Consider the following 71,393-nt stretch of genomic DNA (forward strand, 5'->3'; position numbering starts at 1 on the left):
TAAATTCCACATATTGCAACAATTTATTTTGAAAATCTCGTTGCAATAGGTAGATTTAAAAAAAAATAAATAAATAAATCATTTTTTTTAAATAATAATTTTTTCATTAACCTGTTTTGCAATTCAAAATAGCGCCGATTTTTCCAAATTTTCCCACTACTCAATTACTCACCTCTATTACATCAACAAAAATTGTTGTGAAATAAAGATTTAACCTATTACAACAATATAGTTCAATGTGAAATAAAATATTACATATTGTAACAACATATCTGAATGTAAAATAAGAGTTACCTATTACAACAACACATTTAGATGTAACATTATAATTATTACTACAATCTCATATTGATGTAATAAATTTAAGTTACTATTACAACAAAAAACAACCTAGAGATACAATAGTATATATATTACATCCATTATTTTTTTTGTTGCAATAATACTCGTTGTATTATGTCTTTTTTCTTGTAATGATACAGCTTTTGAAGCACAATTCCAATTGTTAAAGAGCTATAACTGCTCATTTAAGAAGTTGTCCATAGTTGGAAATCAATTAAGTTCTCTCTGTATAAGAATTTATTTAATCTATCCTTTGGTTATCTCTTTGAAATCTGATATAATTTTCTTAACATTGGGTGAGTTCAAAAGGCAGTAAAAAGAAAAAGAAAAGCAAAAAAATCTTTCTTTTACTACCCTTTTATAGAGGTTTTTTATTCTAATAGCAAGAAAAGTATACACCTTTCTCTTTAAATTTCATTTTGTGGGTGAGTTTTTTATTAAATCTCTGAGTAACACGATACGTTATGGTTATTTGATTTTTAAAAGTATTTTTCTCTTTTCATTTGAATATATTTTCAAGTGAGTGAAAAAAAAAAATAGAGTTAAAAATATACGTTATGGAAATTGTGTTTGAATCGAGGGATTTGAGTTAAGGAAGTATAAAAGGTCACGATATAAAAGGTCATGCGATTTGAGTTTGAGTAGGTAAAGTTATAACCTTTCTCAGCCTTTCGGCTAAAGTTCAAAAGTAGGTAAAGTTTTTATCTAAAAAGTATTCAGTTGTTTATTTTTAAAGAGTAGACACTTTCAAATGGAAAACGACATGTCTTTTTTTTCTTTTCTTTTTTGGTCAAAAGAGGAAATAACATTAAACAAGATTAGAGAACAGTCAAGTTTGCAAGACAGAGCCTGCTTAAATACAAACCAGAAAGATCGAAATCAGTAAAACTAAACAAGTCCATAGGCGAACTTTCATAAATAAAAAAGTCAGTTCGTTGCTTTCCTCCCAAATTGGCAAGCCTTTCCGCACATCTATTAGCTTCACGATAGCAGTGCTTGAGCAGAATCTAGGGAATTTGGACGATCAATAACCTGCAGTCATCCACCAACGAGCACACATCAAGATTAGAGCTATTGAGGTTAGACACAATGTCAATAACTGCTCTAGCATCAAGTTCTACTACAACAGCTTCAAAATTTCGAGCAGTGCAAATCTTGAGGCTATCATGCAAGGCCCAAAGCCCCGCCAAAAAGCTAGAAGCAGTTCCTATTCTTCGAGAAAAGCCAGTTATCCATTGTCCTAATTCATCTCGGATTAGAGCTCCGCCTCCTACAATACCAGGGTTGCCTATTGAGGAGCCATCAGTATTTAATTTAACCCATCCCCTAGGAGGTCGTTCCCATCGAATATCCTTCATGACTTGACACTTAGGAGCTTTTGTAGGATAAGCACAGTAATAGAATTCCATAACTTGTTGGATAATAGTTTTCACCAGGTAGATATTGGGGCCTTTATTTCTGAAGACTACCTCATTTCTTTGCTTTCATATAATCCAAATGGCAAACAAAAAGAGGACTTTCCAAGGGGGGTGGGATGCTCTTGGAGCTTGGTTGTTAGTACCGTGGGAAATAATCCACCCTTGAAGGTTGCCTGAAAAGAAAGATGGATTTAAATCCAATGCACTTAGCTAAACCCAGATAGGCCGAACTATCCTGCAGTCCCAAAGAGCATGAAGAATGGATTCTTCTTCACTGTGATAGAGAGGGCAAGCCGTGTCCATTGTCACACCCCTAGCAGCAGGGCATGTATTAACTCCAATGCTCTTGTGGAGGCATTGCCACGCAAAGATTTGGATTCTAGGAAAGGATTAGGAATTCCAAATCCACTTTCCATCAAAGGTAGAGGCTGCAAGGGAAGAGAGGGAAGCTAGAGAATAAGTAGTCTTTAGATCGAAACTGCCATTCTTAGAGCCCTTCCAAATCAACCTATCATTGCTAGTGGAAGACATCGCAACAGGAGTAGCTTGAATCTCATTTTTAATGCTTGGTGGGAATTCAAAAGGAATTGCTGACCAATTCCACCCCTCTTACGAAACGACATCTTTGATTTTAAGATCCAAGCTCTCCTTGGGCAAAGGTCCCTACTAAGGATGCCATAACTAGCTTAATTGTCCTCCCAGAACTTAAGATTACTTTCTCTACCGACTGCCCATCTAACCCCCTGGTCAAAGATGGCAGCTACTTTCTTCGTAGTTGATCGGGAGTGCAGTATTTCCTTTTCAACACACGAGCCCACAAAGACTCCACTTTCGAGTGAAACCTCCAGTTCAGCTTCACCAGAAGAGCCAAGCTTCTTCCCTTCGCTGTTTGAATCCCCAAACCATCTTCGATCTTGGGTTTGGTGATTATATCCCAACCTACCCAGTGGATTTTCTTAGTCGTTTCAGTCGATCCCCATAAAAAAAATTTATTGATCCTATCTATGCCATCTAAAATTTTCCCGGGGAGATGGGCACATTGCATTACATAGGCTGGGATGGTAGAGAGCGAAGATTGAATCAGCACCATCCTTCCAGCCATTGAGAGCAGATTGGCCTTCCATCCAGCCAGTTTTTGGCTAACTTTGTTGAGTACAAAATTAAAATCTAGGCTGGTTGTACCTGGGTGTTTAATAGGAAAACCCAAGTACTTTCCTAAATTTGAGGTCGATTGAAATCCTAGCACATCACATAGTGCCTCTCTAGAGTCCGTATCCACAGAAGGGGAGAAATACATTCTGGATTTATACTCACTCACTCTTTGACCCGACCTGTTGCAAAATTCGTCCAACACTCCTTTTATTGTAGAATGGTTCTCATGATCCACTTTTGCAAAGAGGAGGAGGTCGTCTGCAAAAAATACATGAGAGAAGGAAGGACCTCCTTTGGAAGATTTGACTGGATTCCTAGTCTTTTCCATACATTTCTCCTCTATGAGCTGACCGAGAAAATCCATACATAGGATGAAGAGGTAAGGTGATAGCAGATCCCCCTACCTAATACCTCTGGAAGGATTAAAGTACTCTAGATTGCCCCCATTTAAAAGGATAGAAGTAGAAACCAAAGTAACACAGCTTATAATAAGCTTAATAAGACCTTGGGGGAGATTAATTCTGATCAACATCTCCCTAATGAAACTCCATTCGAGTTTATTGTATGCCTTTTCAAGGTCGATCTTGATGGCCATATAGCCAGTACCACCCTTGCTCCAAATGATAGAGTGAATGAGCTCTTAAACTATTATCACATTGTCTGTTTCTCTCCTTCTTGGGACAAAATCTGTCTGAAGAGGGGAGATCAGATCACCTAGGAAAGGCCTAAGTCTGGCAACAATAATTTTCAACACAATCTTGTACATTGAGTTACATAGACTAATAGGGCGATAATTACCTAGTGATTCGGCACCATTGATTTTCGAAATAAGGACAATCTGGATCTTGTTAAGCTCACTCTAAACAGACTTGGTTGCAAAAATATTTTTAACTTCCTTCACAACAGATTTCCCCACTATGAGCCAAAACCGTTGGAAGAATCTTGCATGAAGGCCATCTGGGCCAGGGGATTTCCAAGCTTTCAATGACCAGAGCCCCCTTTTATCTCCTCATCCGTCACCTCAACTTCCAGCCCAATCTGATCCTCATCGAAATACGAGCTTGCCAAGTCAAGATGCTTAGAGTGTGGAAAGTAGAACAGGTATGGGTAAAGAAAAGACATGCTTACTGAGTAAGACAATTGCGGCACTGACTTGCCTAACAAAACTAAGGTGGGCTTGCACTCCAAAGAGGATGACCCATGTGTGTGATCAGGCCCGTGAAGGTGAAACCCCAGTGTAAAAAAAAAAAAAAATAAATTAAAAAAAAAAAAAAAAGACATCTAGGATGGCAAAGCTGTAATATACAACATTGGGATGAAAGAAGCCCATATTTCACTTGGATGAAAGCCCTGTGTACCCATAAAACCAAGTCCATTATTAAAGAAAATAAATAAATAAGTAAATGAAATGAAAGAATACTTCAAGCCTCGTCTTCCTTGCATCAGAAAGACACAAAGCCGAATCTCGAAGTGGGGGCATTTGTAGACATCAAAATTTTATGATGTATTAACAACCGTCCGATTGTTCATGATAAAATATTTGAGATCAAATTAATCTCCAATTGATGACGTGGACGATCAGCGAATGAAATCAAGTCACGCGGCAACATCAAATGAAAAAAGCCATATGGTAGCGTCAGAAGAAAAGAACTATATGGAAAGTTCTTATTAAATGAAATACCAAATTAAATTCATAATTCAACTCTCAATAAATGCTGAGAGAAAATTCCAAATTAATTACTATTGAGTTGCCTATAAATAGAGGCTTCTCATATGAGGAAAAGGAGAACACTTAGAGAGAAAACACTATCGACACTCTGCCAAAATAGAGAGTCATCTCTAAAGTTCACAAGAATTCCATTGTTCATCAAGGCCTATTCCTACTTCTTCAAATCAAAGTGGGGATTCTCCTTTAACCTAGTTTGAGATCAAGCCAACGGCCCTCGCATCAAATCAAGCACGTTCAACTATTCATTCAACTTGGAGACATCAAATCACGATTCAAGATCAAGCTTCATAGCCCATTTGGATAGTAATGTTTCTTGGAAATCGAATCAAAGGAATTTATTGTACTCTTTCATTGTAAAGATTCATACAGAGAATTGTACTCACATATATATATATATATACAAATCAAATACAAGTTGATTATTTGTTACACTATTTTGTGATCGTGTGATTCGTCTTTTACGAAAATTTTGTGTACAACAATCCCCAAAAAGCATCCAATTAATCCTGGATTTGGTTGCCCATAATTCTTCCTTCTAGTTCAAAACAAAATCTAGTTCTCCAAGGAGATCTCTTTCTAGATTCACCAGAAAAAAAGGACCTCGGCCTAGAGCTCTTTGAATGCCATCTAATTGAGCGAGGACTTTCCTCTTCTTCCCAAAGATATTACCAAAGTGCTCCCTATTCCAACTAGTAGCCTCTCGGAAAAAATTAGCAATAGTCGAAAGAAGGTGATGAGAGTTGTTCCAAGCTTGCTGAACCACTCGGGGAAAGGGCGAATCCAAGAGCCAGAAACTATGGAATTTGAATGATCTAAGGAGGTGGCAGGTAGGCACTGGATTGGTCTCCAAGAGCACCAAGCAATGGTCTGAGTGACACCTTATGTGATGCTTAACCCTTGCCTCTGGATGGAGAGTGTACCAAAGCGGATTCACAAAAAATCTATCTATGCGCTCTTGGATGAGCACATGGGCATCTCTGCAGTTAGTCTAGGTGAATTTAGGTCTGGAAAAGCCTAAGTCAACTGTGTTACATCTGTCTAAACACTCTTTAAAGAGAAGGGACCAATTAATACTGATGGCTTTTCCTCTGAGCTTATCATTATTTCGAAGAGGCTTATTAAAATCACCTGCAATAAACTAGGGCATACTATGCAAATCTGTGACTTTTGTGAGATTATTTCAAAGAATTGTTCTCTCCTCGAACCTGGGACTAACATATATAGTAGAGAATAAAAAGGAAGAATTGGAAATTCATACCTTAATGGTGGTATGAATTTCTTGCTCTATCTTGGAGAGAAGAGAGACCTCCACTTTATTTGAATTCCAGAGGAGCCAAAGACCTCCCGTATAGCAAATAGTATCTGTGTGAATTGCGCCATCAAAGGAGAAACTGTCTATGATGTCTTTGGCTCTCTCACCTCCAAGATGGGTCTCCATGATTACAAACAAATCCGGATCATGATCTCGGGTTAGATCCCTGAAGTAGCTTTAAAAATTGGGTTTTAAGACACCCCTACTATTCCAAATGATTATATTCATGACACAGGATTGGAGGGGGGGGGGGTCACTCATCTAGATGGGGCTGAGCCTTCGCTTCCTCCCTTAAAATTCATCCCATCTTCCTCAACATTGCCGTGATCAACTTGACTGCATGACAATTTCCTATAAGGCATGTGTTTATCAGCTGTATCTCGAGCATCCTCCTTTCCGACAGGTCCTATAGGTGGTTTACTTCACAAAGAATTGGCATGGGTGATACCTAGGGAACTGACCTCTAAACTGTCCGCCTCTCCTCCTCCGGTAAAGGTGCATCCTCTAGGAATTCCCACCATGGGTTTGGTATTTTCCCCCATAGTGGGTCTATCACCAGGAGATATCTAATTGTCATACTCTTCTCTGTCAACGGGAAGGTGAACCTCCAACCCTTCATTAACTTTGTGTTGAACCAGCCTCACACATGAATGGGTTCGCTCAACTCTCTGCCATAACTGTCCACCTTGTTTGTTAATGAGGCTGCGAACAAGAACTTAGGCTAATGTTCTGAAGAGGATCCATTAGGTGGCTGAGTAATCGGTGAGTAAAAGGAGAACAGAACCTAGGGTCTACTACTTTCTTTAGTGGTCTAGGGAACCCTACCTCAGGCAATTCCTTTTTGCCCTTGACAGATGGGCTTGAAAGGTGAGATGGCATTGCTTCTATGCGAGGAGAGCCTGGCCTATGAGAAAATTTTTTGGGAACATAGGGATCCACATAGCCCGTATCCCTGTCAACAGGCTTCATTAGGCCCCAGTTTACAACTGATGAGACCCTCCCCCCTTCAGTTTTCCTTTTTCCTTCTCTTACATGGTCATTCGCGTCCCCACACGAGACGCACATCGAAAAGGACCCTCAGGCGCACTACCTAAGGAATTAACACCCATAACATTTGTCGTATGGACATGCTCTTAGGATCTCGTACTCTTTTGTAGCTTGGGCCCTTGTCTTTTCCTGGTAACCATCAACCATGGACCGTAAGCATCCTCCTGGTCTGGATTGGTAGGGCCTTCCTTCAAGGCTGGCTCAACAGTGGCATGCACAACATGTGTTATGAGAGTTTCCATACCTTCTAGACCACCTTCCAGGGTGTCCGAAGACCTGCTCTCCCAGATGGTGTACAAACAACTGTCCTTCTGATGCCCAATCTATCTTCAAGAAAAGCAAAGCTTATTAATACCTTTATAGCTCACTGGTTGTTCGATGCCGCCAAGAAGAACATTAATGATTAGGGGCTTTTCCACGTCCACTTGGATATAAAGTCTCACGAACCAACCTCTGGTTTCAGCTGCAATGTGAGTGACAATGTAGAGAACATGCCCAATGGATTCACCAATATACTTAAGAACCTCTGGTTCGTAATATTCAATTGGCAGCTCATTCAAATGGACCCATATAGCGATAGATGAGACATTAGCAGACGAGGGTTTAAAGTTTGGCTCCCATGGTCTAATTGACAAAAAGTGATCCCCCAAAAACCAAGGACCCTTCTCTAGCAGCAAGTCATGGTCCTCCTTACATCCAAACCGAACCAGAAAAAAGTCTCGACCTAAGTCAATGATATCCATCCTTCTTATGGGACGCCAAAAGGCATTAAGCCTGGACTGCATAAAAGTGAAACCCACTGTCTTGCCATAAACCTTGACAATGAACGAGCTAGCCCATGTCGCTTTGATACAATGCTTAACTTCTTTGGACAGCTTCATCGTCTTGAAACCTTCTGTCAAATCTTTCACCTCCTTATTCGATTCTGCATCCGCTTCCTTCTAGTCACTAAAAGCAACAGCATGAGAGTATGCACTTGGGATCTCTCCCAAAAGTTTTTCCTTAAAGGACATCGGATATGACGGCGACCCTGGTGTAGGGGAAGGTGACTGTGTCTTTGGGCCAGGGGAGAAGCCTGCATGATGAACATCTTTAACTTTCTTGTTACTATGGGCAAGTTTGGCTTCCTTTTCTCAGGAGAGAGAAAAAGGTTTTGTACAGTCACTCATGGCAAGAATTATACTATCCAGAATGTCGACAACAACATGTCATTATTACTTTTGAAATTATTGAATTCACGCCACATGTAATTGGTTCCCGTGAAATAGTTTCAGATGGACAAAGACATGTCATTAGTGATTAATGAGCGGGAAGGTGAGTTAGGTGCACCTCCTAGCCAGTGGGAAGTAACAAGGTTAGTCCCATCATGAAGAAGTAGCGGGTCCCTTCTCACGTATATGCCTTTATTTAAGCTTAGCAATATAAACTTGTTACCGAGTAGGACATTAAAGTAGTTGAACTGTATGTTTATCCGCTTTTGGTTTAGTGACTCTTGAGCATGCCCAAGCTCGAGTTAAAGGACACCCCTTCCTACCATCATGGTCAGATATTAGCCTTAATCTCTCATTCAAGTGATTAATGTGATGCACATTCTTAATTTTTAACTAACTCATAATAGTTTATTTACTAGTAATTAATTAACACAAACATGTGCAACTCTTGTAATCTTATCTAATTAGGCTCTAATTTGCCACCACAGGGTTTAATCACATACATGGGACTTTGAGGGTGTTGCCATTGATACTTGGGACCAAACTACCAAGGGAGGGTAGATTAACACAACATTATTGTGATGGAAATGATTATGTTTGAAAATTGAATTAATGTAGTAGATCTTTGAGCTTCGTATCGACATGGAGGAAAAATAGGATCATTTTGGCGATTGGATTGGATAAAACACGTGGGTACTCCCAATAATTAAACATAAAGTTGTTTCTTAATGGCCACCTTGCAGTGCCCAATCAAATTTTGTCACGGTTACTATCATTCCTAACAGTACATGAGGACTTCAAAAAAGAAGTTTGGTCATTGCTGATTGATTGTGGATGAACTATATGTATATAAGCATAGGTGAGGTGGGCATTTAATGATTGTCAATCCGTGCTTAGAACGCCTATGAATGGAAACGGTGGTTGAATATCACAATTCACAACCTATTTGGGGGAGATTGAAGAGTGGAAAGGATGAAACTATGAAACTCGTTAGTTGTAGGACCCAGTTCGAAAAATTGATTTAAAAAAAGGCGATCAGAGATCCTGAAATATTATTGTTAATAAAAATATTAATAATGTATAGGAGTAATGATTCCCTTGCTAATTATTTCGTACACTTGCTATTGTACACGTACATGGTATTAAAAACACAATTTCATAATTTTAACTTAAATAGTACACCATTCAAAGGGAGTATATCAAAGTTTATAATAGCATTATAGCAAATATGTGACAAGATTAGAGGTAATTATAGGTTTTGCATAGTACAATATTGTACACATTTGTTACCGATCTTACATGTTGTGAGAGTGCCTTTTTCGTGACACTCAGGCCCAAGGATCCCGGGCCTAAATGAAAAATGAGGATTTGGTGGACCGGGCCTTGACTCACCGCAGCTAACGAGCTATTTAAGAATCAAGTGGATGCAGAGAATACTCCTGACAATATAAAGAAAAAGACAAACAAGGATATCGAAGAGTGCCAAAAATTAACAACGTAAATTCAGAAGGAAAGAAACAGGATTAGCAAAGCGATAAAAATTAGTGCTGTGGGGATCCTAGGAATTATGAAGCAATGTTTCATTAATACATTATCTGTTTGATTACAGAAAGCTCACTAGGACGTGATACAAGGTTCAATCAAGTTTAAAAATTGCAGTCTTGAATGACTATTTCAGCCTTCAAAACTTGTAAAGTTTGATTCTCGTTGAATCCGAGTATGTGCAATAGTGGCTTTTACAGGATGCCGGGAAGCAATACTTGTTTTTTCCCTTAGTATTTTTCTTTCTGCACAGATTTTCTGATAGTTTTTCCTGGAGAATTTCTTTTTTCTTGTGTTTCTCTCTTTTTTTTTTTGCTGCTTTCTTCACAACCCATCCCCTCCTTTTATAATGGAGTTTTCTGGGCTTCCCGGGGAACCGTTGGTTCCCCTGTTTTGCTCTTTTGCAAACAGAGCATGTCCTGTCCCCATCGTCTCAGTAAGTCCCTTTTCCGTTTTTTCTCATTCTTTCCTTCTCTCAGTTCTGATTCTTTTGAAAGCTTCTGGTTGGCCATCTTCTTCGGGACGTGCTGAGGTATGCCCTTCTCGGCATCCCCATTTCTGGCATCTTCCACTTTTCCCTTTTCTTTCCTATTTGGGCGGAATCCTGTTTTGCCATTTTTGAAAGTCGTTTGTTATCATTCTTCTTCCCTGTCCTGGTTCCCCGAGGCCTTTTTTGTCTGTGCCATGAGAGGTCGCTCGCGTTTTGCTTTTATTTCTTGTTTTCTTCTTCTGTCTTCTTTCTATCGATCTGTCCCAGTCTTCCTTTTTCTTTGTGCCTGAAGGAATCTGTGCTTATTGATGGTTTCTGAGGATCCTTGCTTCTTATACTTTGCCGTGGTCTTCTTTTTTTCAGATGCTTCTTTTTTTCTGGGCTTCAGGATCCTCTGGGCTTTTCTTTTATTCCCTCATGGGTCTCTCGTATCTATTACTTTGGGCTTAGCCTGAATTTTTCCTTTTGGGCTTGACTTGTTCTTTTTTTGGGCTTATTTCATTATGACCCTTTTTTAGACCTCAACACATGTAAACTAAGAATTTTCAAATCAGCTCAAAATTGAGTAAGTAATATCAGCTGAGCGAATAAAATAATGCCTTTTAAGTTTACATCCAAGTGAACAGTAGATTGTAAATTAAGCAACTTTAGTTAGGTTGTATATATTTTTAGATATACAACCCGGAAGTAGCATTTTTTTAATTACAGTAAAAAGTCCAAAATGGACGGATCCTTGGATCCACTAACTCAATAAAAACCATCAAACTACCACTGAAAGCGAGTGCAGAATGAGTTTTGAAAAAATATAAAGATACGTGTTATCAAGGGGTGACAAAATCAAAAGGCCACCTAAAAGCCTACAGCAAAAACAATCATCCGTCCATTTCTTTACTGACTCACTCCGTCTAAAAGCACATAAATAGTATAAACATTTTCAGCACAGATAAATTCAAATGAAATTGAGAAAAAAACCACAATTATGAGAACCAATCTATTTGAATATGAATAACTTTAAATGGCAACTTGGAAACAACATGAGGCGCTAAGAAGTGTATATACAGTCTTTGCTGGAATATATAACTTCTCCACGCCAAGACCCAGGAAATGGTTCGGTACTAATCAAACAGAAGGAAATAGTGATTATAAAAACCTAATTCATAATGGCAAAGTCTAGTGATAGGTAGAGGCCACATTCCAATAAGAACATTTCTGAAATAAGTGACCCCTAAAAGTAAGGCAAAATTTGCCAAACAGTGAAAATTCTAAAAAATTTTAGCCGGACAGCACGCGTTCAAACTTATTTAGTTAGTTAGACTGTTTTTGAAAGTCGAGTTTGGCAAACTCGACTTTGGGCTGGAGTACAGACACAATAGTGGCGTTTTTTTTTAGTGGCGTTTGTCAAAAATGCCACTATAGGTTCCCTATAGTGGCGTTTTTTATAAACGCTGCTATAGCCACTAGAAATACGCCACTATAGTGTTTGTTTTCCAGCCCAAAATCGAGTTTGCCAAACTCGACTTTCAAAAACAGTCTAACTTACTATATAACTTTGAACACGTGCCACGCGCCTAAATTTTTCTCAGGAATAGTTTGTTTGGCAATTTTTTCCAAAAGTAAGCTACTATTATGTGGTTCTGTTTAAAGTCCCAGTCTTGAAGCATTCCCCATTCATGAAGGACAATTACTTGGGGCCGATGTCCTTAAGGCCACAGATCTGCTCTTCTCCCATAGCAGACATCACTGAAACAACCAAATCTTTTCCATCACCAAATCCATCCTTGATCTGCATAATAGAATCCAAATAATCCATTAGGAAACAGTAGTGGCAACAACTTTTTTGAAACATATTTCATAGAATCTATTATATATTGCTTAATAATTGCCAAGTAACAAAAAATTTCAAGTTGTCAGAAAAATCAAATAAAAGTTTGGGTTGCCACATCTTCCTGTTGCAAAAGAGCAAATTGGAAACATATTTGGAGAAACATGAAAGGATCATATCCGAGGCGACCTACCACTCAGTGCACCAACCAAAAACACATATAAATAACCAGAAGTTATATGTGAAGAAATAAAATTAGCAATGCACCACCAGATCATAGTAATCAGAAAGATCATTACACAGTTCCAGCAAGGTGTAGATTTTGTTTGCATTTGTAATAAATGCAGGAGGGGAACACTAAGGTTCAAACTTAACACAAACAAAAACACTTGCTCTAGCATATCAGATAGGGAAAAAACCAAGTCACTAACCTGTGTCAGCAGATTGTCATCGGTTGGAAGCCTCAGGTCATCCTTAGTATTACCATTCTCAGTCAGCAGACTCACCTGAAGCATTCAACACTAAATATTACATTTACAGGTTTACTTAAATCTTAGAAAGTAATCAAAGAAAAATATTTTTCATACAAATCCATCCTCAGCGATATCAATCAGCATATAGTCAGTACGGTTGACATGAGGAACCTGTAATACAACAATATACATGTCAAGATCTCAGAAATACCACAAATACAAATAACTAACAGCAATAAAATAGATCCGAATGAATGAAAAAATAAAAAATACACACACACAATAGAACAACACCTCATCAAAAAAGTTAATGGGGCCATACTAATTTCTTGTACATAATGGTGAAGTTTTCTAGTTATTTAGATCATTTAATGGGTTACACAACTCTCATATGCCAGATAACCAAGTGAAAATTATAAATTCAACACATTTTTTTACAAAATAAGTAAAGATGTAGATCACTTTGTTTCACTGATTCAAACAAAGTCTATTGTCATGCTTCATAGATTTGTTTAAACAGATTGGTTCTATAACTAGCATGATTATTATACATAAATAAGAGTTTAAATTCATCAACTCCAACAGGCACCACCCTATCATAGTCTCTCCCTATAAATATATAAAGGGCTTACATCACAGTTGTGGGATGAGGGAACAATATCCTCAAGCTTCTTCCCATTGAAGATGTCAATAGCAACAAAGTGACACTTTGCATGACCGTGCTTGCCGGTTTTGGAAGTCGAAAACTCCACAACCTGCAATAAAGACAAAGATATTAACTTTCTATATTTTCTAACTAACAAACAATTTATTTACAATACTCATACAAAAAAATAAAAACAATTTATCTACAACATAACGATTAAATCCACAATTCAAGCACAATAGCTACAGGTTGTTAAAAGTTACACTTAAAAAGAACTATTGAAAAGAGAAAAAAGTGGCCCCCATGTACACAAGAAGTTTCCTTAGGGAAGTTACAAACATCATCTAAAGGTATCTATAAATTCCTCCAATCTGGAAAATGAGTGACCACTCAAAGCAGACATCCAATCATACATACCAAGGGCAAGCATTCAAGTTACACTTGTTAATTTCACACCCTTTTTTTGATCATTCAACATAGTTACAATAACAGGGGAGGGGAAATTTGAACCGTAGACATCTAGGTCGAAAGCACCAGGAAGTGCCCATTAAGCCATAAGGCTCTTGCCCACTTGTTAATGTTACGCCGCTTAATAAGTTTCTATTAGATATGTATTTTAACAACATTTTCTCCTTACAACTCCCATACTTGCAAAATTACAAGATAAACATATATCAATAACTATCTCATTTATAAAATTACTCACATTTGAAGTCTTTTGTATTTTAAAATTATACACAAAACATGTTTATGCATCGAATAGTAAATAACATTCAACTAATATGTAATTTGATTGAGAATGTTACATATATATATGCACAATTTTTATTAGTTATTACACTACAGTATTGTTGCTTATTTCACCTTAATTATCTTTTATTAGTTTTACCAATAAGCCAGAATGCTGCTTGAGCAAACAATGTTTATACAAGTCCATTGGCATTACTATATTTTTTAACATGGGTAAAAATTTCATTTCAACCCATGTTTAAAATAAATCCCTGCTTGAATACCAAGAAAGTTAAAGGCTTTCATGTAAAATGAGCAAAGAAATGTCATGCAAAATGTCAAGAATAAAATGTAATACACAAATAATTCTTATGAGCAAAATATTAAGAAATGTGCTTTATGTTGCGAATGAGGTGCGGCAATTACTTGCAAAACTGAATTTGAGAAGATAAATGAAGAAAACCTTGTCATAGTGTCATCTCAGCTGAGGCAAGCAATAATGCCAGGGTGGTCTCCTTCTATGAAGGTTCTTGGGATGGATTGGAGCAAGAGACACGGGGAATCAGAGGTTTCATGTAACATAGATGATTTTGTAGACAATGCAAATGTAGATTCTAGTCGTTTTGTTGTCGTTCATGGAGCAGGTTAGTAACATGGATCTATTCACGAATTGGGAAATGATTCTTTATGATAAGCATTGAAGACACTGAATTGAAATATGGTTATGATGCTAATTAATAGTATTGCATAAACAATGGGAATAATGTTTTTGAGTATAAAGAGCACGGTCATTTGCTTTATACTGCAGGACAAGTTACCTGTATTCTTTCAGGATTTGATGCTTTGAAGTTGTTTATATAGTTTTTGTAAAGTATGTGGCAGTTCAATTTATAATCTATTATGGTGGTTTAGGTTCTTTTGGGCACTTTCATTCAGTAAATCTGGGGTTCATAAAGGAGGATTGGACCAATCTCTTGTCAAGGCTGGTTTTGTTGCTACATGAATTTTTGTAAGATGAACTGATTTTTTGTATTTGTTATTTCTTTAGCTTTTGATTTCAGCAATTGTGTAGAACTTTTCTTCACTTTAGCCGATTGGGTTTGTGAATATGGATTGAATATATTTTTAGAATGATAGAAGTAGAAAAGAATTGGGCAACTGAGTATAGTTGATATGGATGCTAATTTATATAAAACTTGAAATTTTGTACCTATGCACCTTTCCTTGTATCTACCAGAACTGTTTCACCTGATTAAGGTTTTTGTTAACCCTGTTTAGATGCCATATTGTTTGGAGTATTTTTATATATGGAATTCTTTGAGTCCTTGATTAATTGGACTACCATGATTGCAGTTCAACAATCAACATTAGGGAAGAGAGAAGAAAAAAAAAAGATCTCCTTTTGAAGTATGATGCTGTATTTCATGTCAACCTACTATAGTTTTTTTGGGCCCTTGTTTCTCTTGGCCTGATTTTGTTTTGGAATTAGTTCAAAAGCTATATCGGAGCCAAATCTCAGATTCTAAGAAGATATTGACCGACAAAAAAGATTCTCCACATTCATTAATCTAAATTTATTTGGTATTCAATTATATAAAATTAGGCAATTGTGATGTCAGAATTCTCTGGTTAGATCCTTTACTTCAACAATTAGTTGGTCTACTATATAGAATATTGGTGAACAAGGAGTCAAGGATCTTTTCCTTTACCTAATTTATCCTTTTCTTTGTATTGTTTCCATTTTTTTTTTCAGGTTACAACTCTCAATCTTGAAGTTGTTAGAGCATTAGCCAGAGGTACTAATTTAGTTGTTACAATTCAACTTTTATGCATGTTTTCTCTTAACTCTACTTATCCAAAAAAAAAAAATTGTTATCTCTTAATTCTATATTTTATATATCTGCATATCTTCCTCTCCATCAAGTCTAGGTCTTTAATGCAAGTCAACGTTTTTGTATCAAAAGTGAAAGAATGCCATACATATTTCTTTATAAGCATTCCTTGCTCCTGACAACTTTGTCATAACCAAGTTGGCAATTTGACAACCATGTCACCAGCTTCCATGAAGTTCATATTGCAAAGTTATTGAGGTTAAGAATTTGCCAACTTGTGATAGTTTCTTCTTGCCTCATTATTTGTAATTCTTTTTTTCTTGCAATCTTTTGTTCATGCTTGATTCTATTTTTTGAAGTAAGATAATATGGTAAAATTTGCATTGACAGAGAATAAAAAAATTACAATTCCAGCAGACATTTGAATTTTTGGCCTTGCATGTCTTTTAGAAATGGGAAGCAAAGCAATTGCCCTTAGCAAAGTTTTGTCTTTTCTTGCAGAGGGTATTCCTTCAATTGGAATGTCTCCATTTTCATGTGGATGGTCAACCTATGAGAAAAATGTTAGAGGCCTCCAGAAAGACTGTTGTTTCACTATATGCACCAATAATGGAGGCTTGTTTTTTATTTTTAGATTCTTTCATTTCTGGAGATTCTGTCTCCTCTTCCTAAGTCTGAACTCTCATATCTTTTACAGATAACCTCAGCGGACTTGGCTGCAGTGGCTAAGGCTATTGACTCTGGTTTCATACCTGTAAGTTTGAATTATTTGATTTATGATAATAATACTTCAAAGCTTGAAATTATAGTAAGTCCTCCTGTTCTCTTGAAAATCAACTTTTCTAGGAAAAGTGAACAATCATCTGTATTGAGTAGTTACTGGTTAAACTTGTCACCACACACTCAAGTGCTTTACCTTGTTCGTCAAGTAAATAATCATCTTAAACATCAGCTATATTTAAGCTTAAGCCATTAAAAGGGAATTTTGTGAATATTATTAAACTTTTTGAAAACCTTTTTGTTGAGTAAGTATTATCTCGTTATTAGTTCTTATTTAGGAAGATATTTAGATAAATAGATGAAGATTACTAAAAGTGCAGAATCATATAATTTTTGAGATAAAGGAGGTGGCCTATGTCATACAGAGAGGATGATTCTTTTGCAACTAATAGTAAATGTTTTAGCTGCTAAAGATGTTTATTCTTATCTGCCTTCTAGGTTCTACATGGAGATGCAGTGCTTGATGAATTACAGGTTTGGTCCCTGTGAGACATGTCTATCACCTTTGTTAGTTATTAATTGTTAATTACCTCATTCATTTACTTTATAAAATCAGGGCTGCACCATATTGAGTGGAGATGTTATCATACGTCATCTTGCGGCGCACTAGGCCTGAATATGTTGTTTTTCTTGTATCCACTAATTTTTGTAAGTTCTTTTCATGCTTAGAATACTATAAACATAAGATTCTTTTATTCATTCTAGAAAAATTAGAACCAGATCTTCAGTGTTTTTACCTGATAAATGTTATTGAAAGTGAATGGTTTTTACAATCCTTTCTACTATCTTGGTATATCTTGTCTCTTAATCAAAGCTCCAAAGCAGTGATGAAAACAGCCTTCACTTCTTGTCACGTATAAATTTCAGTGAAATGATTAAGGGTGATGACATGGTTTTTGAGGGGAGAAAATAATAATTGGCTAAAATACTTTAAACACCCTAAGTTTGGGGTTCCTTCTAAATCGGTCAATTGAGTATGAAAACCTGTAATTACAGTGTTATGTATTACATTAATGTCAACGTGCCCCTTCCTTCAACATCTCTTAGGATCTTGTTATTTACCCATCCATAAACGACATTGTTTAGGATAGAAAAAAATAAAATAAAAATTAAAAAATAAATTGATGTTGCTTTTAGGTAGATTAACGACGAATATGTGACACCATAACGGAAAAGGGCATATTGACATTGTTGTAATAGTTGAAATTGCAAATTTTGAAAGTCAAAGAACCAAGTTTGAAGTGACCCCAAAGTTAAGGGATGTAAAATGCATTTTAGCCTAAATAATTTTTTTCTATTACCAAGTCTGCATTTGCCTAGCACTGATGCTACGCTTAAGCTGCGTTTGCATTTTTGGGCTGGTCCCATGGCACTGTTCATGGACTAGTCAAAGCACAAAAACACGTGAACAGGATTCGTGAACAGTGTTATGCCTTATAAAAAAATATTTTGCTACAATGTTTTCAGCAATAAGTTTTCAGTTTTTAGCAAAATAAATGATATCTAAACAGACCCCAAAACTGATCTTTGGAATTATTTATCATGTTCTATTAAGAACACAGATATAACTTTTCTGACATTATGTATCAAGATATGTATGTGAAGTTGGTTTTCCCAATATTCACATTTGACGCATCTTATACTTAGCAAGAGTTAAATTTCCTCTCTGATTGATATGTATCAAATGACATTCTATGCTGTTTTCCAATTAATGTGGATTAAAGACAGATGTTTTGGGTGTATATGACCATCCACCAATAGAACCTAATGCAGTACTCTTGAGGGAGATTGGTGAGTACTTGTTATAAAACCTTGATCTTATAAATGCATGGTATCTTAACGAGTTCAGTTGGCTTGTTAAATGTTGACTGAATGGGCATGGAAAATTTTCCCATTATGGCAGCTGTTGGCAAAGATGGGAAGTGGTCTGTTGTGAAACCAGTGCTTCAGAACATGGATAAGCAAGGAGGTTAGTGAGAAAAGAATTGAGATGTTTTATCTCATCTTTACATGGCAATATAAAGATCCATTGTTTTATGGTGACAGTTTAATAGGAGGTACATCTGCTTTGCCACTTGTTTTTAGTATGAGCTTATAGGATATTCAAGGATTTTTCTTCTTCCATCTACAGTGAGAGCAGCATCAACATAAAGCTAGATTAATCAAATTGATTTTCATTGCATGTACAAACTTTCACTATGTTTTCAGTATCGGATTTTGCTTCAGCATGACTCATGTGATGGAATGTTAAAACTATAGCTTTAAATGCCGGTTGCTTCTACATGCCTTTATGTCTAGCTCAACATTAAAAATAAATAAAAAATATTTTCTGTGCTGTGCTGTGTTTGTTGATATAATGGTGGATTTAGATATACAAATATTGCGAAAAGTTGAGCATCTTGTAAAGTTACTCCTTTGTGTTCACTTAAACTGGGGAGATTCAAACAATGGGTGTCTGTAAATATTTACAATTAAAAAAAAAAAAAAAAAAACTGTGCCGTGTTTGTTGATATAATGGTGGATTTAGATATACAAATATTGAGAAAAGCTGAGCATCCTATAAAGTTACTCCTTTGTGTTAACTTACCTTTAGAAACATAGGATTTTAAACAGGCACAAGAATATGGATCTGCTGTTTTAGACCAGAGCTCCAAAATTTAATATATGTTTTCTCATATTCTGTCAACAGTTAAAACAACTGCAGCTGCTCATGATACAACTGGGGGTATAGAGACCAAAATAGCAGAAGCTGCAATGATTGCAAGACTTGGAATCGACGTTTACATTGTGAAAGTAATGACTCCTTTGTTACAATTTTACTTAAATCTTTTTCAATTTATGTTTTGAGAGTTTTTAGTGATTAAGCTTAAGCTAGATGCAGACAGCCACAAACCACGCATTAAAGGCCTTTAGCGGAGAACTCAGAGACAACATTCCTGATGATTGGTCGGGGACAGATCCGATTCGTGAGCTGAGATTGGCAGCTAAGACCACCTTGTATAATGTCGTTAACATTCTGATCAGCCATTCTTTTACACTATGATATGAATGTGTCAGAAAATCTAGACCCTCAAATTGATTTGAGTTTGAAATTGTTTTAGCACAGGTGCTCATTGATAACCCTGGAAATGCTCGCAAATTGAAATTTGTAATCTCTTAACATTCAATGTATTCGGCCCTCAGTGGAAACTGACATTCATGCAGGGCTTGTTTATTATCCTGTGGCCCAGTTTGCTTGCCAGAGGGTTTACTATTTGGGTCATGTTACAATTGCCTATTGAGGCAGTGTGTTTCTTTAGAGTCGTACTCATGGTTGTCAAAATCTCGATCTGGATCCTACGATCCTACGATTTTACGATTCCACCTACTCAAAACGATCTAAATCTTTCAGAGATCTTAGCGATCATTTAGGATTAGTAGGATCGTACGATTCTAATGATCCCAAATGACCTTTATTTTTTGTAATCTTTTTTAACTTGACAGAAGGCTTAGTTGGACCCAAATGAAAAATAAAATCCCAATAGACCAAGTTTTTCTACTCTAATGTAGAGAGAGTGTCAGTTAGATTCAAATAAAAAACCTTCCAATAGAGTGTTACATTTTAAAGCTTTTAGCATCTTTAAATAATGCTTACAAATGAATGTAGTGATGTATGGTAATTATATCAATGAATGTATAATTTATATGATTATTTAACATACCAATGTGTATTTTTTTTTTCTCAAATAATGTAAGACCTTACGATCCACGATCCAATCTTACGATTCACGATCCCACCTACCTCGCATGATCCTACGTAGGATCCCGATTTTGACAACCTTGGTCGTACTCCAATCTTTTCCCCATCGTACTCCAATCTTTTCCTCCAAGACTCATTTGGATTCTATTCCCATTATTTTGTTTCACACAAACTCAATAAAAACCATCAAACTGCCACTGAAAGCGAGTGCAGAATGAGGTTTGAAAAAATATAAGATATGTGTTATCAAGGGGTGACAAAATCAAAAGGCCACCTAAAAGCCTACAGCAAAAACAATCATCCGTCCATTTCTGTACTTATTCACTCAGTCTAAAAGCACATAAATAGTATAAACACTTTCAGCACAGATAAATTCAAATGAAATTGAGAAAAAAACCACAATTATGAGAACCAATCTATTTGAATATGAATAACTTTAAATGGCAACTTGAAAACAACATGAGGCGCTAAGAAGTGTATATACAGTCTTTGCTGGAATATATAACTTCTCCACACCAAGACCCAGGAAATGGTTCGGTACTAATCAAACAGAAGGAAATAGTGATTATAAAAACCTAATTCATAATGGCAAAGTCTAGTGATAGGTAGAGGCCACATTTCAATTAGAACATTTCTGAAATAAGTGACCCCTAAAGTAAGCTACTATTATGTGGTTCTGTTTAAAGTCCCAGTCTTGAAGCATTCCCCATTCATGAAGGACAATTACTTGGGGCCGATGTCCTTAAGGCCACAGATCTGCTCTTCTCCCATAGCAGACATCACTGAAACAACCAAATCTTTTCCATCTCCAAATCCATCCTTGATCTGCATAATAGAATCCAAATAATCCATTAGGAAACAGTAGCACCAAAAACTTTTTTGAGACATATTTCATAGAATCTATTATAGATTGCTTAGTAATTGCCAAGTAACAAAAAATTTCAAGTTGTCAGAAAAATCAAATAAAAGTTTGGGTTGCCACATCCTCCTGTTGCAAAAGAGCAAATTGGAAACATATTTGGAGAAACATGAAAGGATCAAATCCGAGGCGACCTACCACTCAGTGCACCAACCAAAAACACATATAAATAACCAGAAGTTATACGTGAAGAAATAAAATTAGCAATGCACCACCAGATCATAGTAATCAGAAAGATCATTAAACAGTTCCAGCAAGGTGTAGATTTTGTTTGCATTTGTAATAAATACAGGAGGAGGGGAACACTAAGGTTCAAACTTCACACAAACAAAAAAACTTGCTCTAGCATATCAGAGAGGGAAAAAACCAAGTCGGTAACCTGCGTCAGCAGATTGTCATCGGTTGGAAGCCTCAGGTCATCCTTAGTATTACCATTCTCAGTCAGCAGACTCACCTGAAGCATTCAACACTAAATATTACATTTACAGGTTTACTTAAATCTTAGAAAGTAATCAAAGAAAAATATTTTTCATACAAATCCATCCTCAGAGATATCAATCAGCTGATAGTCAGTACGGTTGACATGAGGCACCTGTAATACAACAATATACATGTCAAGATCTCAGAAATACCACAAATACATATAACTAACAGCAATAAAATAGATCCGAATGAATGAAAAAATAAAAAATACACACACACAATAGAACAACACCTCATCAAAAATGTTAATGGGGCCATACTAATTTCTTGTACATAATGGTGAAGTTTTCTAGTTATTTAGATCATTTAATGGGTTACACAACTCTTATATGCCAGATAACCAAGTGAAAATTATAAATTCAAAACATTTTTTTACGAAATAAGTAAAGATGTAGATCACTTTGTTTCACTGATTCAAACAAAGTCTATTGTCATGCTTCATAGATTTGTTTAAACAGATTGGATCTATAACTAGCATGATTATTATACATAAATAAGAGTTTAAATTCATCAACTTCAACAGGCACCGGCACACTGCCCTATCATAGTCTCTCCCTATAAATATATAAAGGGCTTACATCACAGTTGTGGGATGAGGGAACAATATCCTCAAGCTTCTTCCCATTGAAGATGTCAATAGCAACAAAGTGACACTTTGCATGACCATGCTTGCCGGTTTTGGAAGTCGAAACCTCCACAACCTGCAATAAAGACAAAGATATTAACTTTCTATATTTTCTAACTAACAAACAATTTATCTACAACATAACGATTAAATCCACAATTTAAGCACAATAGCTACAGGTTGTTAAAGAATAAATAAACCAGAAAACAAAAATGAAAATTCAGTATATATATAAAAACATGTGTGTTAGTGGGTGTAGGTTGAGTTCAAGTTACACTTAAAATATATATATATATATATATATATATTGAAAAGAGAAAAAAGTGGTCCCCATGTACACAGGAAGTTTCCTCAGGAAAGCTCCAAACATCATCTAAAGGTATCTAAAAATTCCTCCAATCTTAAAAACGAGTGACCACTCAAAGCAGACATCCAATCATACATATGGTGGGGCCCGCGGGGGGGGGGGGGGGGGGGGCTGGGGGGTTGTTTAGCAGTTTTATCTCCAAGGGCAAGCATTCAAGTTAAACTTGTTAATTTCACACACTTTTTTGATCATTCAACATAGTTACAATAACGGGGGAGGGGGAATTTGAACCGTAGACATCTAGGTCGAAAGCACCAGGAAGTGCCAGTTGAGCCACAAGGCTCTTGCCCACTTGTTAATGTTAAGCTGCTTAATAAGTTTTCTATTAGATGTGTATTTTAACAACATTTTCTCCTTACAACCCCCATACTTGCAAAATTCCAAGATAAACATATATCAATAACTATCTCATTTATAAAAATTATTCACATTTGAAGTATTTTGTATTTTAAAATTATACGCAAAACATGTTTATGCATCAAATTAAATAACATCCAACTAATATGCAATTTGATCGAGAATGTTATATATATATATATATATATATGCACAATTTCTTTTTTCCTTTCACATACATGAGAAATTCAATCATTTTATTAACAAATTTCTCATATTTATGTATCGATTAGTAAATAACATCCAACTAATATGAAATTTGATCGAAAATATTATATGCACAATTTTTTTTTTCCTTTCACATACATGAGAAATTCAAACATTTAATTCACAAATTTCAGAAATTCAAGCTTCAATATGATATTTCCCCTTGAAAGCAAGCTTATCAAATCAAAATCGATATACATGCCACTGTAAAAATTACCATTAAATTAAAAACAGGATACATACATATAAATATATGTATAAACATTAAAAAAAATATAAAAAAAATCACACACATGAGAAATTCAAACAACGATATCCATGAAATCAAAAAAAAAATTTAATTAAAAAAAATAATAATATGAACCGCGTCCAACACAAATACTATCAGATATTTTCAGATTCTACGATATATGCGGTTAATAATAAAAAATTAAAAACAAAATAAAAAAGAAAAAAAGAGATGGATCTAGGTAAACCTTGCAAGGCCTGCCTTTGATGACAATGTAACCGTTCTTGCGGATGGTTCCGGCTTGCTGTGGGTACGTCTTCGAAGCTCCGGCGTCGGCCTTCGACTCGAACTGGTGCTCCTCGTCGGACATGGCTTCGACCTAAAAGCTTCGCAGAGAGAGAGAGAGAGAGAGAAAAAGAGAGGAGCTTCGAAAACGCAGCGCAGTGAAGAAGAAAAAGAAAAAGGGAGAGAGATATATTATAGAAATGATATTTTATATATATATAGTACTGTTTGGGTTTAAAAGCGAGAGGGACTTTAGGGGTTTTTATACAATTCAATTTTTAAAGCCTCTCACGTCCATATTCCTTTCTTTTCTTTTTTTTCTTTTTTAATTTCACATCCAAAAATTAATGAAACTTTCATTTTTATAGGGTTTGTGAGAGGTAATTACTAATTAGTAGGAAGTATTGCTTTCAACTTTTTTAGAAAGGCTTATTTTTGTAGTCTAATCCATGACATTTCAATTTTTAGTCAAAGGTATTTACCATTTTGCATTAAGAAAATGTTAGAGATACAAATTTTTTTACAAAAGAAAATTTATAAACGGTTAATGTGACCAGTGTTTATTAGTAAATGAAAAAGTGATGTTAATGGTGAGTGCAAATAAGAACCAATAAGAAATTGGGCACAATAACAATTTGTAATAATGTTATAAAATAGTTTGTACTTGTAACATTATTCTTTGTACTGTGACCCAACCTAATTTTTTATTGTTTTAAATTGAACTATAAAAAACATCTAACATATAGTTTTTAGCATAGTGTTTGATATGCATATAAAAAAAGAAAAAAAAAGTTAAAAGTGAAATGAATGTCTTGAGTGAATTAGTTTAGAAACTATTTTTAGATATTTTTTATAGGAAAAGAAAATAGTAACTAATTTTTTTTTACAGCTTTTTATATTTTCTTTGAAAATAGTATTAAAACTTAGGTAGTGTTAACGGGTACCTTACTTGTTAAGAAATTGTTTTATGTCAGATTTTTTTCCAATTTTACAAGATATTGAGTCAATTTTTTGAGTTACACTTACCACTTCAGCCATATTTCTAGCACCTTATAGTACCTGTTAGCATTTTCCTTAAAATTTTCTAAAATGTTCTATTCACAAATGCCCTAAGAGCACTTATTAATGTGCCAAAAAAAGTATAGTCTCTAATATTCATTTGTATCCAACTTCATCAAGTTTTTAGAGGGAAGAGTTGTTCCTGATATATAAGAAGATATAATGTTGGTAATTTTCTTTAGTTAAAAAGATCGTCTCTTTTTCTATCAGCCAAAATTAGGAAGATAGTTTTTTTTTTTTTAAAGTAGTAAATTTATTTAAAGATAATCCCTTTAAAAAGTGTTTATCTTTTAAGGACTCTTATTTTTTAAAGACCTTAAGCACCCATTAATAAATAGGGGTTAGATTTAGGTTCAGTGTCCAGTGGCATTGGACTTATTGAGATGGTGACACATGTCCACTTTTGGACACATGCCACAATCTGATCGGTTCAATGCACTAAACCTAAACCAAGTCCAATAAATAGAATTAAGTTCTCTATAGTTTTAGGAATCCACCCATCCAAAAAATTTAAAATTCTATCCATTCATTTTAAAATAACTAAATTAAATTTTGTTAAATGATCAATATTTCATACAATATATAGCATTATTTTGATATCAATTTAAATTATTCTCTAACATGATTAAATTCAATTTTCTTATTTTAAAATGAATGGATAATATTTTTAAAAATCCATTATAGAGTTAATAAGATTTTTTACTTTTTAGAAAAAAATAATTTTATTAATAACATTTTTTTCTCATTTCACGTGTGGGGTAAAGGCCTCAAGGGTGCGAGATATTTTCAATTGAGATATTTTGGGTGCTGGTCTTATTTATGGTGCATGTACCAAATACCAATATAAAGCATTGTGGTGTTGTTGCCACGTGCCTCACATGCAAATAATAGCCTTGATGCCTTGTACATCTACGATTTGGTATCTTTCTTGATTGCGATTTGTGATTGCATTTCTCAAAAGGCATTTACTTCGGAGATTTTGGATATAAATGCCAATTTTAAATTGTCATAATGTGCCAATATGCATGCAAGAACATTTACAATGGAGGAGTTAAAAATTAACTATCTATTTTATCTATACATATGCTACAGTAGTGAATTTGTTTTAGTTTCAATACAATAAAATAATATAAACATCACAATAAAATAAAATATCTACTATAATAAAATAATATATTCATCACACACAATCGTTACACACAACCATCACAGCCACACACATAAACGGGCTAGCAAATAAGTTTTTTTTCATAAATAATTGTGCAATGTAGCAATGAAAAAAAAAAAAAACCTTTAACTCCATTGCTGTATGGTTGATTTTTGTGTATTAGTAGAGATAAAATAGCTATTTAGCTCCACTGTTACAAGTGCTCTTATGCATTTACCCCCATTGATCTCACACCCACCAACCAAATCCTTTTTTTACTGATATTAACAAAATATATAATGTTAAGGAATAATGGAAATTTAAATGCATTATCTTTTCTTAATTTCACATTTAAAGGAGCTAAATAATCAATCATAGAGTTAGTCCTTTTTATTTTGTAAGACTTGACTTGAGTCTAGTGCTCTTGTGCAGTAAACCCGTCAAGATTATGACACATGATCAAAAGTAGACATGTCATAACTTTAACAAATCCAGTACACAAAAGCACTAAACCCAATTTTTGATCGATTCTTTTATGTCTCCCAGGCCAAGGGGCCAAGAATATTTAGTTAATTGTGGTTACGAATTTTCACAAACCAAAGAGCTTATGGAAAGGTTAGGATGTTCTACTCATAGTCAAAAGATTATACTAAATATTTCATTCCCGAAAATTCAGCAAGGGGGTGTCATTATTTAAAAATTCAGCTCATAAGTAGATCAAAAGCAATAGTCAAGCTGCTGAGAACCATAAAAATTGGAAATTTTCTTAAGTATTTCCACTATGTTTTAAAAAATGATTGTCAATCAACATGATCTCAAATGGTACTTTCTACAATCTCAAGAATAGGGTGGCAATAGAGGTATGAGCTATCTAAATGGGAAATGCACCCCAAGTGGTATTTGTGACAAGAAAGTTACATAAACAATTAAACGACATTCTACAATACAAAGCAATTACATAAACAATTACATTACATTCTACAACATATGCAATTCCTACAGTTTAGCTACCTCTCTTTCATCTGGCTGTGGATCATAATTAGTATCACAAAAATGACTCCACCAAGAGTAGGGTTTCCTCACCCTCAGTTAGAGAGCCTTGCTTTCTTCAAAAGGAAGCCATCAAGAGACAAAGATATTGTTACACTTTGTTATGCAAAGTTAGCAGCAGTTGGATTGGAGTGCAAAAGGCTTGAATTCCAGGGTCCAAGCTATTTGAAGTCTGATTCAACCTAAGGTGGCCCATCTGGAATTTCATTAAAATAAAGGGGTATTGTAAATAAACTCAGCCATTCTAATAAGGAGTTGTATAGTTGTATGTCACTTTCATTTCCTTACTTCTTTAGTTTTTGTTTTGTAGGGTGGAGAAGTTGAAAATTGGGAGGGTAAGATTTTTCTTAAATCATGGTTTTAAAATGTAAAATAATCAAACAGTGAATCAGGCACCAGTAAGAACAGAATAACAAAGGTTGCAGGATTAAAAACAATGAGACAGTTAAGCATGGTGGCCAGGAAGCTAGAGTAACTTTGACATAAGCAAAAAATAGTTATGAAGTCCATGATATCGTTATAGATGTGGATCATTACCTTCATTGCGTAGTGTACCAAGAACTGTCAATTCCTACTTGAACTTCCAGCAGACACTGATCTAATGCAGCTGTCATCAATTTTGTAAATGAATACTTGAGGAGGCTCTTCTCTGTTACAGTCAAAGTTCACAAAAAATATTAATCACTTGAGGCAAGATCACAAAGCACAATGTTTTCACTTTTCATGTTGGTTACTCTTGCATGTTACTTCAAATATAATTGTCAATTAAATTATTAAGTAATGCAATATGCACTACAAGTAGTAATGCTCCTTTGATAGCTGGGTGGATACTCAGGGATCAAATAATCTGGATCAGTGACCAAATAAAAAGAGGACCAATTGAGACAGTTTGAGATGTTCAAATAAACCAAATGACAGCAGTAAATATATGTATATTAGTTCAAGTTGAAGTGTTTAGAAAGGCAGATAAAGATCAATAAATTAGAAAGGAAAGAATAAATCAGTGATATAGATCAGGATCGATCAAGGTGTTCAGTACAAAATGCTGATTAGACACATCAGAATGTGCAGCCTTTAGTGTATATAACGGAAATTTAAGCTCCAACAGTTCAACCTCAAGCACCAAAGCTGGTCAAATTATGAAGGGAAAGAGACTTTACGGCAAGCAGCAATATTTGTACAAACATTGCATCAGATACAGCTACAACATCCCTTCTCTGCATATCCTCTTTTTTCCACATTTTTTTTTCACTCGTTACCCACTTCTTTAACAGTCATAAATCATAATCTATGGCTTGTGAGTGCCTCATGACTGTAAAGAATGCTAAGACATCAATACACATTCAAAACCTAGTATAACAAGCAATATGAAAGTTTTGAATGACTAAGAAATGACAGAAGATAATGATATGCTGGTATATACCAAGGTTTCAGATGTAGTAGAACAAAATAAAAGGTAAATGTTAACAGAAGAACAACTGACATTTCTTCAGCTTCTTGGTAAGTGTAGCTTGATGCAACAGCCAAAAGTTGTCCATCATGGTTGTACGATAAGGATGCCACACTATTTGGGAGCCTAGGCAACTGAAAGTAAAATAGGATTAGACTGATATAAAATTTTAACATATATTAGGAGTAAAAGTACATCAGAGTTGAAGGAGGTATATCAAGATTATAATTGGCACCTGCAAACATGTAGGTATGAGAGAAAATGACAATATATAATTACTTGCTTCCTTGTGACCAGGAGGCAAACTCTGTAAAACTTGTAAAAAGATTATATTAAAATTTTAAATCTAGAGTGGGTACAGTAGGGTCTCCTAATAGAGAAATTATAGAGTCCTCTGATGGACCATGTCACTTGTCCACCATTCCACTAAAAAACTTTCACTTGTTTAAAATTGTTGAGTCAGTAATTAATTTCTGTTTAAAAAAATTTTCTAACTAACAATTTTAAACAAGTGAAAGTTTTTTAGTAGAACGGAGGACCATATCACTTGTCCACCATGTGGATCTTATAATTTCTCCTCCTAATAGGATTTGTCAGGCTGTTTTCATTACCATATGCATTGCCAATTTAAGGATATTATAAGAAATAAATTTTATAAAATAATACCCTAATTATATGCAAATTCATATGGTAAAGTATGCGACTTGTTATGCTAATTCTCTCCAAAAATTACATTAACACAAGTAATTTATTAAAACATAAACTACATTCACATCAAGTAGCAATAAGTGGAAGTTAAATTAGAATAGAATGAAATAATACCCCAAAAAGTCTTCTCTTGCTTCGAGCATCCCATGTAGTTACATAACCCTCATTATCACCAGTAACAAAAGCACCACAGATGCTAAAAACAAAAACATAAAATCAGTAAATCTTCAAATTCTAAGATGGTAAGCAATAAATAGGAATACACTTACAGTGGATTGAAAACAATGTCATTCACTGATGCTAGATGATACCTTCCATCCTTTGATTTTGGATGACAACGGAACATGTAACTGTAACAGAATTTGATACAGCATTTTGTTAGAAAGTTTGATAACAAAGAATTATGCTACACACCCAAAAAGCTTTCTTTCTGGTTCAGGAATACAAAATAACTTGTCTGCTCAAGACTCGAGCTTTAAGACATATTCTGAGATCTGAAAGCAAACTCATACAATAAAAATCTCTCTATGGCGTAGTTATAGTTCTACATTTCTACCAGTCAGTGAAATTATCCTGCATTTAGTTGACAAATACTTGGTTACATGGAAATCAGAAATTTTTCATCAAATTGGATCTTGAGTAATTCAGGACAGTAAACAATATTACACATCCTTTCTTTCCTGTAAATTCTAAGCAGTGAAACTGAGCACTAAAAAGTTCAGTGCAATTGTAATTCAGAACACAGAAATAAAGTTTTTTTTTTTTTTTTTTTGATAAGAGAACATAGAAATAAAGTATATATAGAGCATTTGACAGTGAAGCTTCTCAAGTTTTGCATCTGAAACTCAGATAAACACCTAATGATCATATTATCCGTCACATTGCAGAAGCAATACTAATACTTAAGGTATAATCTCAGGGCTATAAAATCATTGAATTACGGAAAGAGAATTTTTATACTACCACAAGAAAGCTGGCTAAATGTAGTAGACTAAAAAGAGACAATATTCTAGGTTTCAGACTCTTAACAAGCAAGCAAGTTCATTATATGCTCTAAGTAATAAAAAATAATTAATAAAAATAAAAATATTGGTCTTCCAGTTGCAATTTAAAAAAAAGTAAAGCATATCACTTCCAGTTGAAATTCTGAAAGAAGTAAAGCATATAACTTACAGAACTGAAGCACTATAATCTGAAAACCGACCTAATGTCATTTGGATTGGATGGATAGGGCATCTCCACTGCTACTCGTCCATCCACTGATCCAACTGCGTATCCTGCAACAAACAACCCTACTTTAGAGATGTCTAAAAGGTATCATATTGGTGTGGTTGTAAAGTGGATCTAGAAGGGAATCCAGAAAACTTGGTAACCTTAGGCATTGTAAACCCTGAATTGAATTTTTTTTTTTTTAAAAGAAGGATATGAGGTTTATGCAAATATTCAGTTAGCTGAGATAAATATACCAGCATTTGGTACTTTTGACAGTGACATTGCTTTCCATTGAAGCTGTCTCCAGCCACAGTAACTACATGGTTTACAACAAAAAAAATCTAATTACTGTAATAATACCTTTAGAATAAGGAATCGAGCTGACACATCTAATTCGAATGTTCAAGTGTGACTCTTTCGATTGAACCAATTTGTCCAACTTACGCAAGTCATACTCATGTATTGATGATCCAATGGCTACCAAAAAATTCAATCCAAAGAGTGACATGGAATCCACCTCTGCACCTAGGTTTCTCAAATACTCAATTGCCTTCGCCATCCGCATGTCCCAGAATAGTATCTTCTTGTCCAAGCCAGCAGAGATTACTTGACCTACAGTGACCATTAAAAAAGGGATAAGCAACACCGAAGGAGTGATAGATTGAATGATACTACAGGCTTTCCTCATGTCTCACGACCAAGCCACCCATTTAACTTACACTGTTGCCCTTTATATTCCAAGAAGTGGAATTAAACATGGGTTGAACTATCCCATAAATAAAGCCACTCCTTTATAACAAGTCTTACGTAAATACAAGAGAAAGCATGTACACAAATACGTCTTTGAGAAACCAGAAAAGAAAAATGACTTATTCAATACTAAAAATCACCTAGAAAAATTCTGAAATTTTCCAAGATTGATGGCAAAATAAAACAGTAACTGAAAAATATATAACGTTCAAACATTCCATGACCGAGGTTCTGATATTAGCTTACCTGTTTCATCAGAATATCCAATACTTGTTGCTATATCATCATGGTTTCCAATTGTATCATTAATTCCTGAATGCAAGTCATACCTAAAAACAGTTTGCCCCAGAATGAGTCCACACATAATGTCTAATCAGAATAACTTTCAATACAACTCAACAATGTTGCCAAAAAAAAAGAAATCTAATGTGATACTTAAAAATGCAGTACAACATTGTAGAAAGATACGGTAACTGACAAACATGAAAAGTAAATGTTGAACAGAATGGCTTTTGGTAATCCCATCAGCCCACATGATAATAAATGACATTAATCAATAAGAAAAGATAGAGTCTGCAAATTACTCACTCATATATAGTAAGCAGATAGATGCTACTAGGTAAGACTGATGAGGCATGTGTAAGAAAGGCTATATAATTTTCACCAAAGATAACTGAGTTATACTAAAGATATACTAGGTGGTCATTAGTGTGATTGGCATGTACTCTCCAAGAATGGTGGATGAGTCTAATTGATAAAATTCCGTCATGTCTTCTCGTCACATTTCACCACCCTAATCCACTTCCATTTTTCGTGAAATACTCTCTTATTCAACATACATACGCATATATGTATGTATATATGTGAAGTTTCCTAAAACATGAACGGGTGACAATAGAGGCATCAAGACCCTAAAAATAGAATCCCCTTTATTTATTTATTTTATTTTATTATATATTCTACAAAGATAATCAATAGTGTATTAATCTTTTTCCTAATTTGAGTACAAAGAATTCAACCAAAACGCCATGCACAAAATCTTATCACTACTTTTCTTTATATTCATCTTCGGATGAAATTAATCAGTGCACCCGGTGTACTACCAATAATTATGCCATGCATCTGACATATGTAACATTCCCTCACAATTTATGAACCCTTGCAAATGTGGCCACCTATATGTTGTGAGAGAGAAGATATAATATACCAAATGTATGAGATATCCTCTCATGTACTATACATACTACACCTTACGTATCAATTATATGCAGCATCTCTCTCATATTGTGTAGGCCCTTCCAAGTTGACACATGAGATACCACCTTCACATGTGAATCCAAGAACCCACATTTAAGTGAAAGAAAGGTACACAATAGCTGGTGCATTTGGGAATTGTTGAAAAAAGATTTTTTTTTTTTTTTGAAACCGCCTTTTGACCTAACTCTTTTGCAAATAATCTAGGTTTTAGCTTTTTGTAACACAATTAACATAGAAGCTAGGAAGTATAGACACAGTAACACGAGCCATTTTTGAAAAATTATAACATAAAATGGCCTGTACAACACCTTAAATGAAGTGTCCTGCTTCCTAGCATAAAAGTTACCAAAAAACTATATCTTTTCAAAAATACAAGCAAATACACTACCAGAAATAAGCAATTGGCCATTTGGCATAATTTAATCAACACCACTAAGTATTAAATTAAACACAAATAAATAAAATTCACCAAAATTAAACACACCATTAACAAGTCTTTTTTTTTGTAAAGTGCATTTCAAAGTAATAAATGAACTTTTAATGCCAAAAATTAAAAACAAATTAAAAAAAAAAAAAAAAAGCACCTTCTAACGCAGCCATCGGAGGCAGCGGCGAAAGCAACAGACTCGTCGTTGTGGAAACAACAATCTAGAAGCGCAGCCTCGCACGGAGCTTCTAATCGGAGCGCAGATCCAACGGCGTCGTATAATCGAAGACTCTACTCCCCACACTCACACACACGCAAAACACAATTATTCCAATTTACAAGCACCAAAAAAAAAAATTCGTGAAAGAATGAGAAAATAATACAACACTCACAGAGTCCCAAGAAGAGATAAGGAGATTGTTGGATTTCGGAGCGAATCGGATTCTGGAAATGGCGTCTCGGATTTCCAAACCGGTTGTTGTTCCGTTCATTTTTTTATCGGAACAGTGAACTCGGTGCTCGGTGGAAATTGAATCTCAGCCGTTGGATCGAGAAGAGTAGGTGAAGAGAGAATCGGAAAGGAGATGAATGAAAGAGAGAGAGACTATAGGGAAAAAATTTCCCGCTCAATGTGGAATTATCGAAAAATCAAAATCAAATTCGGGTTTGAATTACGAAATTGTCCTCGATTTCCGGTTTTATAGTTTAATATCTATTTTTGGTAACTTGAAATAACAAGTGGATCCGTGGCGCAATGGTAGCGCGTCTGACTCCAGATCAGAAGGTTGCGTGTTCGATTCACGTCGGGTTCAATTCCCACTTTCTTTTCCTAATTTTTTAATCTTTTGGGCTTGGGCTTGGGATATATAGTGATGAGCTAGGAAGTAATGGACTCCAAAGCCTCTTTAGAATGAAAGTACATACCAACACACCTTGATACGAGGCCTCAAAACCCATGAAAAATGTGTTGTTGTTGTTGTCGTTTTTTTTTTTTTTTTTAAAGCGTTGATTTTGATTGGTTGCATTCTACAAATTTTGGTTCCCCAACTCACTTTCCCCATTTTGTTTTGTTTTGTTTATTCTTTTTTAAGTTGGAACTACAGATTAAGTGATTAACACAGGCCATGGGTGCTTGTCAAGCTCCAATTTGGGCCTAATTGAATGTCTTACCCGCAAGGAAGATACAATCATACAAGTACAAAATCAACCAAAGGATTATAAATTCTATATCATTCAACCAAAGTGTGTGTTTCCCATGAATTATCAAGACACTGGTAGCTCCACAGCTCTAGCACCCGAGAGTAGTGGTGGAATGCTAATATTTTACCGTCTCTCAATTGTTGAATTTCGATACCGCATACATATGACTAACGTGGTATCATTTGATTCTAAATTCTTCTTCCTCTCCAACGCCCTCGCCATTTTGTGATCAGCTACATGAAATTATACCTTGACTTGCTATGGATTCATCCCCTGACTATATGCAGAAAGTGCCACACTTTATTGGTCCACAGCTTTTCAGCAAATGGGAGATTGGCCATAGTGAATGTGAAAAATTGTCACCCATTATATAAATTGTACGTTTATCCTAACCATCATAATAAACCCCCAAACTTCCCCTAGAAATTAATAAGTTCACAATTGCCATACTTTATTTATTGGTAAGTTGTACATTCCCAATAGCCGGTGGGTCTCAAACACACAACCTTATGCTTCACCTTGCTCATACAAAGAGAACATGTGCTATTTGAGCTAAAAATCATGGATAATTAAAACCCAAACATATGACCAAAAGAAAAGAGAGGGATATATATATATAACCCAACAATTTGTTAGTAACAAAGTCCTGTCAAGGATTTCAATTGACCTTAATAAAGACAAACACTAGAAAACCAACTTTTGTTGGACTCAAGTATTGTAGTTGAAAGCGGGCACACGTAAAATCTAATGTAATTGTGATGAGCAAATACGCACATTAGAAATCAAAATCTGAAAAAACAAAATCTAACATGAATGTGCAATGAACGGATTTGCACTCATAGAGTCATTAAGCCAAACATCAAATTAGACTACAAACTGTAAAGCATCAAAACTTTCACTCTTTTAAAGTAGCATATATTTACAGAAATTGGTTCACTAGCTATGGATCCAAAGACGAACTTATTGATACCAGCCAACAATCATGGGTGTTTTCGTGCCAAGAAATCAATAGGACCTTTCATCTGGAATAAAGAAATCAAACCTAACATCCACAGAACCTGACGAGTCTCCAGTATCTTTGTACTCAATATTTGTTATCGTTCCAGCCTCATCCAAATCTTGATATTCTGGTTTCACTCTCCGTACTGGCACTGTGACAGAATAAATGGTTCCAAGATCTGAATCAGTAGAGACACTCAGCTGAACTTTATCCCGTGATTCTATCTCCACGAAATCTGATAGAGACTGCACAATGTTCTTGACAATCTTTTGTTTGGCCTCATCACTAACTGCACATCGGTCAGAGAAGAGAATCATCTTCAAGCGCTGCTTGGCAACTCTAGCATTAGAGTTCTTCCTAGATGTTGGTGATGGGAACACTATCTTCCAAGCCAAGTTTAAACGCTCAAGGAAGCTCATGTTAATGGCATCAAGGAGGAAGCTCTCAGCAGCTTGGCTGATGGACTTTGGCGACAGCTTATAATCTCCAGTGACATGCGGAATTTGCTTGGAATGACCACGCATATTGCGGTTATCAAGTACCATGCTGGGCCATTTGGATGTGATATCAGATATGCTGGATCCTCCATTCAGGAAACCAGAGAACTCTACCTATTACACAGCAAAAACATTTTGAAGACTTAAAGCAGGTCAAAGTCTTTGCATAATATCTATAAACCCTCTATATACACATGATATGTAACATGTCCATGTTTAAACACAGAACATCTTGTATCTCTTTCACCCCAACGCCCTTATTAGTCCATAGAACCATGACTGCCAGTAAATTGCAAAATAATGATGCTTCTCAAACAGAAGGATAAACAATGATGCACTTTCCATACATCTACAAAATTAAATCAGTTGTACTACCCAATAGCACTAAATGTACCCCCCCCCCCCCCCCAAAAAAAAAAAAAAAAAAAAAAAGAAAAAGAAGAAGAAATTATTGACTTTAATAAAAACCTAATCAATAAAATTATTGTCACTATAATCACAATATTTATCAAGTTAAGAATATTCTTTAGTCTACCCTAAATATTACACTGCAATCAGAAAACAATAACAACAATCAATCAAGCTTTAGTCCCAATATTTTGGGATTGGCAGCAATTCCTCAACAATCAACAATCTAGTCAGGGTCAACCAGATGTATTTAGGAGACGCCCCAACAGCTAATGTGTATTTGTAGTGGATTTATTCATAATAGAGTGTCTAAATTTTAGTCTAGCTCTCAACCTATAGCAACCCTCCTCTTTTTTCAGGGTTTGGGACTAGCCGTAAACAAAATATCTTAGCAAATTCTAAATTCACTCTGAATACTCTTTCCAGGTGGGTGTGTTCGACTTGAAATTTGAAGAATAACACATAAAAATATCAAAAAGACCCTGACTTTTGTAACAAAAATATACAACATTCCTTTCAGCTACAACCATATGAACCAGAAATTATTAAAAAAAAAAAAAAAAAACCCATTAATTCAAATCATCAAAGCTCTGTTTGGTAGCTAAGAAGTCCCAAGGAAAAGTAGAATAAAATGAGGAATCTCAAAATTAAAACTCCAACCCTCAAACCAGTTACAAGATCCTACATTTTCAGTTCTTTCTTGACCCCTTCACGTGAATTAAAGTATTAAACAGAGAAACAAAGAAGATATAGAATGAATTGCATGAAACCCAGATAGAATTCAAGGAAAAAAAAAGAAGACAAAAATACATAGAGAGAATTAGCAGTGAGAAACAATAAAAGGGTGCAAAGAGAAGAAACCTTAGAAGGGCGCAAAGAGCTTCGAAGAGGGTATGCATGGTACGAGCCCAGTGTTGCAGAGACCCTTAGATCCCCAGAAATCGCCATTTCTTTCTCTCTCTCTCTCTCTCTCTCTCTCACTCACTTCGGTGGCTGTCTATTTGGGTCTTCGTTGTTTTTCAGGAGCTGGACAACAGTGATGTTTGTGAATTATGTGTTTGCCACTGTGGGGGAAAACGATGTCGTTTGATACTTGTTCTTGAACGACAATTTTATTCTTATGTTTTCAATGCAAGTACTATTTAATTTATCACCTAATAATATTGGCAACGATCTTTGAAATTGTAAAACATAATAATGATGTCCATTGAAACGAGACTAGTGGGAGTGTACAACAATACAAAACAACCTTTTTCTAACACGTAGACTTGAATTTATTTTATCAATTCTTTTTTTCTTTTTTTTTTTGTGTTCCCAAAATTAAACAAGACCAACTTTAGATTAAACTTTTTTTATTTGATAAAGGAGATTTGAATTATAAACGTCACTCTTAAAAATATTAGGATATGTTAATTGAGTTACAAGACTTATTTTGCTCTTGTACAATAGGTCTTCAACTAAAGACTTATCACTGTTCGCGTCAGGTGGGCCCACGAAGGGGTAAAGCGCTGGTCCAGGAAATTCTTTTTAAAGTGCAGGTAGCAGGATTTGAACGAGAGAGCACACTCAGTCGAGCCCAGTACAAGCACCTTGAAACCGAGAGCCCAAACAACTCGCCCAACCCCCTGGATTAGTTACAAGACTCTTGACAATACTAAATTATATTTTTAGTCCTTAGAGTTTTGGACAATTTTCATTTTGATCACTTAAGTTGAATTTTTTTTTTTTTTTTTGTCCACCAAGTTTACTTTCATTTTCAAAATGGTTATTATGTTCATGTCCATAATTAATCTAGTTGTCCATAAAAAGTCTTAGAGATTGATACTAGTCTACATCCATCAAGTAAATCCCTTTCTACACAAATCAAGGCATACATAAATTCACGGCAAATTACTGGCTGATTTGAAGCTCTTAAGTTTTTCATAGTAATCTCTAATCCCTTCAAATTGATTTTAAAAACTTCCTTGGAGTGTTTCATTTGTACTATGCCTAGCTTTGAATGCTTTGTCCATAGAAACTTCTGCTTGGTAGTATGCTCTTATACTTTCTTTTATGTCCACTAGCTTCATCATGTAATCCTTCCTGAAATTTTGCCATATGTTTGGATAGAGGGAGATGGAGGGAGAGAAGAGGTGTGGAGGTTCCAACCGCCTATTCCCTCTCCTCTTCTCCATTCCCCTTCATTCCAAATAGACTCTTACACTATATTTGGAAAAGGGGGAGGGGGTGGAAAAGAAGAGAAATTAAGGGAAAACACATCATTTTCTCCGTTTGAAAAAGTGTCAACACAAATTCCCTTGGGCATGCTTTTTGCTGTCCACCCAATTTGAGCAGGATTGAAGGGAAACAAGCACTAAAAGATTTTAAATTTATCTCTCTCAAGTTCAGACAAGTTTAGAAATAAACATACATCTTTCTTCACTTTTCTTTTCTCCTTCTCTTCCGATTTCCATACACACGAGGGTTTTTTTTTTTTTTTTTTTTTTTGGTAACCAAACAAAGTGTTAAGGGACACATTAGCAACCCACCTTGCACCTGCCATACAATCATAAAAAGGCCCTTGGACAAGTGTGTATATTTTTTTTCACATGAGGAGAAACCAATTTCTTTATTTGTTAGTATCACATTCACAATTTTCACACCTATACCTCACCCTAACAATTCATTCTTCACCATTTATAACAATAACTCCATTTAGGGTGAGAGCATTTGAACTTTGGATGTCTCATTTGAAAATATTATAAAACGTGAACGAGTAAAATTATAAGGCTTTTGGTGAGATGATGTTAAGATTAGGTATATATTTATCAATTGGGATTGGGTTAGAATCATATGTCTAGTATCTATCATTTATGCTATCTTTTACTAGTCCATAACACTACTGAAAAAATTATCTTCTAACTTAGTCATTTAACCAATAATATCCTTCTCATCACCATTGACCCCTACTTCATCATCAACTGCATTCTCATTATGATCAACCTAACCAAGATCATTGTCACTAGTGTATTGGGCAAATAGAAGCACGAGACCACCTAAGCTACTCAATGGGTGCTCACGAGCCACCAGCATATTCTAAGTAAATGTGAATTAATCTCCCAAGTGCAATCAACAACCATTCAAATGATTCCCAAACATCACGTTTGTACCAAAAAGATATAAACCATCATGTACTTGCTTCAAAAGAATATAAAAAAAATGCAAATATATTGGTAACCCTAATGTTCTTACACCACAATTCAATTATGGTATTGAAAAAATAAATAATAACAACGTGTAGTATAATTTACAAAACATATGTATCGGTAAGAATGATGTTGTTTTCGCTTGAGGTTTAGGGTCTGTTTGGATACAGCTGAAAACTGAAAACTGAAACTGAAAACTGAAAAACACTGTAGCGAAATAATTTTTAAATGTGTGAATAGTATCGTGGGACCCATTTTTAATGAAAAAGTTGCTGAAAAGTGAAATTTGTGGGTCCGTGAACAGTACACGATGTGCTGTGATTGGTCCAAAAAAATTTGAAAAGTCAAAGTTTGCGGCTACTGTTCATTGAACAGTGCATGAACAGTAGCCGCAAACCCAAAACGCGTGAAAAAAAAAAAAAAAAAAAAAAAAATGAAAAACGCAGACGCTGGATTGGGCGAAAACGCCCAATCCAAACGCACTCTTAGTGATTTTTTGGGTGGTTTTGTTTTGAAAGTAAAAATAAAACAATGTTGTTTTTTCAGTTGATGATGTGTCTCCCTCTAACACATCACCACCTCAAGAAGTCTTATTATTAAAAGAACTAGTATATAACATATGCTTACACACAAGAATGATAAATTATAATGGTACAATTGATGTTAGTTTAGGTTATTAAATATATAAGACATTGGTTCGACTAGGACATTTGGAGATACTAAAATGATTTTCCCTTGCAATTTTAATGATATTAGTTACGTTAAGTTTCTCATTACAATACTGATATGTATATAATTTTAAAAATCATTATTGGACACTACATATATAATATCAATTCATTATCATTATCCGTGAAATTCTATTAAATACAACATAAAATAAAAAAATAAATTGGTTCAATAGTATCTTCTAAATTGAACTGGAATAGGCGCATGGGATCATTTAGTTCAATTACAGTTTGTTACATTCAAGATTTTCACATACAAAATATGTAAATAGAAAAAATATTTAAAAAAAAAAAACATTCATTAGTTCAAAAAAAAAAATAAAAAAATTTAAACGATTTAATTTGTATGAAAAGCTAACAAAGGCAAAATCTAATTTTAATTCTAATAAAATTTTCTCTAAGCTTTGGTTTTAAATATATATATTACCTAGGTTTATTTATATTGGACTCCTCATTTTTAACATTGAATTAACTTACTTGGCACAAAAATAATTTTTTTTAGATAAGATGGGACATGTGATGCAAAATTTAATTCTAATTAAAATCTAATTTTTACACTAAATTAACTCACTTGGCACAAAAATTTAAAAGTTTAGATTAGATGAGACATATGACGAAAAATTAGACTCTAATTAAAGTACAATTTGAAATCTAATTGGATTTTCTCTCAACTTTATCTATTAATATATATATACACACACACACACACACACACACACACACACATATATATATATATATATTTATATATGAGTTATTTCCAAATGCAATGCAACATAAGAGGTACTAGTCTATATTTTGATATTTTAGAAGGTAAAATCCAAATTACCCAAATTTTTGGAGTGTAAACTACAATTTTGTCAAATATTTTATATATGATATATGATGAATGTCTAATAATTAAGTGATGATAAAATTTTAATTTATAAATATGTAGAAAATGAATTAGAAAATTTTAATTAGGATATGTTTAGTAGATCTCCTAAAAAAATGTGTTTAGACTTTAGAGAAGATAAAATCTAATAAGAAATTTGTTAGTGCTAGGTTGCTTTATCTAAAAATGCAATGAGTTATAATTGGTTTAATTAACAATAACAATTAATATAGTTTAGTCCCAAACTTTTCGATTATGTTAATTTGGTTCCTGATCTTTCAATGTCGTGTCAATTTAATCTTCACTATTATTTCGAAACTAATTTTTTATTTTGGGTGTTATATAAAAATATAAATAAAGCTATAGATATAGATATAAATGACAAATTGATATTGTATTTTTTTTTTTTTGAGAATGTAAATGACAAATTAATAAGGTAATCAAGTAGCAAGTAAACTTGTTTTACAAGAAAATATATTGAATTTTAATCCTATCTAATTTGGTGATAAATCATAAATTTGATTATTTGAGCTCAAAAAACAAAAAGGAAAAGTAAAAATGGACCAGGCATGAAGCAAGCGATACATACGGCCAGTGAGGTTTCCCATGAACCTGGTAAAACATCATCGTAGGCATTATAGAGAGAGAACACAGTGTCACTTTAGTCCTTAAATCCAAACTCCCAAAAAGTCTCTTTCTTTTTCCAGTGAATGGGGAGATGGAGAGCTTTTTCCCTTCTCCTCAATCACATATCCACTGCATCCACAAAGTGTCTCACACCTAATAAAACTTCTCTTCCTCCCAGACTCACACCTCTCCATCTCTCTCTTCCTTCAACTCCAACTCTTCGCGCTTTCCTCACCTCAACAAGACCCTTCTCCGCAATCCCATCTCGGGTCCTGGTCGATACCACAGACTACGATTATGGGTACAATAACGAGTTTGTGCCTAAGGAAGACGAGGAAACTGGAAAGATTCCTATTAAAGCCTACTTTCTTTGTACTAGGTTCGCTCAAGTTTCAACCTTTTCCTTGATTTCTCAATTGGGTTTGGCTCCTTTTGTGATTTGTCTATGTGGGTCTGGCTCCATATTGTGTTTTTCTCTGCATTCAAGATTGAATACCATGTGTTTGTGTTTATGTGTGTGTGTGTGTGTGTTTGATGTTGGGTTTTATGAAATCATAGTATCTGAGGTTTTATGTTTTGTTTTGTTTTTGAAGGGTGTGTTTTTGTTCTTTTTGATTTGAGATTCATGGTTTTCGCAGTATCAATCTGAAGAGTATGCAAGCTGAGAATTTAAGCAACGTAGTCCCTCCTTCCTCCCGCTCATCAAATTATATTGCCCTCAGATATTGTGATTTCCCTTCAGAAAATGCTGTAAGATGATCAAGAAACAATTTTACTTGGTTTCAAGTTCTTACTATGTTTATAGAAACTAGAATCCGAGTTGCAAAATGTTATGCTGGTTATTCCGGCAATGCATCCACTTTTGGTGGAATGCACTTACTGTTGCACCAAGGCTCAATCTCTAATAAAATGGAACCTCAACATCAGCTTTAAATTATCTGCCTCAAATAGAACTTCTTGTTATGCTGCCTAATCTCATTTTGCATCAAGAAATTTCAAACATTTTAGCTTAAATAATGAGTACAAAGCTGATGTTGCTTGATGTCAGAGGACTAGTTTTAATTACTATAGCAGTATTTGATTTTCTAATTTCATTGAATGGGTGATCAAATGGTCAGATATTAAACTTCATAACTATTCATTGGGCAAAGCTGTCTTCTCAGTTGTTATGAAGTATATAACGTTGAGTGTTTGATATTAAACTTTCATAAGTTGATTTAAATATCCCTGTCAGTTTGGCCTAGCTGCCTATGTTTGTTAGGGGGGGGGGGGGGGGGGTTGCTACATCCCAGGCTCATAATTTTCCAAATTACAAAAAAGCTGCCCATGCAGCACCCACCCCCTGGGGGTCCTGAAATGCATAACTAGTGTTACTAATTGGCCAGTAAATGCAGCAGAAGTAAGGTATGTGGTTGTGCCCCTCAAACACATTTTAACTGGACTTGTACATATGGTACCTAGACTTTAATAAGAAAATCTTACCAAACTCTAATTAAAGTTCATAATATGATTGGGATGATTGGTTTATCATTTGTTTTGATAACATGAGACTTTTCTGTAGGGCCTTGGAGTCAAGGGAAGCCTGAACAGCTGTCGTTATATGGTTGTTTTCCAGTATGGATCTGCTGTTCTATTTAATATTGAGGATCATGAAGTTGAAACTTACCTGGACCTAGTTAGAAGACATTCTTCTGGATTGCTTCCAGAGATGAGGAAAGATGGTAAGTTTGTTTAAGAATGGGATTAAGTGTTTAACTAAATGAAACTCTTTAGTAGAAGGATGCTCTATTTGTTTTCATTTATTATTCTAAAGACCTACTGCTCTGTAGCTATATGATCATGTCAGTTGCTTTCCTGTAGTTTGTTGTGTCCATTATCTTCATCATCATGTTAGTTCCTAAACATTCTCCCCAAAGCTTTTATTTATTAATTTCTAGCTACTATGTGAGTAATTTACTATTTGACTCTCTATGTGTCTTTAAATTAGATTATGCTGTAAAAGAGAAGCCACTGTTAGACGAGGACATGAAGGGAGGGCCAGACTACATCGTTCTCAAAACTTTGGATACTGATGGTGTCCGTGTTATTGGAAGCGTGCTTGGCCAAAGCATTGCTTTGGATTATTTTGTTTCACAGGTAATTTCTTATATATTCTGTGACGTCTTTAGTGGAGCATTGGTTGCATGCTTTCTTGCTTTTAAACCACTTTGGTGCATTACAGATTCTCTAGGTTGGAACCATTCTATATAAGCATTCAAGATGTAGATTAATTGTCCATATGCCACACAATTTGTATTGCTTGGAACGGCTTATCAATTTGATAGGAAGTTTGATTGAAACTAAATTTTAAATTTCAATGACCTTAATATCTGTCTTCAGGTTGATGGTATGGTTCAAGAATTTGCAGAAATAAATCGTGGAATGGAGAAAACTGGAACTTTTACCATGGATAAGAAGAAGCTCCTTCAACTTGTTGGGAAGGCTAATTCCAATCTAGCTGATGTAATTCTCAAAGTTGGTCTTTTTGATAGGTAATGTAATTGTGATGCTATTTATTGTTTCATGTGATTCTTCAGTATGTGGCTGGTTATCTCTATTCTCTGTGCACATAATGAGTGCCTACTGGATATCACTTTTCACCATTCTAGGCTGTGACTGCATAGACCCAATAGCTATAATTGGCTTTGTCCCTTCAGTTGGTTGAAGTTGTACCAAGTGAGCAGAAATTACAGGTCAATAAACTCAGTACTTGGATAAAGTTGAAGTATGAAATATCAATATCACAAGTGCTTATTAGTTGAATTTATACAAGAACTCGAGTTCTTTACTTGAGTTCTGCCTACTCTAGCTATAATTGGCTTTGTCCCTTCAGTTGGTTGAAGTTGTACCAAGTGAGCAGAAATTACAGGTCAATAAACTCAGTACTTGGATAAAGTTGAAGTATGAAATATCAATATCACAAGTGCTTATTAGTTGAATTTATACAAGAACTCGAGTTCTTTACTTGAGTTCTGCCTACTCTAGCTTTTTTCTTATCTCATTAAAACAAACTTGCCATTAGGTTTGAGTTGGGCTATTTATCAAAAAAAAAGGTTTGAGTTGGGCTCATAAAGCTTGAACAAAAAGCTGTTTCTGCTGATGATGATTCTTGACTGTGAAGTCATTAGAACTTCTTCTCTGGCTTCCAAAGCAACACCCTAACTAAATTGAGAATTTTGTAAATGTACTATAATTTCACTTTACAAAGATTGGATAACCTCAAAATCTGTTTCTTAACGTAGTTTACTTCTGAATACGTTCAAGTATATGTATATTCACATTTTTCCCATATCTTTTCTACAGCATTTTGAGTACATGATTTTGGCTCATAAGTTTGAATCTTGCAGCCCCTCATATTTGTTTTGTTCTCGCATTATTCAGATCTGATATTGCCTGGAGGGATGCAAAATATGCCCAAATATATGAATATCTTCGGGAGGAGTATGAGGTGACTCAACGCTTTGGGAATTTGGATTTTAAATTAAAATTTGTAGAGGTATGTCTGCCTTTATATCCCTAGCTGATGCAAGTGTATAACTTGGTCCCTTTGAATTCTATGGTTGATTACTTCATTTAAAAAAAAAGAGAGTACACAATCAAGAGGTAAAAAGAAATTGAAATAGGATGTAATCTGTGGTGATTGTGAGAACATCCGATCCCACAACTTGTTGAGGCATTGTGTGGTCCTAGAAGAGCTATTTATTTATAGTTAGCACCATACTTATGTCACCTATATGATGCAACTTAACTGATAATTGATGGAACTAATCATGCTTTAATTTGGAACTCTCCTTTTGCAGCATAACATTCTTTTTCTTTTTTCTTTTTTGTGGTAAAACAGCATAACATTCATTTCCTTCAAGAAGTCCTCCAAAACAGGAAGTCAGATCTCTTGGAATGGTGCATCATCGGCCTATTGACGATTGAGAATTGCATATCAATATACGAGATTGTTCGTGATTCAAATGCAGTTCCTCTTTAATTTTGCAAGCAGATTAGGAAACTTGTAACAGTTAATTCAAGTAATAGCAAAATTCAATCAATTGATTGAGCAATTCCATTCATTATTTGTCTATGCAATAAGTATTCTTACATTACCATCAGAAATTGTCTATTCCCCATTCTATTATACTGATTTTATAAATATAGAGAAATAGAAACTAAAATTGTAAAATTATTGGAACAGCAACAAAGGGAACTGATGGTTGATAATGTTTTGTATTCAGATTTCTATATTAAGGAGCAGTTTATTTTCGAACTAGGACAGGTGCTTTGGAGGGCCTAATTGCTAGGTATAATTGTTATCACTTATGCATATAGTTTTACCCAGAACGTTGGGAGGGGGGGATTGTAGGGCTATATGTCATAAGGACTATTCATGTAATTTTATTTCGAACATAAGCTCAAGTTTATTGCCAAACAAGCTAGCAATCGCTTCATCTGGGACCATCCAGCACTTAATACAGTTTCTCAATGGAGGTGTTAACAACATGAATAGCATTAGCATGAAAGCCATGCTCGACGCCATAACCACACTCCACAATCTCTCAACTTGTGACCAGATTATTCCATCAATTGCCTCTTCTGGTTTATTATCTTCCATTGGTTGAAAAGGTAATGGGGCTACTTGAGAATATCGTTTCCTCATCAGAGAATGCTCTTTGTGAAATTGCTAGCACACATGGTGTCATTTGTGCAATGGTTGAAACTATGGAGGATGGTTCTCCACAATGCAAAGAGCACGCAGTGGGAATCCGCTTGCTTTTATGCCAAAGCAATAAAGAAAGATATAGAGGTTTGATTTTAAGGGAAGGAGTGATGCCAGGGCTACTTCAGATGAGTGTACATGGGACATGGAGGGCTAAAGATATGGCTAGAGAATTGTTGTTGCTTCTGAGGGATTGCTAAAGTTATAGTTTAAGAAATGAGCAACCAAAGGTTCAGCTTATAGAGGCAATCATGCAAGAAATTGATACAAGAGAGAACATGGATATGACAACACCAATAGAGATGATGGAAAAGTGGAACAATGGAAAATATAAGAAGAATAGAAAAGTTGGAGTTTGGAAAAGATTTTTGTTATCCTTGTGTATTTAGTAAGATGGATAGAAAAGTATAATGATAAAAATGAATATACATTTATTTTGTTTGGTTGAAAGAAAGATTTTTGCTACTGTTTTTGTTATCTTTCTTGTATGTTTAGTAAGATGAATTAAAAAGTAGAATGATAAAAATAAATATACATTTATTTTGTTTGGTAGAAAGAAAAAATTAAAGGAAAGAAATAAAAATTTATATCAATTATTATTATAATAATTATTTTAATATAATTATAATTTATTTGTTTATGTTTTATTTTTTTTATATATGCTGTGAAATTCAGCTTGAAACTATCGAAAAATTTAAAGTTATTTTTATTCAACATTGTTACCTTTGACCATTCACTCTATTAATTGTTTATATTATAAGTAATTTTTGAATCAATTTATAATTAATTTTTTAAGAACAAGCATAATTTCAAAAGCATAGATAATAGTTCCAAGTTTCATATTATAATATCAGAAAATTCATTATAAACTCAACAAAAATTAATATTTAAAAAAGAATAAATAATGAATAATAAGTAGATAAGGAAAATTCTGGTGACACAACTTTGTGCACATCTCGTTCACGTGGCGAGTTGTGCACAAAGTTGTGCACAGAGTTGTGGCACCAGAACCACCCAGTAGATAAAAGAAAAAGAATCTACACCAATAGCACTTTCCTTTATTTGCTTCCCAATGTATAATGCTATACACACTTACATACGTGGAAAAGATCCACATCCTCAACCTTCATTTTTTTATTATCGTTTCTATCTCTCTCAATTCTCATTTTAGAGATTTTGGCATTTAATTTGAGGAAGATCCATTATGAAATGGGTCTACTATCGGGGTTTCAAATATCTTAATGGGTCATGGGTATTTTTAGATGTAAAAATAAATTTAATTTCTTAATAAAAAATGATGCTATGTTACTTTAAAAATGGCATGTCATTTCTCCATTAATCATATAGGTATTTGGGTCGCTTCATTTTTTAAGTTTCAAATACCAATAATGATCACTTGAAATTTGAGGAACTAAAAACATTGATTTAGCAATAATGTATTTTGGCCTTCTTTAAATGATTTTTTTTTTTCTTTTTTTACTTCCATTTGTGATATCCTCCCTAATCCTTAATATTCCGTATATGTCTATTCAACTGCCCCGGGTTCCTGACCATGTGTGCATTTGGGTTAGGATTAAAAATTAAAATTATTTCACTATTTAGCTTATTTTTGCTACTATTCATGGCCCCATTGCACTTTTTAATACTATTCATGGGCTCCAATATACTATTTCAACAAATTTTTACGTTTATCTACAGTATTTTCAACAATAAGTTTTCAGTTTCAGCAAAATAAACGGTATCCAAACGCACCCCATATGTGATGTATCCTTTCATCTATTTGTTGCGCAAGTGAAAAGGGAAAAACAAAAATAAAACAAAACCAACCTTTATATATTTGACCACAACATAAAAAGACCACACTAGTACAACATAGGCGGCAAAAATTCAAAGGATTTCTGATATTACTCCTCACAACAATCGGAAATTCCAATCAGATTTAAAACCTTAATCCTACATAGTTTTGGATTTCTTCTCCCAAAAGGCTCAAACTGATATATAATATAAGTGCCATTACCTTACATATATCACTTCCTTTCATTCCAACAAACACAAACCCTCTTCTGTAAACCTTTCTTTTTGCCATTACCGTTCATTGCTCTTCATTCCAAGAATCACAAACCCTCTGTAACCCTTTCTTTCTTTATTTCTCAACGTAATGAAGGGTCTTCTAACTCTAAGCCTAAGGCCCTGCACTTCAATCACTGAAGCCCTGAAGCCTAGGAGTGCGCTACAAACCAAGAAAACCCAAGAAGGAAAAGATGGCCAAAACAGAGAACTTGCATTGGAAATATTTGAGGCCAAGAAAGAAAATTTCGCAACTAATGAGGTTATTATTTCCTCTACTTTTGAAAGTACAGGGAAAGAACCTATCTTCTATAATTTTATACCCATTCCTGAGAATGATCAACTCCAAGTCAGTCAAGGAAACATGTTTGTAACCAAAACCCATCATGAACATGCAGAGGTTTCAACCGAATTGAAGTTGGGTAATGGTTCATGCATAACTAATAAGAGGAAAACAAGTGAAAACTTGGCCAATTTCTCACTGTCAACTACAGCTTGTGGAATCAAAAGAATGAGACTTAATAGCCATAAAGTTGAAAAAGGAAAAGGGCCTAATGGTGTGTCATTGGAGTTGAAGCTTGGCCTTGACCCTTGGGTTATCAAGAAGAGGATTCAGTTAAGTGATATTGGTCATTTGGCTAGGCTCTTGTTAGCAGCAGATTTGGTGAAGGGGCATATTTTGCCACAATGGGATGTGAGGCGCATTGAAGGCATCAAGAATGGGGTACGAGTTGCTGTTTGGGATTGTGATACCAAGTCTGAACATCAATTGACCTTCAAACAGTGGCCAAGTAATGGGTGTTATGTCCTCAATGAAAAATGGACTACGGATTTTGTGTGGAGGAGGGGTCTGAAGAAAGGTGATGAGATTGGATTTTATTGGGATCAAAGCAATTCAAGATTCAGTTTTAGCATTCTCAAGCAGGCTTCGAGCAATTAATCCTCTCTCTACTAGTTTTCTTTTTGCAATTCATCCATGTTGTAATAGAATTCTTTTGCTAAGTGTCTAATATCTCAGGTGTGGAAGCTTGAAATATTGAAACTTTTAAGATAGTTTGTCTTTTTTTATTTATTTTTTTCCCTAGATATAGCTTGTACATTTTGGGGTATTATAGTTTAGGACAAATGGAGAATGATGAATTACGTGTTTCATTCTTTTTATTTTTTTTTATTATTTTTTTTATATTTTAATTTTGTTTAGGCTCCTTTGTTCTTATCCTGTTGCCTGTTTGTCAACTTTTGAAGATGTGGTTGTGTCTGCTTAATTTCTGAACAATAGAATTAGCCTAGTGTGAAGCTTTTGTTTAGTTTTGATTGAGTAAATTCCTATTTTTGTTTAAGCATACCCTAGATGGTTTGGAATTAAAATTTAAGAAAAAAAGGATGGTTGGGGTCATTAATTAGTTTTAACATCATGTTATTCCTTACAAATGTAGTCAATTGTATCACTTGCTTTTTCTGCTTTTCTCATTTACCTCTCTCCTTATTTTGCATACGATCCTTTTCATCATAAGCTTCTTAAAGAGTGCTGGATTTGAACTTTTATGCAAATGATTTAAGATTTATAGTTTTGACATTATCTGCCAAATGGAGAAGAGAAGATGAATGTATTCATCTCTGAATGAGATTTTTACTATAGTTGAGTGTACATGGGACATGGAGGAGGATATGGCTAGAGAATTGTTGTTGCTTTTGAGGAATTGCTCAAGTTATAGTCTAAGAAATGAACAACCAAAGCAGGAGCTTATTGAGGCAATGATGCAAGAAATTGACGCAAGAGAGAACATGGATATTGATGAAGCACAGAAAATCAGTAGACTGAAGACTTCGGACTTCAATGATCTGGAAGGCCTGAAAAGGAAAAGAAACAATTAAAGGAGACTGGTGGTGACCGGCCAAGAACCCTTCGATGCTTAAGTTAGTTTCTCTTTGAATTTCTAGAGTTTCAACTTTTTGGGAATTGTCACACTTACCTTCGTTTGATGCAGATGAGTGTTTATATAGTATACACTTGAGGCGGTTACTTGTCTAGTAACTTCCCCTATTTTTGAGGAGGTCAAAAGGTTCGGGGTTAACTTCCACAACCGCCGTGGAAATTAGATTATTTGATCTTATTTTCCATAACCGTTTTTGGAAGTATTTAGTAAGAACTTGTAACAATGAACCTCGATTTTTACTCATGCCTTGGAATAGGAACGTGTGGTTCACTTCATTAACTTGTGTGGAGAAACATGCTTGGAATTCCCATCTGGGGGGTCATCCAAGCGTCTTTGTTGATGGACGACCTTCTCATGGACAACTGCTCTATAAGGAATGCCCGTTCTTCTATCCTTGCCCTGGACGACCCTTATGGACAAGCTTGGAGTTGGCTTATTTCATAGCACACCATCAGATATGACAACACTAATAGAGATGATGGAAAAGTGGAATAATGGAAATTATAAGGAGAATAGAAAAGCTCAAGTTATGTAAAGATTTTTGTTATCCTTCTTGTGTATTTAGTAAGACTAGTCGCTAATCCATGCTATGCACGGGAACTTGACTAAAATAATTTTATAAAATCTTAAATTGATTAAGAAACTACACCATTGCATGATTTGTTCTTGTATGACTTCAATTTGTGTTACAATTTGTCAGATAGTTTCAGATACTATAAAAACATAACTAAAAAATTCAGATTTTAAAACTTCTGAAAGACTAAAAAATAAAGAATCAGATGATTCACTCTTTGTTATATTTGGATTAAATAAAAATAATTTTGTTTAAAAAAATGATAATGATGAGTTTGAGTTTAAGATGGACTTGTTAGAGAGATAGAGTTTTACTCCTTGTTAAGTTTAGACTAAACCAAAAGAATTTTATTTAAATAAAATGATAATTTTATTTAAATATTATGCTGATGTGGAAAATTATGAGAGTTTCAAAGGCTTCGGTGTAACAACATCACTTGAAAATTTTTATTGGATGTATTTTGAAATAGCAGTGGTTGGATTGCGTTTTATTTGTATACCTTGCAAAGTTTCAAGGTGACCAATGATTGAGTTATTATCGAAGAGTTTATAACATACAATTAATTAACATGAAATTTGGCATGCATGTTAAGAAAATGAGAATGTATTATTCAACGATTGAATTTTAATAATATTAATCTCTGAAAAAATTGAATGGTGTAACATGAACACAAACTTATATTAGGGATGTAACTTGATCCTAACTGTACATGCACATAAAATGCATCAGTATTGAAATATTATGTTCCAATGTTCAAATAGAAGCCGTCATCGTAACAAATTTTAAAACATTGGGTTGGAAATTAGGAAATTTTTATTGGTTAAAAAGGAAATAAAATAAACTAGTACTTTATGCTACATTATTTCCAATAACACAAATGATTAATCAAATATGGGATAGGTAGCAATGAATAAGAAGCCTAAACATAAATATAAACACCCATTCGCTCACCAATACTATGGCGATTGATACGCAATACCCAATACAATGAGAGTCTCCTTTTTCTTGGGTAGTTCCATCTTCTCTTTTTCAAGAAAAACTATGTTCCATTTTTGTCTCATTTGATCCTCTTCACATTGATTAACGATTTTTGGGTCTGTGCTATATTCTTGTGCTTGTTGCCTTATTACATTGAGCCTCAATCTTCGTTGTTCCAAATGATCTTCTATATTTCTTAATTCCACATCTATCTGTCTAACTTGTTCGTTTATCTCCTCCATACTATGTAACTTGCCCCACCCTCCCTTAAAAGTTACCATAGCATTTGAGTGGAGTTGTGGTGTGCCTTTATGTTAGAACCCCTTTCACCCTCCCTTGTGTGTGTGTGTGTTTGTTTCTCAAAAAAAAATCTCCTCCATACTATAGTCAATTTCCTCCCCTTTTGATCACATATAGAGGATAGAGGTTTTTATTTATTTATATACAATGTATCTCTTAACTATTCATTAGTAATGATAGGATCTCGCATGTCTCAACATTTGATGTAAAAATATTTCTCATGCTATAAAATTAATGATTTATTATTATTGATTTGTACTGGTAGATTAATGCTTTGCATACAGCCATACACAACCTTTCTAATTATAAATTATTCATTTATTTTGTAAAAATAGAATCATAACTTATTTTATCAAACATACAAACAATATTTTGTTTCATGTCAATAGAAATAGGATAAATCATTAGTATTTTGCCTTTTAGTTCTTTACTTTTAGGGATAGTTTGCTTTTGGTCATTAGAAAAACTTCTATGTCAATTTAATCCATACGCCTAATGTACCCACTTCAGTGTGCTCCCTGTCATCATCTAACTCACCAAAAATGTTGATATTGCTAATAAATTGTTTGCATGTCACTTAATCACAATTATGAAAACATTTAACTGGTTTTAGAAAAATTCACATCAAAAACTTATGTGGCATTTGTGTTTTATTTTTTATTTTCCTTTTTTCTTTTAACTTTCATGCCACTTTCTTGGTAACCAAACAAACACACACACAACAAAAATTTTCAAAACAGCAAATCAAATGACAAACACCAGCTTAAATATCCTCAAAATGGAACAATTCAAAAAAAAAAAAAAAATGAATAACAATACATAAGAAAAATAATTTATATAAAAGAAAACTTAAATATGCTATGAATTTCTATTTTTCAAAGATAGAAAAAACAAGTTAATATATTTTTTACAAGAAATTGGAAGATGTTAGGAAATGACGTTGTGTGAGGGGTTGTTTCTTTTATTTGAGGTCTTAATCAATTATAAATGATTTTTTGTTATGATTTTTTATGACGTTGTGTGGTTTGAATAATTTTAGAATTTGCTCTATTCTAATTAGTAAAGTAAGTAATGCTATGATATAAATGAGAGGAAAATAATCCTTCATATTGGATATATGTATATCAAAAGGTGCCAATTGAAGGATTATAACCTTTTAAATTGGATATACCAATTTGTGCTTATTGAAAGGTCCTAACCCTTCATATTAGATATACTAAAAGGTGCCTATTAAAATATCATAACCCTTCATATTTGATATATAATAAAGGTGTTTATTGGATGAAAATGTGTCTATTGACTGAAAAGGTACCTATTAAATGAAAATGTGTCTATTGATCAAAAATGCACATATTGAATGAAAATGTACCTATTGAGAGGTCATAATCCTTTGAATATAAATAGTGGTTCATATTTATTTGATAACTTTTTCTCTTTCATTTTTCTTAGAAATGCAAGGAAACTTGTGGATTTTGTTAATATCTAAAGTGGACGTGAAATGTGGTGATCACTCAATACAAGACCCAAATGGGTTTTCGTTTGTTAATCATTCAATACAAAATCTCAAAGTCAACCATTTTACAAATGTCTCAAATCTACTTATTCTACGCCTACGCAAATAAAATAAATTTCTTGTATTTGTTTTGTTGTTTTTTCAATACTCATCCAGTCATACTCTAGGTTGTATAAAGACCAATCCCAACAGTTCGACTGCGATGTGTAGATTTGATGAGTTCGGGACCTTCGGGTCAAAGACATTAATACTTGGATAGAATTGTATAATTTGAAGGTAGCAATGCCATTTATGTAGTGGTTCTCTTCTATTTCGCGGTTGTTAATCATCATCTAAAGTTATTTTGTAAAAGAAGGAATATATCTAAAGTTATTACTATTGATAGATTTCAGATGTAGTACACTTATAAATTACTGCAAAATAGGTATGACCTTTAAATCTTTCACTCCCCTTCAAGTATAAATACGTATATTTGTTATTTTTTTGAAGCTATGTGTAATATTAGTGTGGGAAAGGTGTAAACCTCAAATTGGGATGAATGAAAAATTATGACAATAAACCAAATGAAAAATTACTCTAAATTCCCAATAGTTTTGGTAGTTAATTTTTTTTAAGTTGGTTTTTTTTTTGGGTTAAATAATGAAAAGATCCAAGAATCAAGCCACACCAATGGTAGCAATAGTAATACTGAATGATTTTTTAAAACACCTTACGGTTGCTTTTTGTAAGGACCAGATTTGAATTCCTAGCCCAACATGTAGATGAACTTAGGCCCAAAAAGCCCAAAACAATGAATTTGTAGAGAATGTGTTAGAAAACTAGGCTTTAGTTAACCGAAAAACGAGTTAGATAGGTTTGATGACAAAAGAATGAAAATATACAAGTGTAAACTGAAGAAAAAACGTCATCGGCGAAATTTGAGGACACTGGTTCTTATATAAAGTTCTTAGGTAACGTTACAAATTTGATTGTAGATTGCTACAGTGTTTCTTTCCTGGATTTTCCAATCCCCCTTTCTTACCCACTCATTCTCCTTTTATATCGTCTTTCCTTTTCATCTCCACCTTTCACGTGCATGCTAGACGGTCGATTTGGATACTTGTCCCATCGGCATTTCCCATATGTTCTTATGTAGTAGCTATAAGGTTGAAATTCACTGTTCAGACATCACCTCCACATTAATGCGACCAAAGAGTTAGCTGCAGTGCATTTAATGTGGAGACAGCAGCTTTCACCTAAGATATTTTGGGACTCCTTATCTAATATCTCTGCATTGCTTGTCTGCTTCAATTGAATTTCTGGGGTCGTCACCCTTGCTGATAAACCATCTCCTAGGACCTCGGCTTAGTCTGGCTGAGGACGTTTTCATCCTCGGCACACTCTTTGGAGCTATTATGACCAAATCCCACCTTTCTATTTTTCAACGCAGTCTCTTTTGACGAAGACTTCTCCTCCTCGGGCGGGTCCTTGTCCTCAGCTTGGGCTGCAGGCCTAATATACAGGTAGATAATGAACCCTAGGGCCCAAGGGCCCTACACTTTTCTTCTTAGATTTCTCATTCTCTTCCCTACACTTTATTGATACTTTTCTTCTCAATAATAAATTTTGGTTTTAATGTATATATCTTATGTGAAACTATGAGTAGATACTAAAATTTAATGGGCAAAATGAAATAGCACAATTATTTGGTGTTTTTAAATGTATATGTGGCATAAATTTATATTGCCACGTGGCGTAATAAGTTGTAGTCAACAAAAAGTCAAACATTTCGACTATTAGTTATTATATATATATATATATATATATATTTATATAGATTAGATTACATATTCAAGCTTGGTTTATTTTCTTGTCGAATAAGCTCGAACTTGTTTCCAAGCTATTGATTACGTTATTCTTTTATCATATATAGTAAAACAACAACTAATTTTTTTTTTATTTTTTATTTTTTATGCATGTACAAACATATGCAAAAAATTAATAGTTAGATTATCATTGAAATCATACTATTTGAGTTAATTAAAGAGAATATTTTTGTTTATGAACTTATAAAAATTAGATTTACCAACCTTTTATTGTAAAAAATTATATATAATTTTTACTATGAAATGAACTTTTTTATTATCAATAAATTATGTATAATTTATACAATTTGATATCTTATGAAATTATTTACACAATCCAATCTCTAATCTATATAAATAAATAAATAAAAATATATAATATACGTTATTATATTTGAGTTTGACTCATTTAATAGTCAAGTCTAAACTTGGGTTTGAGTTCAGCTTGTTTGTCAAATAAATGAATATATAAGCATTTTTTCAAGCTTTTTTTTTTTATTTTTTTTTTTATTAAATTTTTAGTCGTCCTAAGAAATTGCATGAGAGGGGTTTGTTGCACAGGACACCTAAGTGAAAGTAATTGAGGACTCCTGAATGTAAGCAGCTGTTGTTACTTTGCCATCACACATCCACAGCGGTTCTAACAAAGCTCATATCTTTATCATGCTATATATGGCCAGTAGACCAAGTGGTACATTACATTCTACTTAATCCTTCCATTCCATCCAATCGAAACGCTTATGTGGAATGGTAGAGTCATCAGGGCATGCTTTATGGGATTGTGAGGCGGCGGGGGCTGTGTGGAGAGAATCAAATTTGCAGCTGCCTAAGCTCAGAAATGCACACCGTGACTTCATGGAGGTAGTGTGGAAGCTTTGGGAAGGGAGTAGGGAGTTGAATTGGGAGTGCTTTGCGACTACGGCTTGGTGCATTTGGAAAAATAGAAACTCATTAAAATTTGAAGGGAAGGGCAAGGCAGTAAAGGTGATTGTCAAGGAGGCTGAGCTGCTGGTGGAGGAATTCAGATCAGGGAATACAAGGGAAAAACTTCCTGTGACGTTGAGAACTCAAGCTTGGAGGCCGCCTAGGGAGGGGTGGTATAAAGCTAATGTGGATGGGGCGGTTTTTAAGGAGACTAACAGCTGTGGTATTGGAGTTGTGATTAGAAATGACCAAGGCCAAATTATGGGAGCTATGAGTAAGAAGCTGAATCTTCCCTTAGGAGCTGTGGAAGTTGAAGCGAAAGCGTTTGAAGAAGGCTTAATGCTAGCAGGTGACCTCGGCTTGAAGCAAATAATCCTGGAAGGAGATGCTCAGATTGTTACTAATGCTTTGCTGGGTAAGTGCTTGCCGCCAACCTCAATTCAAATGCTGATTTCTGGTGCTAGTCGCTGGAAGCAATGGGTTCGGGATTGGAAAGCAAGCTATGTCCGTAGAACAGGAAATTGAGCTGCTCATGTAATGGCTCAAAATGCCAAACTTATTAATGATTGTGTAGTGTGGGTAGAAGATACCCCACCGATGATTCAATGCCAAGTGCATAGAGATGTTCTTTTGATGAACAAATGTTCAAATTAATGAAAGCTATTTGTGTTGACTATCAAAAAAAAAAAAAAAAAAAACGCTTATATTGCACATAAAAAAGAAAGGTTTTAAAAAGATGTACATAAACAAATAAGTTATATAAGTTAGAAAACTAAAAGCTAATCCGAATGCACAGGCCAAAAGAAAATTACTGCCTCAACTTCTAATTGTAGCTTAAGCAGCCCAATAGATTTATTAGATTATGGAATACCATCAGAATCAGATTGAAGAAGTTGAGCTTTATAGTTTATACCACTAGATCCCTGTGAGCCATTCATTAGCACACAAGATGCATACTTCAGTTGGTTTCAGTGGAGCATTACTGGTTTTTCAGATTGGGAGAAGATTGGACATAATATATATATTTTATAATGTTCTTACTTGTTTACCCCTTATGAACCAGGCCATTCATTTAAGAAAAAAAAACACAAGGACATTTTATGAATATAACAGTCCACACTTGAAATTTTGTTTCAAAATTCAGAATATATATTTTTTTGATTGCAAAGAAGGATGTATTCAGAATATATTTGTACCATGCATACAAAAAATGCAAATACAAGGATTGCTTAAAAATTGCAAATGCCCAAGATGACGCAGTTTCATTACTGAGAGGCAGCGGTTATGACCATAACTTGCATCAGTTTGATACATCATCCATCCTACAACCCTTGGTAATTGGTATTCATAGCATGGCTCAATTGATGGGCATTCACCCAAAATAAGTTGCATATTGCATTAACAATCATTAAAATCTGCATAATATATGTATGCTACCCCTAGGACTGATGAGATTTAAATGCTGAAAACCATAAAAGCAGTGCGTCCAATCTTGTCTCGTCAAGAGAGAAAAGAGGTTACTAATACCCACTTTATGAAAACACCAGTACACCACCAATAAATTTAGGTAATCTACCCCCAATGACAATATATGTAGTCTAAATTCAGAATTCTCCTACTCTGACAGCGTCACGTGGCATTTCATAAACATCCTTAGGCCTTGATTTCTTTACACCAGCTGTAAACCAAACCTTATCAGACTTGTAGCCCTCTACTGCCACACTTGTCACTTTAACCCACACTAGAACCTTAGTCTTCATGCCCTCTATACTCGTGAGCTTTCCCTTCATCAAAACTGCTTTCACCCGAGTAGCATATCTTATAACGGAGTCCTTAAAGCTGACCTCACATACAGAAGGCAAGTACACAACCAGCTTGGACTTCGATTCATCAAATTCATAACAAGTTATGTTCCGAGGAAAGAGGCCGGGCGGCAAGTTGTACTCTCGAAGGAGATCTGGTAAACTCTTCAATGGCTTTCCTGTTGGTAGGCATTTTCAAATTAGTGATACATGTTACTCTAATCATAAATATAACTTAATCATAAATATAACTTACCTTTAAAAGAAGGGGGGAAAAGAGAACAGAACAATATAGCCAATTGTGGTATTCTTCAATGAAAACTATATTCTATTTCTTACAGAATGTTCCACGTAATAAACCATTTCAAAATGGAAACAGGAATAATAACAAAATTTACATAGATGACAGAAGCCACAAGCTAACATGCTTATAAGAGGGTTTATGAAATGAAAGTACTTATAGTTTCAATTGTGAGTGAAGCGGAGACAAAGTACAAGCGGCAAGGTATGTGAAAAAAAAGCCTTACATTTCATTTCATCATGAAGATTCATCACAATCAACTAGTTCTGGGTTGATGGCCTAAAAAACTTATTATCAACTTGTTTTAAAGGAAAGTAATCAAATTGACTAAACTAGGAAAAGACTCACAAACATTTCTGTGGCTTCCATCACACATAATTCCTCCTGAAGTGTATGTTTATGCTACATTAGTTTGATAAGCACTACTATCTTGTGTTGTAAGGGATACAAGAGTCTCTAAAACATTGAAAGGGAGACTTACATGAAGAAAACTTTAACAAGTAGCATGTCAAGCATTTTAAAAGCAAGGACAAGGCTTCATGCACAATTAAGCACACTAAGTTCAAATATAGTTCCAAACCTTTTAGTTTGTTGAAAACCCACTTTGCCTTTTCTTCAACTGTGTTTGAGAAAGTCTGCAATGAAAAGAAACCATTTAGTAAAAAGAGAAAAACAATAGTTTCAAAACTAAGCACAAATACTTCCAAAGTAGCACGGATTCTACATCATCAAACAGATGTGCCAAAACTCTTAGTATTATGGTTAGCTATAATAAATGTGATAATATGAAAATGACTATAAATCGCCATGTCCTCTATTAATCCCCAAAGCAGCTGCCATTATAAGTCAAGAGGTTTACACTCTAGAAATGCAAAATCTACAAATATGATTTCACCAATCACTTCTTAATAAACAATCATGGTTATATAATCTGAAGAGACAATGCTCTAGTTGACAGGATTTTCAGATGAAAAAAGTTCTTTGTAAGACTAAAAGTTCTTTTCTATCATCACCATAAAAACAACATAAATTACTTTTAGCAATATTTAACATGCTAATCATTGTTACAGAGTAGAGATCATACAAAGAAATTTCAAAGCCATTTTGAACATATCAAGACACACTATATCCAAACAATATTACCCTTATTTGGTGTGACCAAAATCTCACCCAATTAAAAGCAATCAAAACTAGCTGCAGCAAGTTCAAATTTCACTACCATTTCACATAGGAATTAGTTAATTACCAAATCACCATCATAGCACAAACATCCCTTCAAACATACAATTGAAGCACATCATCCGTAGTAACAAATCCCTTTCAACCATTTTCTTTCACATTAGAAAAATCCACCTCCCAACCAACGGATCTCTCAACCTACTGCTAGCTTCTAACAATTAAACCACGATAAACAGAAAATCAACAACTGGGTACAGCTGAATCAAGCCACATTACACACATAATGACCAAAATATAACACTACAACCAGATATAACACAAGGAAAATGTCACAGTAATAACAAATTATAGGTAAAGACTTTGCACAAGACTGACAAAAAGGAAAACACAACACACAAAGATGGGGCAATAGCAACACACACCACACTCAAAATGATGTCTTTACTTATGTTACAGAGCTCCCTCCTCCTTAGCTTTCTTTGTAATCCATTATCTCCGAACCTTTTGACAGCGCTCTCTCTCTCTCTCTCTCCAACTAATGCACTAGCTCCAAGCCTCCAAACATTTTCTTTCCCATTAGAAAAAACCCTTCTTTCAATTCATTTATCTTTTCCTAAAAAAACCAACAGATCTCTAATCCAACTGCTAATTTCCGACAACCAACTCATGAATAGCAGAAAAACAACAAGTGGGTACAGTTGAATCAGGCCACATTACAAACATGATGACCAAAATTACCACTTAAACCAGATATAACACAGGGACAGTGTCACACTAATAACAAGCTAAAGGTAGAGCCTTTGCACAAAACTGACAAAAATAAAAACATAAAACATAAAGAGAAAAAATAAAGCTCACTCACAGAGATGTCTTCACTAATGTTAGAGAACTCTTCCTTGGCTTTCTTTGTAATCCACAAGTTCCCAACCTTTAGACTACCCACTTTTGTCAGAGCTTTCTCCATTCTCTCTCTCTCTCTCTCTCACAGACACACACACACACTAGTGTAGAAGCAAGCAAGTACTAATGTAGTGGTTTCTCAAAAAACCAAAGTATTTAATGTAGTGGTTTCTTAAAAAACCAAAGTACTGGCTGAGTGATGAGTGACCAAATCTGAAGCTGGCACAAAGAGACAAACTTGCTCAACTGGAATGTGAAAAGCGGCTTATGGCTCAGGCTCTTCCAGATGGAAAAAAACAAAAAAAAGAAGAATATTTTTAGAAAAGTGGAGGGTGTTTTGGTAATTGAGCCAGTGTTTTGTTGCGATAATGATGATGCATTACAGATACACATCATACACGGCCTTTGCCATTAAATTTCACAACTTGTGCAGCTTCTATTACAATAATTGATATAATATCATTTTTATGTTCACAAATAAATGTTAATTTGTTGTTGATTTTAATTTTAATTTATAATTTAAAATATTTTTTTACAGTTAATAACAATCTGACAGTTAAGATTTATTGTGAAAATATTGTGAATGTGACATTCTCTTATTACTAACATGTATTGATTATTATTAAGTATCAATTTCAACAACTATGAAAAAAATTATGGTGTAAAAATTATGGAAATTACGGTGTAACTATAGAATGAACTTATTTTTTTTTTTTAGTATTTTTCAAAATAATTTTATGATAGAATATTTGAAGTCCTAATAATTTATGGATAAACAGATGTTAAATTGCTTAATGTTAATGACGTGTTAAAATTTAAATTACTAAATTACTAAGATATCTTATATATATATATATATATATATATATATATATATATATTACTCACTTAGCCTATTTATAATTTACCGTTAAAATAGCTATTGTATTTCATCAAAAAAGCAAAAACTCTCAAAAAAAAAAAAGAAAAAAAAAAGCAAAAACAATTTAAGCCCTATTTGACCAGTTTATTTTTATGGAATGTACAAGTTTTAAAAAGATTATATTTTTTTAAGATACATAACTGTGAAAATAAACTCATCCAAATATCCAATTGCACACTAAGTTAGATACATGCATATACTTTAACACCACTAATTTTCAAAAAATTTCTCCTTTTCCTTTTATCATATAGTGATTTTGAATTACGAAGGAGTTCCATATATAATGACATTGAATTGTAGCTCTATAGTGATTTTTATGCATTTGATACACTATAATATTTCTTTTCTTATTGTTTTCTACTAAAAATGATGATTGGATCACACAAAGAAACAGTTGGACCAAACAGAGAAGAAAAAAAATCTACAAAGAAAAACCAAGAATGATAAAGTGTATGATAATATATTTTCAAGGATCGATGTTGCTTTATATTTCAGGCTATAATAATATGTGAAGATTGATTAAACTCCAGAGATGCTGTTGCACATGGTAGGGTCAAGGTTTAAGTATTTTCCAGCTCAAAAGTTGATAATGACGACCATTTGATCAAGAAAGTTTTCACACTGTTGCTGCTTAGCCATTTGCCAAAACTTTGATTTTTGTTATTACTTATTATTAGCTTAAGACATTTGCCAAATTAATCCATCTCCACCTTATAACCAAATCTACAATCTACCATTGCTACAATCTGCATATTTACTGAGTAGTATTTCTAACCCAAAAAAAAAAAAAAAAAAAAACTTGTATTGTTAATGCTGCTATTCCTGTGTTTAGATATTCTAGCTTGAAATATCAATGTGCCAAAAAGTTGTTTCTTTACTCTCCTTGAGTTTCATTTTATTACACACTCACAAACCTCTAGCTTTTAGCAAGAAATAGATTAAGAGTTTATTATTTGACCCTTCACCTTTTTTATTTATAAAGTTTTTGACCCTTCAATCTCCCATGAGAGAGAGAGAGAGAGAGAGAGAGAGAGAGAGAGAGAGATGGTTTCCTTATTCTACTTCGTAACGATGAAGATCATACAATATACTTGTATAACATTGGTTCTCAAGAAATTAAGAGTCTTCTAGATTCAGGGCTGCCAAACGTATTATGCCATGCTAAGCTTTATGTGGAGAGCCTAGTTTCATTAGATGGTGGAAATGTGTTTTAGCGTTATTGTGCTTGAGCTCCTAATTATTTGTATACCATAAACTTATTTATTTTATCCTTAGCAATAATGATATGTGTGATTTAGAAAAGATGATACTGCATCTTATATGGATGATGTTTTTGTTAAATTTCAATTCTCTATTCGTCTTCAATTTCTATCATTTGTGGATGAATCAGTAAATTGTTTTGTTATGCATTGGAATTGTGATAGAATTTGGGGGAGGTTTGGTTGTTAATCTAAACTAGTCACAGACCCGCGCATTGCGCATGATAATTTTTTTATTAGTTATGATAGTGTTATTATTTTGAATATTTTTCAATGTATTACTACTTAAGCTACATTATATATGTATGACCAATATATTGTAGGACTCATGATGATAGGAGGTTTTGGTCGTGGAATTAGATGTGGAAAGTTTTGGCAATGATGCCTTAAGCTGTAAATATCGGAATCCTAAATTACACCATATTATTTGAGTCTAGATTTTTAGTACTTGATATAAGGTAATAGATGATTTTAAATAATGATTTATGTCTTGCATATGTACTTGCAAATTTGTTTATTACAAAATGTTATTAAAAGCAGTCATCGAAGTACAAAGGATGCAACTATAATTTATTCATTTCAATTCGGTAGGCTCTTAACCATAGCCCTTACTTAGTTTCCATACTTGGCCTTGTAATCACTCCAAAGCTGATCAATCGTCTTCCCAAGTTAGTAAAATTTAATTTACTTCAAAATAGATAGATAGGATTTTATAAATTTCAAATTAGAGTCGTGCTAGGTAAAAACTTTAGAGGACTGTAATTAAGTCCTTGTAAGTCTTTTTAAATAAATAATAATAAAAAAAAATCTATTCTTTTGAAGATAGAGATTAGTATTATGAATAGGATGATGAAATTTTATTGTACTCTTTTTTTGGGAACATAATTTCTACCAAACTCGGTTGGCTAATTTGTACATTTCCAAGTCAATTGAACACATTTTGCATGTTACATGTAATTCTTCTTTTCCATAAGGGTAAGGGCATTCACGATTCCGATAACCTACTCCATTTTTCTTGCACGCTTGGTTTTTTGGGATGCGAAATGTGTTTGTTCCAAAGAGTGTATGTCGAAGGATTTGTCAATAGTTTTGTAGCAATTGTTTTCCATTTGGTTGGTTTAGAATTGATAATAGTAGTTGTATTCCCTCATCATTTGATTTGCATAACAACGCAATTTCTAGTCCATACTTTACATTTTTGTCTCGTTCTATGTTTGCTTGAAGAAGGATTTATTTTCTCGCTTTAGTTTGATCTTTGTACAAAATATTTGTGAGCTCCAACCCAAAATAGTGCTTGTTTTTTTTCCAGCCCTAAAGTATTGATGAATGAATTTTTCTTCATCGTTTTGAAGGAATACAGTATTTTGGATCAATCCAGTTAGATTGATGTGGTGAAGAACTTTTGTCTTTTTGGTTAGCCTATTGAATCGCTTGCATTTGTTTTTAAAAACGAAAACACATATTAAGAAACTAATGTGTTAAAAAAAAAAATCAACTGGTGACAAAACATGACAATAATCATATACTAAGGATTACACGTGAACATTATTATCATCACAATTACAATAATATTGGATTGATGAAGCTAATTTTTTTTTTCTTTCAAAAATATTACAATGACTCTAGAATTGTGCATGACTTCATAGTATAAAGTTAATAAAAAGTGTTAGGACATATGTGTTTCACATGTTAAGAACATATGTTATGATTTTATGTAATTGGTTTATTCTTTGACAAAATGCACTTTACTTGTAATTGGGTAGATATAGGATGTGTTTAATACTTCAAGAAACATGTTGTTCAAGTCTAGTATTAAAGCCATGAAGATTGGACCAAGAAACAAGTAAAGAAAAACTGTTTATTAAAGCTGGACAGATAGCTCGACACCTGCGGACAGATAGCTCGACACCTCTCGATAGCTGATGGATCAATCGAGAAAGCTTCTGTCTCCTTGACAGCTCCTCGATAGCTTCTCGATAGCTGTATCTATCGAGGTTTAAAGCTCGACACCTGCTATCTATCGAGGTTACGGAAATCAGAATTTTCAGATTTGATTTGTGGGCCAGGCTTTTGTATTTGTGTAGGGTTTCTTTTCTCACAACCCTAGACCTATATAAAGCTTATTTTAGAGGTCGTCACATAAGATAATACAAGGAGAACGAATGCAAAAGGTGACCGAAGCCTTATTCTCTCTGAAAGAAGTTACTGCGTCTTTGCGCCTTAGGGTTTTGTAACCAAGTGCTTCTTGATCTTCATTGTTGATGAAATGAAGAACTTTGCAGCCAACATTCTTCTTCTAGTTGGTGATTAAGTCGCGTACTGGGATTCATGTAATTGGTTAGTCACGTACTAGGATTCGTGCATCAAAGGGTGGCGTTCATATATTGAAGAGTTCAGAGGTTCTGAAGCAGTAGAAGGTTTCTATTGTAAGTTCATCTACTGGGATTGTAGAGTCTAGGGACAAAGGTTTTGTACTAGATCTGAAACTTCTTTTTACTATAGTGGATTGCTTTTTGGGAAGGTTTCCCCCCAGGTTTTTTACTGTGAAACTAGTTTGTTTCATTGGTTTTCCTGAAGGGTGGCGTTCATATATTGAAGAGTTCAGAGGTTCTGAAGCAGTAGAAGGTTTCTACTGTAAGTTCATCTACTGGGATTGTAGAGTCTAGAGACAAAGGTTTTGTACTAGATTTGAAACTTCTTTTTACTATAGTGGATTGCTTTTTGGGAAGGTTTCCCCTCAGGTTTTTTACTGTGAAACTAGTTTGTTTCATTGGTTTTCCTGGGTCATCATATCTTGTCTTATTTATTTTTTTGCTACATGATTTTGACTTGATATTAATGTTTGTTTGTTTTAACAAGTTTTATTAATAATAAATCTAATTAATAACTTGGGTTTAAAACTTGTTAATTCTATCAACCGGAGTCTAAATTTCCCAACAAAAAGAGAAATTATAGGACTACAATATTTTGTGCCATAATTTTGGACGTGGTAGATTGTGATTAGTAGATAAAAAGTTGGAAGTTTATGTGAAAGTAACAAACATGAGATGTGAATTTAAATTTGTGTACCCCATTTTGATGTTGCCTAAAAATTTTGGCGATTGTCTTCCAACATTAGAAAATATTTTGAGCAATAATTCTATTGGTAATTCATGTTGCATGCTCATTTTTGTGATTGTGGAGAGAGTATTTTTATGATATTTTTGGTGTGTATTTTTGAAGTTGTTTTGTTTTGTAATTTATAGTGTTTTGATTGTTGTATGGATGAGTGATTGTTTAATTTATTAGCAATTATTTTTCATTTTTTTTTGTGTGAATAGAACCTTTCATATACCCTTCTCTATAAATCTTAAATCTTATAGTATTGAATATATATATATATATATATATGTGTGTGTGTGTGTGTGTGTGTGTGTGTGTGTACAATTTTTATTTGTTGTGTTTAACTGATAAATTTATTATTTTCTTAAGGTTAAACATTTGAACAATATTTTTCAATAAGAAAGGGATATATCAATAACTTCACTCATTACACGTGATAAAACGATTGATTTTGAAAGATACAAGGAATAACTTGATGCAAAAGATTCATTGAAAATGAACATGACATTTTGGTGATAGGTTTAGGAACCAAAGGTATATTTCAATACAATTACTCACAAGCCTTAAAGAAACTGCACATGAGCATTCCTAGCAACTGCTTAATTAAGTTGTATTTCCGATCACGTGATGCCAGGCATAGTCTTGCTAGGAAATTAAGAAAACTCTTGTCCGTTACTTTTATTAATTAATGGTAAAATAACAGTTGTGGACATGTAACCTATTCAATAAATAGCCATATGTTTATGTTGACAAATCTGTGCCATACAACCATAAGCTTGCTTTTCAGTTGTTTAAAGCAGTGTACACTACAAAAAACGCGCTTTGGAGCTACGTTTTGGAGCTACGTTTTTCAAAAACACAGCTTCAGGGTAGTGATGACAGCCCAATCATTAAATATTGCATGCAAAAACCAAAAGAGAGCTGTCCAAAAATAAAAGTTGCATAAGTTGTATCAATATATAAATCAATTATTAATAAATTTGAAATAGCTGGAAAATCTTTGATATCCATTTTAGTTACTGAAGAAAAAGTTATTAACTTTGGTAATTGTCATGGCAAAATAGATTGATATTCCCCTCTCAGTTTCGTAGAAAGCATTGATATTCCCCTTTTAAAGAAGGGTAGAGGGAGGCCAAGAGAGTTAATTTAGGTGTCATTATACAGTGTAATACCATAAACACATGGTTCCTCAATTAAATTAAATCCTCAATTATATGTACATTTAATTATATGGTAAATGTATCCTATACTTCAACCAGTACAAATTTTATATGCTAGATGACCTGACACTGAACTAATTTTCTATGTTTACATTTAATCTGCTGCTATCTTATAGAAAGATTGTAGTAGGAATGACATTTTTAAATATATATATATATATATATATATATGTAGGGAAATACTAATGAATGCTTTTAGGGTATTGGTTAATAATTCATTTAAAGAAAGTTTTTATGGGAAAAGAAAAGAAAAACCAATTAATATTTTGACAGCTTTTTTCATTTTCCATAAAAGTGGTGTCAAAACTTTCTTAAAATGGATTGTTAACCAATACCCTAAGGACATTCGTTAGCATGACCCATATATATATATATATATTATATGCTATGGATACAAAATTTTATAATCTCAAGAATGTTCTATATGACAAGAGAGAACATTCAAAGTATTTGAATAGAATTTTAATCAATGTTTTCTGCTAGTGGGTGGTTTAAGATTCATAAATCACATACAAATTAAAACAAAAACAAAAACTTTGAACAAATAGTCTGCTCTTGGGATCAGAAGAAAGAAGACTAAACATCACCAGGTCTCTAGTTTTGCCCTTCAAAATCATATACTTCCTTAGAACACCTTCCCTCTGGAACCCAACCTTCTCTAACACCCTTTGGGAGCCCACATTTTCTGCATCAACTATAGCTTCAAGCCTTTCCAAGTGTGATTATTCAACAAATATAGTATTAGCCACCTACTTAACTATTTTAGTTGCAATCCCTCTGCGTCAGTACTTGGAGCCCAAAACATAGCCAAGTTCATCTCTACACTAATCATTGTCTGAATTTTTGGTCACTGAAATGGCACTAATGGGCTGACAATTAAGGCAAGTTGCCCTGAACCATGGGTGAGGAATAACTTTGGAATTGATAAAGTTGATTGCATCTTCTTTGTCAGTGTAAGGTTCCCATGTGTAAAAGCGGGTCCAATCGACATTGAGATCAGATTACATGGGAGTTTTCTGGAATCTAGTACGTTTTGTTTGGTAATCCTCAACATGTATACGCCAGATTTGGTATTGATATTGGGGTCTTGTTAATGAGATGCTAGGCAATGTTACACACTGCAGCTCTTAATTAACTTATCAGCAAGTAACCTTCTTTTTTTTTAGCAAAACTAAAGCATTCATTGATCCAAGATGGTATTTAACGTCAAGAAAACTTCAAATTAAAAAACTTCCCAAACTGAAATATAAGAATTGCTACATCCCATAACACAGCCAACCCAAAATAAACTTCAATCGACATTGAGATCAGATATTTGATACAGTTTGTTTAAATTTAAATACATACACAGAGGAGATTTGCTATTAATTTTGGCATTGTAATAAACACACAAAAAATTGTTTCAGCTGCAACAATGTTGACTTATTTTGCACAGACTACATGAACTAATCCGAGTCGCATCACAACACTCAAGAGGCAGTATGCAGTAACAAAATTTAAGAAGGAAATAAAAAACAACAAGCAATCAAGCAAAAAGAATAGAGTAGAAAATAGACTAGGATTTAAAGATACCTGAACTAAAGCATCTAGCTTTTGTCAGTATATAGGAAAGGAGTAAGTAAGACAAAGAGGCTGTTGTTAGAAGGTGGGGAAGGCGACGGAACACGTGAGAAACAAAAGGGGCGTGAGGATTTTGCCGTTAGAAGGTGGGAAGGGGAAGGAACAAGTGAGAAACAAAAGGGAAGGAAATCAAGAGGTTGTAACCCTGGGTTTCTAAGGGTTTCCAACTTAGAAGGCTTGGGTTTGGGCTTTAAGTTAGAATTAAATTTAGAAGAAGTGGGCTTGGGTTTGGGCTTTAAGTTAGAATTAAATTTAGAAAAGTGGGCTGGTGGAATTAAATTTAAAAGAAGTGGGCTTTATGGTAGAGATAGGTTGGAAATAACTTTAGTTTTATTAGTATTTTTAAATTGAGAAAAATTATTTTAAAATTGTAGGATAAATTTAGGAAAAAAGATGAGAATGACATGGCTGTTGACGTGGCTCAATGTGAGTATAGTAACATTAAATGCTACGCTTTAACTTTTAGTAATATATAGATATAGATATAGATAAGTGAGAGCCAATTTAGGATTTGAGTATTTTTTTTTTTTTTTGGGAGATCAGGCTTGGGTCTAGTGTCCAATGGCATTGGATCCATTGAGATGATGACACGTGTCTACGTTTGGATACATTTCACCATCTGACTAGGTTTAGTGCATTGAATGCATTGGACCTAAACTAAGTCCTTTTCTGGAATAACATCTCAACTATTGCTTGTTTTGGTGTCTATTTGTTCTAGGTAAATTCATAAGGACTTGGTTGCTTTTGGACAGTGCAGGTCCCTATTCCCTACCACTAGATAATGTGACAAATTAAGATTCATATACCTTGATGGTTTTCACTTTTATATATATTTTGTAACTCCCACAAGGATGTATCTCATGGAGCGGTTCCTTGATACCAGCCTCTCGTTGCATGTGAGACCCACAAATGTTTGAATCTCACCTACTATGAGAGGGTGGTTTTATAGTCACTCAAAAAAGATTAATTTATGCAAAATAATAGTGAGAAAAACCCATACTTGAACTGGATATTAACCCTAAAAATGTCAATGAATTGTGACTCAAATGACACTTCCATCCTCCATTAAATACGATTGTATGGGATGATGAGTGAGATTGTTGATTCTTAGCTTGTAGAATGTGTAATCACCAATGGAAAAACAAAAGGTGAAATCAACCCTACGAGAGCTGAAGTTATTGTTGTGCAAGTTCCAATTATAGTGTAGTTTTTGTTAGTGCTAACAATATTTCATGTAGAGACAAGATGTCAAAATGGTTAGCTTACTTGATTCATTGAATAGGGATCTCATGTATCAAATATATGTATATGCTCTCTCACACCATGAGTTTTTCAAGATTGTAGGATCCACAATGTGAGGAGGATACATATAACTAATGCATGAAATAATTATTACTACCCATTAGAGGATTTTCAACAGGGTAAAGCCAGGGAAATGCAAGCTTCTCTTCTAGACAATCAGAGCATAAAACATGGGGGAAAAAACACTCTGAGTTTCACATTCGGGAAAAGGTTCCAAAAATGTGGACAAGAGAATATCAAAGCTGTTTTCTATTGAAAATTTAAAGGTGATCTGTATTCATATTGAAGACCCTATAAGATGTCAAAGCAAGAAACATCGAGTACACACATTCTTATATTTAATCCAATCTTCTCAGCAAGTATTCAACCTGAACTTGCTTTGTTAGAGGCATGATCCATTCCCCATACAGATTGGCAACTAAACTTGGCTTGATTTTGTATACAGGATCAGCCACATCTTCCTGCTGGTTGACCATTACATCTTGCCCAAATGTTTTAGCCTTCATCTCTACTCTTTTCTTAATTGCTGCTTCCACTGTTTCATATGTCAGCAATTCCATCAGTTGAGCCGTGTCCTGCAAGACCACATTTCCCCAGCAAAAGAGAAGATAACGTGAGAAAACCAATCACTGGCCAAATTAAAAAAAAAAAAAAAAAATCAGAACACGATAGGGACCTACTTTTGCTTTAATGGCATCCTCATATGCAGCAGGGGACTCTCGAAATTTTGCTTCCGCAACAAATTTACCATAGTGGATTCTCTTGGAAAGCACCTGCAGTAAGTGTCCAACATCAGCCTAAAGTCAAGGTTTTACATGCAAAATATGGAAGGTTACCAATAATCCAAAATCACACAAATGTCAATTAATCAGCAATTGAGAACTGAACCAGTATAGCATAGCAGCAGCGACACAGAGACTTAAAGAAAAATCCAAAAAGAATGGCGAATAATATGACTTAGTTAAAATAATATAAGGAGATAAGAGAACGCATAGAAGCAAAGAAATAGTAAGTTTTAGACTATGCAAAAGGGGAATAAATTAACCCATCAGTTTCTTGAAGGGTACAATATAAGATTACTTCTAATGCAAAAGAGATATTTTTAACTGCCAGACAATCTACTTTAATTACTCCATTAAGGACAGAAGCAATCCTCTTGAGCCTTCTTCATTGGCTCTTATCTATTATCAAAGCAACAGGAAGAGGGCAGTTCATATCATCACACAGGTATTTCTATATCCCACCATAAAAATTAGTTATAGTTGATAATAGAGCAACAGTTCAATGACATACCTGCAGACAATGTGTGTCACAAACAGCAGCTGACCCACAATTACCATCATCTCCTGCTTTGACCAATCTTGGAAGAAGATCTCTAAAATACATATTCCACACCTTATTGTTTATATTGATTGAATCAGCACAGGGATGCAACACCTAGATGCATATTAGAAAGAGAGACCAAATCAGTGCAAGAATGTTGAAGCAAACAAAAATGTTATCTAAAGAGATCTGAAAGAAGATGGCAGCTCATCATTGTAAATTAGA

The 71,393-nt window shown here is 34.1% G+C and overlaps 7 protein-coding genes, 1 non-coding gene and 1 pseudogene across 8 annotated transcripts in view; 4 read left to right on the top strand and 5 right to left on the bottom strand.

Moving 5' to 3' along the window:
• Positions 1 to 11,855: 11,855 nt before the first annotated feature.
• Positions 11,856 to 14,127, bottom strand: LOC115981359 (eukaryotic translation initiation factor 5A-like). Its single transcript, XM_031103505.1, has 5 exons — positions 14,074 to 14,127; positions 13,171 to 13,293; positions 12,653 to 12,709; positions 12,497 to 12,571; positions 11,856 to 12,026 (listed from the first exon to the last, which is right to left on the bottom strand). Exons 1-5 carry the CDS (start codon positions 14,125 to 14,127, stop codon positions 11,925 to 11,927), a joined length of 411 nt encoding a protein of 136 aa, XP_030959365.1. The 3' UTR covers positions 11,856 to 11,924.
• Positions 14,128 to 14,143: 16 nt separating this feature from the next.
• LOC115981360 lies at positions 14,144 to 19,568 on the top strand (annotated as a pseudogene).
• Positions 19,569 to 20,656: 1,088 nt separating this feature from the next.
• On the bottom strand, positions 20,657 to 33,401 carry LOC115981361 (mitotic checkpoint protein BUB3.3-like). Its single transcript, XM_031103506.1, has 14 exons — positions 33,228 to 33,401; positions 32,993 to 33,126; positions 31,398 to 31,480; positions 30,762 to 31,013; positions 30,394 to 30,466; positions 29,459 to 29,539; positions 29,304 to 29,385; positions 28,515 to 28,615; positions 27,599 to 27,680; positions 23,738 to 23,869; positions 22,245 to 22,367; positions 21,719 to 21,775; positions 21,563 to 21,637; positions 20,657 to 21,089 (listed from the first exon to the last, which is right to left on the bottom strand). Exons 1-14 carry the CDS (start codon positions 33,324 to 33,326, stop codon positions 20,988 to 20,990), a joined length of 1,476 nt encoding a protein of 491 aa, XP_030959366.1. The 5' UTR covers positions 33,327 to 33,401; the 3' UTR covers positions 20,657 to 20,987.
• Positions 33,402 to 33,575: 174 nt separating this feature from the next.
• TRNAW-CCA lies at positions 33,576 to 33,647 on the top strand. Its single transcript has one exon. It is a non-coding gene; the product is annotated as a tRNA-Trp (tRNA).
• Positions 33,648 to 34,884: 1,237 nt separating this feature from the next.
• Positions 34,885 to 37,020, bottom strand: LOC115978812 (cell division topological specificity factor homolog, chloroplastic). Its single transcript, XM_031100686.1, has 2 exons — positions 36,802 to 37,020; positions 34,885 to 35,646 (listed from the first exon to the last, which is right to left on the bottom strand). The coding sequence occupies exons 1-2, from the start codon at positions 36,886 to 36,888 to the stop codon at positions 35,041 to 35,043; spliced, it is 693 nt and encodes a 230-aa protein (XP_030956546.1). The 5' UTR covers positions 36,889 to 37,020; the 3' UTR covers positions 34,885 to 35,040.
• Positions 37,021 to 41,295: 4,275 nt separating this feature from the next.
• On the top strand, positions 41,296 to 45,654 carry LOC115978813. The gene is made up of 7 exons (XM_031100687.1): positions 41,296 to 41,733; positions 41,993 to 42,104; positions 42,916 to 43,075; positions 43,342 to 43,490; positions 43,734 to 43,885; positions 44,775 to 44,889; positions 45,235 to 45,654. Exons 1-7 carry the CDS (start codon positions 41,438 to 41,440, stop codon positions 45,373 to 45,375), a joined length of 1,125 nt encoding a protein of 374 aa, XP_030956547.1. The 5' UTR covers positions 41,296 to 41,437; the 3' UTR covers positions 45,376 to 45,654.
• Positions 45,655 to 56,061: 10,407 nt separating this feature from the next.
• LOC115981362 lies at positions 56,062 to 56,763 on the top strand. Its single transcript, XM_031103507.1, has one exon. The coding sequence runs from the start codon at positions 56,062 to 56,064 to the stop codon at positions 56,761 to 56,763; it is 702 nt and encodes a 233-aa protein (XP_030959367.1).
• A 651-nt stretch (positions 56,764 to 57,414) lies between these two features.
• On the bottom strand, positions 57,415 to 60,669 carry LOC115978816 (uncharacterized protein At5g01610). Its single transcript, XM_031100689.1, has 3 exons — positions 60,383 to 60,669; positions 58,922 to 58,976; positions 57,415 to 58,219 (listed from the first exon to the last, which is right to left on the bottom strand). The coding sequence occupies exons 1-3, from the start codon at positions 60,482 to 60,484 to the stop codon at positions 57,843 to 57,845; spliced, it is 534 nt and encodes a 177-aa protein (XP_030956549.1). The 5' UTR covers positions 60,485 to 60,669; the 3' UTR covers positions 57,415 to 57,842.
• Positions 60,670 to 70,075: 9,406 nt separating this feature from the next.
• Positions 70,076 to 71,393, bottom strand: part of LOC115981986 (chorismate mutase 3, chloroplastic) — a 7,816-nt gene continuing 6,498 nt past the window's right edge. Inside the window, exons 4-6 of the mRNA XM_031104456.1 lie at positions 71,139 to 71,282; positions 70,526 to 70,618; positions 70,076 to 70,420 (exon numbers count right to left, since the gene is read on the bottom strand). Of these exons, the coding sequence (XP_030960316.1) occupies positions 70,184 to 70,420; positions 70,526 to 70,618; positions 71,139 to 71,282 (474 nt within the window). The 3' untranslated portion in view covers positions 70,076 to 70,183. The remainder of the gene's footprint in view (positions 70,421 to 70,525; positions 70,619 to 71,138; positions 71,283 to 71,393) is intronic.

This window comes from Quercus lobata, chromosome 3 (genome assembly GCF_001633185.2).
Source record: "Quercus lobata isolate SW786 chromosome 3, ValleyOak3.0 Primary Assembly, whole genome shotgun sequence".
Classification (NCBI taxonomy): domain Eukaryota; kingdom Viridiplantae; phylum Streptophyta; class Magnoliopsida; order Fagales; family Fagaceae; genus Quercus; species Quercus lobata.

What these genes read in the sequence shown, in the direction of transcription:
- LOC115981359 (XM_031103505.1), bottom strand. Translation starts at nt 14,127, where the DNA reads ATGCCAATGGACTTGTATAAACATTGTTTGCTCAAGCAGCATTCTGGC. An exon ending in AGCAGCATTCTGGCTTATTG is followed by an intron (nt 13,294 to 14,073) that starts GTAAAACTAATA and finishes TCTTTATTGCAG; the next exon opens with GTTGTGGAGTTTTCGACTTC. An exon ending in ATATCGCTGAGGATGGATTT is followed by an intron (nt 12,572 to 12,652) that starts GTATGAAAAATA and finishes TGAATGCTTCAG; the next exon opens with GTGAGTCTGCTGACTGAGAA.
- LOC115981361 (XM_031103506.1), bottom strand. Translation starts at nt 33,326, where the DNA reads ATGAACGGAACAACAACCGGTTTGGAAATCCGAGACGCCATTTCCAGA. An exon ending in TCCGATGGCTGCGTTAGAAG is followed by an intron (nt 31,481 to 32,992) that starts GTGCTTTTTTTT and finishes AACTGTTTTTAG; the next exon opens with GTATGACTTGCATTCAGGAA. An exon ending in TACCAAGAAGCTGAAGAAAT is followed by an intron (nt 27,681 to 28,514) that starts GTCAGTTGTTCT and finishes TGACTGTAACAG; the next exon opens with AGAAGAGCCTCCTCAAGTAT.
- LOC115978812 (XM_031100686.1), bottom strand. Translation starts at nt 36,888, where the DNA reads ATGGCGATTTCTGGGGATCTAAGGGTCTCTGCAACACTGGGCTCGTAC. An exon ending in GCTCTTTGCGCCCTTCTAAG is followed by an intron (nt 35,647 to 36,801) that starts GTTTCTTCTCTT and finishes GCTGTGTAATAG; the next exon opens with GTAGAGTTCTCTGGTTTCCT.
- LOC115978813 (XM_031100687.1), top strand. Translation starts at nt 41,438, where the DNA reads ATGGGGAGATGGAGAGCTTTTTCCCTTCTCCTCAATCACATATCCACT. An exon ending in ATTTCCCTTCAGAAAATGCT is followed by an intron (nt 42,105 to 42,915) that starts GTAAGATGATCA and finishes ACTTTTCTGTAG; the next exon opens with GGCCTTGGAGTCAAGGGAAG. An exon ending in TCCAGAGATGAGGAAAGATG is followed by an intron (nt 43,076 to 43,341) that starts GTAAGTTTGTTT and finishes TCTTTAAATTAG; the next exon opens with ATTATGCTGTAAAAGAGAAG.
- LOC115981362 (XM_031103507.1), top strand. Translation starts at nt 56,062, where the DNA reads ATGGTAGAGTCATCAGGGCATGCTTTATGGGATTGTGAGGCGGCGGGG.
- LOC115978816 (XM_031100689.1), bottom strand. Translation starts at nt 60,484, where the DNA reads ATGGAGAAAGCTCTGACAAAAGTGGGTAGTCTAAAGGTTGGGAACTTG. An exon ending in ACATTAGTGAAGACATCTCT is followed by an intron (nt 58,977 to 60,382) that starts GTGAGTGAGCTT and finishes TTTTCATTGCAG; the next exon opens with ACTTTCTCAAACACAGTTGA. An exon ending in GGTTTTCAACAAACTAAAAG is followed by an intron (nt 58,220 to 58,921) that starts GTTTGGAACTAT and finishes GCCTACCAACAG; the next exon opens with GAAAGCCATTGAAGAGTTTA.